General features: G+C 36.1%; 5 non-coding genes across 5 annotated transcripts; 4 read left to right on the forward strand and 1 right to left on the reverse strand.

Moving 5' to 3' along the window:
• The first annotated feature begins 15,043 nt into the window (after window positions 1–15,043).
• TRNAV-AAC (transfer RNA valine (anticodon AAC)) lies at window positions 15,044–15,116 on the forward strand. Its single transcript has one exon. It is a non-coding gene; the product is annotated as a tRNA-Val (tRNA).
• Window positions 15,117–17,098: 1,982 nt separating this feature from the next.
• Window positions 17,099–17,171, forward strand: TRNAV-AAC (transfer RNA valine (anticodon AAC)). The gene has a single exon. It is a non-coding gene; the product is annotated as a tRNA-Val (tRNA).
• A 768-nt stretch (window positions 17,172–17,939) lies between these two features.
• TRNAV-AAC (transfer RNA valine (anticodon AAC)) lies at window positions 17,940–18,012 on the forward strand. The gene has a single exon. It is a non-coding gene; the product is annotated as a tRNA-Val (tRNA).
• Window positions 18,013–19,732: 1,720 nt separating this feature from the next.
• Window positions 19,733–19,805, forward strand: TRNAV-AAC (transfer RNA valine (anticodon AAC)). The gene has a single exon. It is a non-coding gene; the product is annotated as a tRNA-Val (tRNA).
• A 284-nt stretch (window positions 19,806–20,089) lies between these two features.
• TRNAV-AAC (transfer RNA valine (anticodon AAC)) lies at window positions 20,090–20,162 on the reverse strand. Its single transcript has one exon. It is a non-coding gene; the product is annotated as a tRNA-Val (tRNA).
• Between the last annotated feature and the right edge of the window lie 51,927 nt (window positions 20,163–72,089).

Raw genomic sequence — 72,089 nt, forward strand, 5'->3', positions numbered from 1 at the left:
GTATTTCAGGTATCCGCCCCTGAGCACGAGTTCTACTCTTTCAGGGGCGAGCTAAATTTTTCTGTATATGTATATTACATTTTATGTTACTATTATTAGCAAAATAATAAATAAATAAATAAATAAATAAATAAATAAATAAATAAATAAATAAATAAATAAATAAATAAATAAATAAATAAATAAATTTCGATTGGTTTCCGGCTACTGTTCTCCAACCAGGAGATCAACCATGAAAGGAATGTGCTTACTATTGTGTCATCTATTGGAGCGAAGTAGATATATAATATTATCGTTATAACGTCTGTTTAAAAACCATTCGCTCTCCTGCATTTGTTATTTCCTGTATGGAGAGATTAAAAGACCAGGAGATTAACACTGATCTAATTTTGTAATTAGGGTAGTATAAACATGTGTGTATCAATGTTATTGTTTGTGCTGTGACACCGAGCCAATAGAGGTACGAGTACCCACGTGTGTGACCTTATGACATCTTATGACATCAACATTCATTCACAGCATTACTCCCCTTCGTCCCATCCGGCAGAGACTTTCTCGTGGTTGGAGCACAGTACGTCAGTCTTGCCCATTCTCATGCGCAGCTGCACTGAATCCATACGCCTGGAGAGTAGGTCACATACCACACTGACAAGGCAGAGAAGTTGCCTATAGAGTATAGCGTTGCCACCCGAGGTTCCGGTACTTTCCGACTCTCTCGGCTCACCACGGCAAAAGAGATTCCGTGCCGACCGATCAAAGGTAAAAGTGATGCTTGAAGTATTCTTTGATATCCAGGGTCTCGTACATTTCGATTTTATTCCTGAGAGCCGAACTGTCAGTAAGGAGGCGCATGTTGCAATTCTTCTGCGTCTTCGTGATGCCATTCGACGAAGAAAACCCAACTTGTGGTAATGACAGAATTGAGTTCTCCATCATGACAATGCCCTAGCACATCGGTCGCGAATCGGTGAGCGAATTCCTCGCTCAACACAAAATACCTGCCCATGACAGCCACCATATTCTCCAGATCTTGCTCCAGCAGATTTCTATGTACTCGTATTTCCAAAGCTCAAACCCCTATTCAAGAGACGGCGGTTTGCGTCAGCCGAAGAGGTGAAAATTCATGCGACAAGCGCTCTATGGGAAGTAACCAAATATGGGCTGCAGTGTACACATCTGTGGACTAACGGTTAGCACGTTTGGCCGCGAAACCAGGTGGTCCGGGTTCGATTCCCGGTCGGGGCAAGTTACCTGGTTGAGGTTTTTTCCGGGGTTTTTCCTCAACCAAATATGAGCAAATGCTGGGTAACTTTCGGTGCTGGACCCCGGACTCATTTCACCGGCATTATCACCTTCACCTCATTCAGACGCTAAATAATATAAGTTGTTGATAAAGCGTCGTAAAATAACCTACTACTGGGCTGCAGGAATGTTTATAGAAGTGATATGAACGCTGGTAGAAGTGTGTCACTGTCCAAGGGGCGTACTTTGAAGGTGGTGTTGTGTGGATGGTTATATATCATCTGCAAAAAAAAAAAAGGTATCTGTCATGTTCACACTGAGTCTAAACGCCTGGAGAAGTAGGTCACATACTACATGGACAAGGCAGAGAAGTTGCCTATAGAGCAAGGCGTTGCCACTCGAAGTTCCGGTACTTTCTGACTCTACCAATATAAGTAACTAACACTAACTTTATGGCATGGCGCCTCAAGAAATCTGCTACACTGATTCGTTAATTTCAAAACTTGTGTAGATGCCTTTCGCGTAACACAAATTTTATGATGTGGCGCCTCAAGAATTCTGTTGCACTGATTCGCTAATTTTAAAACTTGCTCAGGCGTAATGCTAGCAGTTTGCTAGAGGAGGGAATTTTCGTGCTTTCATGAATCTTGAGTCCAGTTACATATTATAGATTCTATTCCAATTTCAACTAAGTAATATGAATGGGCATTACTGTGATGAACGATATCTGCACTAAGAAAAGGAATACTCTTCCAGTAAAAGAGTTTCTAGACTTTTCTTCCTAAAAAGTAATGGGCCACCAATGTCAAGGTTTAATTTCTTTCCTTATATACAATTGTGGCTGCGATCTCGAAGTAGGTCTGCAGAGGCGACTGCATGACGAAGAAGTAACTTTGGAAAAGAAGTGCAGTACGAGTCTATACAGAGTCTAGTCTGACCAAAGACTTTTCAACAGTACCATCTAAAATTTGTTTCCAACTACAGCACTGATAATACCTATCTTTAAGAAGAGGGAAAAGACTAAAGGCTGGTTCAAAATAAACCGGGAACGGAAACGACAACGAGAACGAGAATGGAAATATTAATAAAATTAATGTATTTAAATGTGAGCATTCACAATTAACTATTGCGAATGCTCACATTTAAATACATTTATTTTAACAATATATCCGTTCTCGTTCTCGTTCTCGTTGTCGTTTCCGTTCCAGGTTTATTGTGAACCAGCCTTAACTGTGGTAACTTTCGAGGAATATCACTTTTGTTGACGTCGTACAAACTTTTGTCACTATTCTTTTGAGAAAATTAACTCCCTATGTAGATGAACTTATTGGGGATCGTCAATGTGATTTTAGGAGTAACAGATGGACTATTAATCAGATTTGTTTGTATTCGACAGATATTGGAGAAAAAATGGGATGTAAGGGTACAGTACATCAGTTATTCATAGATTTCAAAAAGGCAAATGACTCGGTTAAAAGAGAAGTTTTATATAATTCTTATTGAATTTGGTATTCCAAAGAAAGTAGTTCCATTAATTAAAATGTATCTCAGTGAAACGTACAGCAGAGTCCGTATAAGCCAGTTTCTGTCTGATGTTTTTCCAGTTCACTGCGGACTAAAACCAGGAGATGCACTATCATTGTTGCTTTTTAGATTTGCTCTAGATTCTAGAATATGCCATTAGGAAGGTCCAGGAAAACAGAAAGGGTTTGAAATTAAACGGGTTACATCAGCTGCTGGTTTATGCGGTTGACTTGAATATGTTAGCCGAAAATCCACAGACTATTAGGGAAAACACGGGAATTTTACTTGAAGCAAGTAAAGAGATAGGTTTGAAAGTAAATCCCGAAAAGACAAAGTATAAGATTACGTGTCGTGACCAGAACATAGTGCGAAATGGAACTATACACATTGGAAATTTATCCTTTGAAGAGGTGGAAAAATTAAAATATTTTGAAGCAACAGTAACAAATATAAATGACACTCGGGAGGAAATTAAACGCAGGATAAATATAGGAAATGCCTGTTATTATTCTGTTGAGAAGATTTGGTCATCCATCTGCTGTCACAAAACCTGAAAGTTAGAATTTATAAAACAATTAATATTACCGGTTGTTCTGTATGGTTTTGAAACTTGGCCTCTCACTTTGACAGAGGAACAGAGGTTAAGGGTATTTAAGTATAAGGTGCTTAGGAAAATATTTGGGACTAAGAGGGATGAAATTACAGGAGAATGGAGAAAGTTACACAACGCAGAACTGCACACATTGTATTCTTCACCTGACATAATTAGAAACATTAAATCAAGACGTTTGAGATGGCCAGGGCATGTAGCACGTATGGGCGAATCCAGAAATGCATATATAGTGTTAGTTGGGAGGCCGGAGGGAAAAAGACCCTTCAGGAGGCCGAAATAACATTAAAATGGATTTGAGCGAGGTGGGATGTGATGGTAGGGACTGGATTAATCTTGCTCAGAATAGGAACCGATAGCGGCAATGAACCTCCGGATTCTCTAAAAGCCAATTGTAAGTAAGTAAGTATATGAGGTTCTGTCTGTTATGTACATCTATTATCAGGCAGTTCATCTCACTTGACGATATGTATCAGAGGAAGAACAATAATTGTTTGTATACATCTGAAGTCTGATTAGTGTAAACTGTAATATGTAGCTAGTCGGCGATGTATGCAATGAAGGGGAAAAGGAACTGGCCACTCTACCCCATTATCTCCAGCCCTAGTTGCCTCATTAGTGGTCCCTTTTATATATAGGCCTATATACACACATACATACATAAGTGTTCTGCCAAAGGCAGTTCTTTCACTGCAAACCCAGCATATTATATACTCTATCTTTGGTGATAAAAAGTTTAGCCCATTCTATACTATGAACTTTAAATGCACTATGTCGAATAAAATTTAGTATCGCTCTGATAAAAAGTGTCATTTTTGAAATGGTGTCAGATTTGTGCTTGCCTATGGAATTACTGTATTTGAGATGACGCAGACTCTAGGAACAGCTATCCAGCGAACTGCTGGGAATCGCGATGAATTGCAAGAAGGCTTTCTGGATATTACTCCGTCTTCTTGGAACCGCAGTAGCTTATGTACAACCCTGAAGAAAGTTTCCCGCCAACAGCGGCTCGTTCAGGGTCACACTAGTCGTGCGAGGTCGTCACCAATATGGCGGTATACTTCGAGTGAGGTCGGAGATCTTCTTTTGTCATCGTCGACCACGGCCACCTGCTAGGTGGGACCGCGAACAGTCTTCTTTATTTGCATTTCAGCGCCTACTATTAGTCATTTATGTAGCTTGGTTCTATTTTGTTGACTGACCAACATTCTCGAAACACATTGTCTTAATTTTTAGTACGAAAAAGTAATTGTAGCTGGGAAGGTCGATTTTATCCAGTGGAATTTCATATTATAATCTTTACTGTAAAAGCCTTCGATCGTGTATAGCTGTATACAGACAGAAATGATAGAATATCTTGGATGCTGAAGTCATACCGTATTGTTTAAATGCGTTTATCAGAAACAAAGGGTTTTTCAGTATGTACGCATGTAGGAGGTAACTTTAATTGTTCATGTTTTCTTTATTTTCTACACAATCTTAAATATTCTAACACTCGCATATTACACAAGTAATAGGATATTTTGCATCGCCATATTGTCATAACTTCATAGTAGTTACATAGTCTATACTTGTTTTTTTTTTTTTTTTTTTTTTTAAGATGGGACATGACAGGAGCTTTGCTATAGGAAAAACAACTGATTGTCACATAACGTGGTAGGCCTGTTGCTATGGTAACAAGGGTCGAGTTGCCAAACTTACAGTTTCCACATTGCGAGTGCTTAATAGCTCTCTTGCCAACATTTATTGTGCACACAATGTTAGCATTGGCACGTTTCATCTTTGATTCTCTGTCGAATTTTGTATTGTTTTCTTACCTTCGCGTCAATTGTCAATAAATGTTTTAACGTCAGCCATCTTAACGTCACTTTCTAGCTTCCATCAGCTGGCAGCGTGGTAGTCCATATTGGCAACATAGCACTGTAGCTCGGCCGCTTAACTGTCATGTCCCATCTTTCAAAAAAACAAGTATAGTATATACACAGTCACGAAGCTTGAGTTGTTGAGGGTACTAGGAACAATAGACTGTGCCGGTACTATTTCGCATTGTCTGTGGTGAGGCGTTAGTAGCGATCCTGGTGGTTAGCAACTATCTATGGATGCATATTCCCTATGTATTGAACTTCGTGACTGTGATAGTTATATGGATCCACCATTTTGTTCTTTGTTCAGTGAGGATCATAATAATTTATTGCTGAGTGGGTGAAAATATTTCAAGATCTATAGCACGGTTCGTAAGAGGCTATAGTTTTAATTCCTTCTCACTTCAGTCGCTCAATAGAAAAAAACTTCAGTCGCTCAACTATTATGTCCCTCATTTAGAAAAACTCGAGTCGCTCATTGTACAGAGCTATTATCATAGGTTCCAACCGGCCAGCGCGCCCTGCGTGGTTTTCGCCGAGCGCATAACCATTTTTCCGATGCTTCTCCAATATATAACAACAAATGTTCAATAATTTGGACTTGCCATGCTCACAGTCGTTGCTAGCAGTCGCGGACAGCCGATGAGGGGTGGTCCTCCAGCTTGGGGGTTGGGCGAAGGGCTAACAACCCATCACCGTAAAAAAACAGCTTGTTACGAAACTTTCAAATAAGCCTAGGATATTATCTATCCTCACAATAAGTCAAACGTATCTAGATTCTACATACTTTCTGTTTCTTAATGTAATTTTCATCCAAAAGTAAAGCTTATTAGGCTATGTTTCTCCTAATTAGGCCTACAGACTTTTGAATATTGAAATTGCACTTTATAAAAGAAATAGATGTATTCTGTCAAAGTGAAAATGAGCTTAGAAGTAAATAATATCACAAGTTATTGGAAGGATTTAACAAATCAAAATGAGTCAATAATAAAATATAGATAAAATATATTTCGGCTCTGATGTTTCAACTTTCGTTCGTTTATAAATGTTTGTAGATTTTTTTTCGTACCCATGTATTACCGTGTCTAATGCCAAATTGTAGAAATTAATTATGAATACTTGTTTTACACGTGAATGTTGTAACTGTATACAGCCCATGTATGTACAGATTCAAAAACAAATAAATAAATTCAAGAATAAATAAATAAATAAATGAAAACAAATAAATAAATAAATAAATTAATTAATTAATTAATTAATGAAGGCGGAAATTACAATAACAGAATAAATCACAGTAAAAACAAAATTATATACACTGACTACTTGCTTCTTGTTTTGTTCCGATATGTTGACTGCCTTATTCACTGGAATGGAATGGAATTTACGGAGGGGGCACTATGGCCCGGCACTGCAACTTGTTAAAGTCTATTGCGCTAACTCTCTAGTGGCGCATTTTCAAACCCACACCGGCTGACCACACTAAGGTTCTCTGTGTACCCAGATTTCGAGCAGGCAACCCCACTCGTCCCTAGTCCAGCCCCCTCCGTGCGTCGCCAGCCAGTGATCGGAGAATGCTACGGAATGATAACGAAATGGAGAAATGGCGACGGAATGATGAGGATGCCTAATATGGGGAAAAACGGGAGAACCTCGAGAAAAACCCCAACTGCGACCTTGTCCGCTACAAGTGCCACTATGGATTTTTCAATGAAAATCCCAGACCTTATTCACTGAACAGCAGACCTGAACTGAGTGTCTGAAGTTCAATGCCACTGATCTATACCCCATACGCAACTACACTGTGGCGGGTTGCTTGGAGACTCTAGGTAACCAAACGCAGGACTCTAGTAATAAGGTAGTGTCATAATGTCTAAGATTGCGTAGAAAATTGAGCAATTAAAGTTGCCTCTTATCTTTGAAAATCTATATACGTAGGCCTACGAGTGAGAAGGTATCAACGCAAAGAACAAGCCGAGAAAAATATTCCTTTGTCATTTCTTCAAAAAACGCTTCATTTCTATAACAACGTACAAAATTAACTGATTAAATTTTCGTCACACTGTAAATACGTTTTTTAATCAGTTACTTTTGTACGTTACTAATTTTTTTCGTTTTTTTTTCTTCGCGTTGATATCTTACCACTCATACGTCTCAATACCCAATAGTTTTATATGAATGGGATTCAAACTTCAGGCACAAATTATTTTTTTTTCGACTAAACAGTTATTCAAATACCAAAATAAAATTACTTTTTGATTACTTAAAACCTGAAGATTGTTCTTAAAATTAATGCAGTTTTACCCCTTTCGCATTGTATATAACAACATACCAATACATAAGACATCATCGTATTCATCATCATACATAATCTCGCTCTCGCGCTTGTGGAATACCCTACCCAATGACATCAGAGACTGTCGGAATTTAGTAGCATTCAAAAGCAAGCTTATTAAGCATTTTCTTACTGCGCAGAGTAGGTCTAATTTTTACTTAATCAATAAAAGAAATGCTTCTCTCTTCTTAACTTTTACAATAAACTGTCAAGCTTTTATTAATCAGTTAATTTTTTACTACTTTGATTTTTATTGTATTTGTAAATTTAATATTAATTGTAATTATAATTGTAGTTGTATTCTTAATATTGTAGTTGTAATACCCTGGTAGAGGGGAAGAGAAGGCCTGATGGCCTTATCTCTGCCAGGTTAAATAAATAAATAAATAAATAAATAAATAAATAAATAAATAAATAAATAAATAAATAAATTATATATATATAATTAAAGTTCAAAAATGCGTATTAAAACAACCAAAGAAGAAATAGAGTCAAACAGGGCTGTAATTTGTCTCCTGTATTGTTTAATTTATACAATGGCGATGCTGTATGTATTTAGAAATGACAGCTGACATTTAAAAATATTCCTGATGCTTTTAATAAGAAACATTGTATTATACGTTATTTGGCAACGACCAAGCCCTTATTTCAGAAAAGGAAGATACCCACCAAAAAGGCCTCCACAAGCTTAATTAAAAAATACAAAAAATTACAATTTTGAAATTTATATTGCAAAAGCCGAACTAATGGCTTTCTAAGGAAAATGCCCAGTTATGTCAAAAATAATATTGAACAGTCAGCCAATTGAATAAGTTAATAATACACTTAATTGTTTGGGCTGCCCGGGCGACCTATTTTAGACTCAGTAATTTGAAGAATGATGGAGCACGTACGTGTAGTATATCGCTATTACAGTTCCAGCTTGTATAAGGTTATGCATGCCGGCCATTTCCGTCCCGTCTCCGGAAATAAGTGCCAGAATTCAACATACTGTAGCTGCCGTCTCAAGGTCGTGTCTGGCTCGTATTTCATTTTTATGCCTCTCTCCGCGAGACAAGACGTGAATAAAATTACTATGTACACTTCTACATATCTACAACGAAGTATACTGCGGGGGCATCATCATCATCCACGGAACGTGTTCAACGTCACTGCCCTGTTTTTGTAAAATTAAGAGGATCTGTTCTGGGAATTTTTTGGTCTGATATCACCATCATCAGTAGCACTCCGATTTTTGGCATCCTCAAGTTTATTCAGATAGATTCAGTCTCTGTGAGGCAATAGATGAATTTCAGTTCTCATTGAAACTCATTTCACTACTCAGTGGCAATTTTATTCATTCATTCATTCATTCATTCATAGTGTTTTGCCCAAAGGCAGGTCCTTTACTGCAAACCCAGCATTCTCCAGTCTTTCCTATTTTCTGCCTTCCTCTTAGTCTCCGCATTTATCTTCATATCTTCTATCGTCTGATTTCTTCTGCCCCGAACCTTTCTCCCGTCCACCATTCCTTCCAGTACATCCTTCAGTAGGTACTTTCTTCTCAGCCACTGTTTCTAATCCATACAATGCCACACTCCACACAAAGCACTTCACTAGTCTTTTCCTTAGGTTTTTTTTTCCAGAGGTCCGCAGAAGATGCTCCTTTTTCTATTAAAAGCTTCCTTTGCTATTGCTATCCTCCTTTTGACTTCCTGGCAGCAGCTCATGATACTGATTACAGTACACCCCAAGTATTTGAAGCTGTCCACTTGCTCTATTGCCTCATTTAGAATTCACAAGTTTACCTTCTTTATTTTTCTTCTGACAACCGTGGTCTTCTTGTTTGCATTTATCTTCATCCCATACTACTCATAACTGTCATAACTAGAAAATTAATTCCATATGTAGGTGAAATTATTGAGGATCATCAGTGTGGTTTTAGGCGTAATAGATCGACTATTGATCTGATTTTTTGTATTCGACAGATATTGGAGAAAAAATGGGAGTATAAGGGTATAGTACATCAGTTGTTCATAGATTTCAAAACGGCATATGACTCGGTTAAGAAAGAAATTTTATATAATATTCTTATTGAATGTTGTATTCCCAAGAAACTAGTTCCATTAATTAAAATGTGTCCAGGATAACAGAGGGGGTTTGTAATTGAACGGGTTACATCAGCTGCTTGTCTATGCGGATGACGTGAATATGTTAGGAGAAAATCCACAAACTATTAGGGAAAAAAAGGAAATTTTACTTGAAGCAAGTAAAGAGATAGGTTTGGAAGTAAATCCCGAAAACAGAAAGGATATGATTATATTGTACAAAATGGAAATATACAGATTGGAAATTTATCCTTTGAAGAGGTGGAAAAATTCAAATATTTTGGAGCAACAGTAAAAAATATAAATGACACTCGAGAGAAAATTAAACGCAGAATAAGTATGGGAAATGCCTCTTATTATTCGGTTGAGAAGCTTTTGTCATCTTGTCTGCTGTGAAAAAATCTGAAAGTTAGAATTTATAAAACAGTTATATTACCGGTTGTTCATTATGGTTGTGAAACTTGGACTCTCACTTTGAGAGAGGAACATAGGTTAAGGGTGTTTGAGAATAAGATGCTTAGGAAAATATCTGGGGCTAAGAGGGTTGAAGTTACAGGAGAATGGAGAAAGTTACACAACACAGAACTGCACGGATTGTTTTCTTCACCTGACATAATTAAGGACGATTAAATCCAGACGTTTGAGATGGGCAGGGCATGTAGCACGTATGGGCGAATCCAGAAATGCATATAGAGTGTTAGTTGGGAGGCCGGAGGGAAAAGGACCTCTGGGGAGACCGAGAAGTAAATGGGAGGATAATATTAAAATGGATTTGAGGGAGGTAGGATATGATAGTAGAGACTGGATTAATCTTGCTCAGGATAGGGAACCGATGGTGGGCTTATGTGAGGGCGGCAATGAACCTCCAGGTTCCTTAAAAGCCGTAAGTAAGTTAGTAAGCACATCCTTCAATATCGTCGCCTCTTCTGGTAGTAACAACGCCACATGATCAGCAAATCTTGGATTCAAAATATGTTGTCAAATCCTATACTATGAAGAAAGAAAGCAATGGCAATTCCAGAACATTGGTCGATAACGGAGAAAAGGGATCTAGAGTATACAAACTTTTATTGTGCTGTATTATTTCCAAAGATTATAGATGTAATACTAACTCATAATAATCCAAATTAAAACGAATCAGATAACCGTCTTATGTTCTGTAGCTACTCGGTTGCGGTGTCGATCCTCATAAAATAATTGAATATGCAACTCAAAATCGCGGTGGTTCAAGGGTTAAATATAGATTGATTCATTTTTTACTGCTTCGTAAAGAGCTTTATCATGTTGTAAATATGCCCATTAGATAAATTTTATTAGTAGTAGATTATTAATTCATAAAAATCAGTCTGATTTTATACGCCCCTAAGTAAGTTTCCCCAAGTCGAGACTTAGCTAATCGTTTTCTAAAGGTCTAAAACGCAGATTTACCCTATTTCATTAAAATTTTGGGCTCGTTTTCAACATAAAATTTACAAATATATAAGAACGGCTTCTTTAATAGTATTTCATTAACTTCCGTCATAAAGCAATCTCAGATATTTAACAGGCAGCTTGTTCCCAAACTATATGCTAAACATAAGACAAAGACTCAGCTTACAAAAATATAGATAGAATAAAGACAACGGACGCACATGGAGAGCCGTGGGAGAAAGATAAATCTTCAATTTCCTGTCGGGAATCGTTTCCGGGACCGCTTAATTTGTAACCACTCGACCACGCAGGAGGCATATTATCTGAGTAACAAAAGTTCATAACAAGGAAACACTTTTCTCACTATCTGTGTATTGCCGGTGTTATCTTGTCCTCACTGAACCTGGCCTCTTTGAATACGTTAGATTGCCATAGTTTTTTGGTTTTACACTATATATTTTTCATGAGATAGACCTACTGTGATGTTCTAACTAGTAAATACTTTCTATTTCGTTATATAATAAAGGGTGCGTCAGAAAGAACGGATGGATTTCAAACTATCGATACGCAACGAGGAGAGAGACATAGTGAGGGGGACCACGACTGTTGGGTCAGCCATAGAATGCAGTTTCAGTTGAGAATATGGTGTTGGTCTGGTGTACAACGTGCTTTCATCGTAGAGACATTTTTGAAAAATGAAGAGCCTGTGATCGCCACTCAGGACTCATTTCGACATCGGACGTCACGCTAGGATTCCAACTCGGAATACAATTTTGCGGTGGGTGGCTTCATTTCGTATCACAGGTTCAACATTAAAGAAGAAATCACCTGGACGAAATTCTATCGCACTGAAATTGTCCGAGGCTACGGTAAGATCTCGCGCCCTGCGACTTCTTTCTTTGGGATCATTTGAAGGCGTAAGTTTGTAAACATCGATCACATACACTGGACGAACTGAAGACAGCGATTCGTGAAGAAATCGTGGCAATTGCACCAGCTATGACTGTGAAAGTGATGGCGAACATCAGAAAACGCCTCGATGCCTGTATTGAAAGCCAAGGACATCATATGGATAATGTTGTTTTCCATAAATAAACTGCATGTATTGGTGAATATGTTGATAACAATACATTTTTGATTTGATGAATCTTTACAATTTTCTTGCCATGTGAAATCCATCCGTTCTTTCTGACGCACCCTGTATAATATAATATAATGTAATATAATATAATATAATATAATGATGATGATGATGATGATGATACTAATAGCTTCCACTTAACTTCTTATAATGAGAAAAAATAGATGCCCTGACTTTTAATTACTCTTGTAATAGACGTACAAATAGTTATTATTAACAAACCCGATATCTTTGAGATTCTCAGTGCTAACCAAACCTGTCTTTAGTTCTATTCACTTTTCTATTCCCTACGTCTTTGGAAGTAGCCATGAAGGTGTGCTGCATGTGTGTTCTCTCGGGGAATTAGAAAGATATACTTTTATGAGTAGGTATCTCAAATGGCATCTGTATATCAGGAGAGACATTTCATTTTGAGGCAGGAAACGGAAGTTGATAAGAGAATCATGTCAAATCACGTGACTTTTCACCTGTGAGAATCTTTATCCTCCATCTATTCATTACTTCATTCTGCGATAAGGTGCTTGTGTGCGTTTGCATGTAAATAGCTGTGATGTAGGGGAGAGTCGGGTAATATCGGACGTCGGGTAATATCGGACAGTGAGTTTCTTTCATCTACCACACGATGATAGTACCTGATTGACATGGTTACGTTTCTGTGATGTCGCATAGAGAAACGTAACCATGTCATTCAGGTACTACCACATGGTGGTAGATGAAAGACACGCACTGTCCGATATTACCCGACGTCCGATACTACCCGACTCTCCCCTCTACCGGATGACCCACGTGCTCTTTACGCATACGATGTTATGCAGTCCCGTACTGATCTCGTAGTGTATCTCTGCATCTGTGCAACTTCACAGTTTGCGGTGAGGGCGAAGAAAGATAGCAGAAGGTTGCACTAATTTGTGAGAGAAAGTATGACTAAACTCTCACTTACACTCAAGCAAGCAGTGATGAGAACATTGGAATGAAGGCAACTAGATAGCTTTTGTTTTGTTTTTTCAGTACTCTGACTCTCACGACCAAGTTAAACTACTTAAAATCCAACCGTCAGTCACCAGATATAATTAAACATCTGTACATAATTATTGTCGATTTCGTAAACAGTACCCATAATTAGAGCTGAAATGCAAAAGATCACAGTGTGTCTGAGATATAACATAAGCTCAGTTGGTTATAGAGTGCTGTCAATAACGATAAATTTGTGGGTTTGATTCTCATACCATGCATATTGTTTTAGTGTGTGAACCACGGAATATTCCATGAACTTCATCATTAATGTTCTCCATTCTATACTATTCCGAAAACAGAATCTTCTATAAACTCCAGCGTTGGTTGGAATAAGATTGTAACTTCAAAGAGTAGTGTTCAGCAACAAAAGGTATTGTGGACATGTGGGGTATTTTAAAAGATAGAGTGCAAGAATAGAGAGCGCGGAATGTATATCACTGCAAGAACAAATCACTACCGCTTTCATTTCCATTGGGAAAGAAAACTTTACTAAGACTTGTTAGGGAGGAGCTGAGGGCGGTATTGTAAATATAAAAGGTCAGTAGTTTTGGACATGTATTATAAAATGGTTGTACTTTCAACACTAACAGTTGAGTTACTTACAAATAAATAAACTTAATGAGTTATTATCATTTTTAACACAACCTAACTTGTTACATGCGCTTTTCATTAGAATTCTTAGACAAGTGTCTAAGATGAACAGATGCTTTATGGTCATTGGTCACCCAATGAAACAGTAGCCCGTTTTTAGTACGGAAGGCATAAGTGACTCACCTTACAGAGACAGAAAGTCTAAGGGAATGTGTAGACCACTTTTCTTAACTCATTTTCGATTCACGGTAAAGTATTAATTTATATTTCATTTCTAGGCCTACTGTACAGTATTTTTGATGTAGGTATAGGCCTAATACGCTTTTTCGAAAATACTCGTCTTCATTTACTGATTTATGATACAAGACATACTTAGGTCTAAGTAACAACCATGGCTCACTAAAGGATAGTGAAAGTTCCATACCTAACCCTGCATTGAAATATTCAAGGAATAAGTGCTGCAATCTCGAGGCTGTTGGCCACTCAATGAACTACTTTAATGCATAAAACTGAAAGGAGTGGGAGAAGTGAGTCACTCTGTATAGGGGAATAACTAAACGAGTTTCACAGACTTCCAGGGTCTGTAGAGGAGACGAAGACTGGTCTACAGTCAGCCCTTGCTATTTGCAGGAGTTGCATTACCACAAAATCCTATGAATACCTAACCATTAACTCTATCGGAAAACTGGCATTAAATTAAATAAAATATTTACTGAGATTTTCGCAGTCTTCGATGTGGATTATTAAACCGTGTTTTAGGTATAAAAAATCCAACGTTTCAGAGCTACGTATCGGCTCCATCATTGGGGAAGGAAACAATAATGCGAACAATCTGCTGGATCCGTTACTAAACGCAGTTTTTTTTAAATGTAGGTCTATTTAATAATTACAGTATTAGGACATCACTACATTAAGCATTGAAGCTCATGTTGGGCTCAGTTCAGTTTAGTTATAGGTCCATAAAGTAGTTGATCTTGCTTTTTCTTTCTTCTTATCCTTTTACTTCTTCTTCGATTGCCTTTTATTTTTTATTTATCAGTTATTTTGGTTACTCTGATTTAGTTTTCCATTGTCCTCTTCTTCTTCCTCTTCTGCTTTTGTCTGTCCGCTTTCCATTATTCTTTTTGATTCTTACTTTCATTTCTTAATCTGCCTCTCTTGTTGGGTTCACTTGCGTTATTCACGATAACTAGATCAAAACTCATAACTTTCACAACCTGTACCAGTCAAGTTTCCGTGGTGTAGTGGTTATCACGTCCGCCTAACACGCGGAAGGTCCCCGGTTCAATCCCGGGCGGAAACACTTTTCCTTTCCGTTTTGTTGGATGCTCTCTTGCTGTGCAACAGTTTAAAATAGGATTCATAGTTTTAGGAACTATTCTTATCACTGTGAACTGAGGGATTAACTCCTTTAATGAAGCACCTTAGCAACGAATCATTAAGTTATGTATTGATGAGGCATATCCTAGCTTACATTATCTGTAAAAGCATTAAAGAGAAAGAATACGTAACCATTAACCCTATCGGAAAATGAGCATTACATTAAATGAAGTATGAACTCAGATTTTCCCAGTCTTCGATGTGGATTATTAAACCGTGTTTTAGAAAATCCAACGTTTCAGAGCTACGTATCGGCTCCATCATTGGTGAAGGGAACAGTAGTGGGAACCAATTTGCTGGATTCGTTACCAAACGCAGGTTTTTTATGTAGGCCTATTTAATAATTATAACCTATTAGGACGCGCATTTCAATTTAGTTATAGGCCTACAAAGTAGCCTACTTGATCTTGTTTTTTCCTTCTTCGGTAATTTCCTAGAAGACGGGCAAAATCCAACATGGCTGACGAAAACTACCAAAAACGTTCTGCCAACTATGAAGTCAAATGTCACCAAACATCGCAAAATCAAAGATGAAAAATCAAATATATATATTCATATTTTTAAAGAACAAGCCCTCCAAAAAAAATTAAAATATATTTAATTTTTCGCCTTTGATTTTTTTGGCGTTTGGTGGCATTCGAACTTCATAGTTGGTAGTAGTTTTCTAGCAATTTTCGTCCGCACTTTACCCCCAAAAATCACTAAAACACAAAACAAAACATAATAATTTATCATCTTATCAAATAAAATTCAATTCTCATCGACGTCTTCATCGACAACCACTTCACTTCCAGTACAAATGACACAGGCTTTAAGGCAATCTAAACTTAAACCATACAGGGAGCAAAGAACTAAACCAACACTTTGTCGTACAGTCAACTGTGCATAAATAAACCACGTGTTTACACTAAATGAAATTCTCTTCGAACACTTATTACACCTTAACATCTACAGAAAATTCAGTAAATAATTCCTTTAAACCACAGAAAAACAGTTTTCTTCTCAACATTGAACACAATCCTTCTTCACCAGCGAAAGAACTAAACCAAAATCGACACAAAATTTAATAGATAAATTTCAGAACACAGTTTCCTTCCTTTCCCTCTTACTTCAAAATTCCAACCTTGTGCACACAAAATAAATTATTGGCACTGAAAAGTGGCTTTTCGTAAGCATGGTGATGCGCATTCGACAAATGCAGACAAATCTACAATGTAACACCACTCACGTCAAACAACCAAGAACAACAGGACAACGTCATTATCCACGAAAAATTAATGAAAATTCTAGAATAAACGATAACTATAACCAATCAAATCGAAAGAAAATCACAAAAATCATGAAATGAGAAACTTTCAACTTTAGTCATCAGACACAACATAACACCACTCACGTCAAACAACCAAGAACAACTGATAACGTCATCATCCATTCAAAATTAACGAAAATTCTAGAACAAATGACAACTATAACCAATAAAATTAAAAGAAAATCACGGCGACACCTAGTACAAAAACCTAGAACTAACATGTAAAAGTCACTAAAAGATCACTAACATTTAACTCTGAAATAAAGAAGTTGGTAATACTTACTATATTCAACCAAGTGCCCGTCTTCTATGAAATTATCCCTTATTCTTATCCTTTTTCTTCTTCTTCGATTGCCTTTTATTTTTTATTTATCTATTTTTTTGTTTGTTCTGCTTTAGTTTTCTTTTTCCACTTCTTCCTCTTCTGCTTTTGTCTGTCCGCTTTTCATTATTCTTTTTTATCTTTTCCATTCTCACTTTCATTTCTTCTTCAGCCTCTCTTGTTTTTGCGATTTCTCCTCCTCTCTTTGGGTTCACGTGCGTTATTCACGATAACTAGATCAAAACTCATAACTTTCACAACCTGTACCAGTCAAGTTTCCGTGGTGTACTGGTTATCACGTCCGCCTAACACGCGGAAGATCCCCGGTTCGATCCCGGGCGGAAACACTTTTCCTTTCCGTTTTGTTGGATGCTCTCTTGCTGTGCAACAGTTTAAAATAGGATTCATAGTTTTAGGAACTATTCTTATCACTGTGAACTGAGGGATTAACTCCTTTAATGAAGCACCTTAGCCACGAATCATTAAGTTATGTATTGATGAGGCATATCCTAGCGTACATTATCTGTAAAAGCATTAAAGAGAAAGAATACGTAACCATTAACCCTATCGGAAAATGAGCATTACATTAAATGAAGTATGGACTGAGATTTTCCCAGTCTTCGATGTGGATTATTAAACCGTGTTTTAGAAAATCCAACGTTTCAGAGCTACGTATCGGCTCCATCATTGGTGAAGGTAACAGTAGTGGGAACCAATTTGCTGGATTCGTTACCAAACGCAGGTTTTTATGTAGGCCTATTTAATAATTATAACCTATTAGGACGCGCATTTCAATTTAGTTATAGGCCTACAAAGTAGCCTACTTGATCTTGTTTTTTCCTTCTTCTTATCCTTTTTCTTCTTCTTCGATTGCCTTTTATTTTTTATTTATCTATTTTTTTGTTTGTTCTGCTTTAGTTTTCTTTTTCCACTTCTTCCTCTTCTGCTTTTGTCTGTCCGCTTTTCATTATTCTTTTTTATCTTTTCCATTCTCACTTTCATTTCTTCTTCAGCCTCTCTTGTTTTTGCGATTTCTCCTCCTCTCTTTGGGTTCACGTGCGTTATTCACGATAACTAGATCAAAACTCATAACTTTCACAGCCTGTACCAGTCAAGTTTCCGTGGTGTAGTGGTTATCACGTCCGCCTAACACGCGGAAGGTCCCCGGTTCGATCCCGGGCGGAAACACTTTTCCTTTCCATTTTGTTGGATGCTTTCTTGCTCTGCAACAGTTTAAAATATAGATTCATAGTTTTAAGAACTATTCTTATTACTGTAAACCGAGCATCTTACCAACGAATCATTATTATGATTAGGCCTATCCTAGCTTACATTTTCTGTAAAAGCATTAAAGAGAAAGAATACGTAACTATTAACCTTATCGGAAAATGAGCATTAAATTAAATCAAGAATGAACTGAGATTTTCTCAGTCTTCGGTGTAGATTATTAAGCCGTGTTTTAGGTATAGAAAATCCAACGTTTCAGAGCTATGTATCGGCTCCATCATTGGTGAAGGGAACAGTAGTGGGAACCAATTTGCTGGATTCGTTACCAAACGCAGGTTTTTTTATGTAGGCCTACTTAATAATTATAGCTAGAGCCCGGATATTCAGGCATTTATTTTGGTTAAAATAGGCAAGCATATAGGCACTAAAAATAGTAAAAATAGGCAGTGAAATAGGCATTTATTATTCATGGAAACATACACAAAATAGACAAATACTTAATAAACTATCCCATACGGTACTCACTTTCCCTGGTTACATGACACAACAAGATGCTTTTTTAAGTTGTCAACTGTCATAGTGAGCCGCCTGTCGGAGAGAACGTTTTTCATGGTGGAAAAAGATCTTTCTACTTCTACTGAAGTGATTGAAGCAAACTTAAAACAACTTATTTCAGAAGGACTGTCTCTACTTTCTTTCAGAGATCAGGAAAAACCGACTGTGTATTGTCTCAAAAAGAGGGGTGTGAGAAGGGATTGGAGACTTCAAAGTACGCGAGACTTGTGCGTGCAAGCGACAACAGTAACAGGACCTGGAGACTTGCTTTCAATACTGCCCTCATTCCTTTTCTTTCGTTGGTAAACCCCGAAGTGACCTGAGCACTGAGGGTTATACTGTTCAAACATCTTTGTTAAGTGACGTAAAAGATGGAATCGATATGGGATAAAAGTTTACGACTTCTTGGAAACATATATATGGCTGGAGAATAAGATTCTCAGCAAATATTTGTGTGAGATGAATGTATATTTTTGATTTGTACAACCGTTCTTTTTTTGTTTTATATATATATAATTTATGTGCGGTTTATTTTAAATGCATTAAAATATAGAAAATGTACAATAACGACGTAAAAAGGCAAAAAAAAAAAAGGCATTTAACCTTAAAATAGGCAACGGGAGCTGAAAGGCAAAATAAAAATTGGGCCTATCGTCTCCAAATGTGTGGAAACGTGTTTCTCTCTAATAGGTCTTTCATACATACACTCAGTTTAAAAAAGGCATTTTGCCTAACATCCGGGCTCTAATTATAAGCCTATTAGGACGCGCATTTCAATTTAGTTATAGGCCTACAAAGTACTTGATCTTGCTTTTTCCTTCTTCTTCTTCTTCTTCTTCTCCTCCTCCTCCTCCTCCTCCTTCTTCTTCTTCTTCTTCTTCTTCTTCTTCTTCGACTGTCTTTTATTTTCATTTATCTTTTTTTTTGTTCTGCTTTAGTTTTCTGTTTCCACTTCTTCCTCTTCTGCTTTTGTCTGTCCGCTTTCCATTATTCTTTTTTGTCCTCACTTTCATTTCTTCTTCTGTCTCTATTGTTTTTGCGATTTCTCCTACTCTCTTTAGGTTCACGTGCGTTATTCACGATAACTAGATCAAAACTCATAACTTTCACAAACATTACCAACCAAGTTTCTGTAGTGTAGTGGTTATCACGTCCGCCTAACACGCGGAAGGTCCCCGGTTCAATCCCGGGCGGAAACGCTTTTCCTTTGCGTTTTGTTGGATGCTGTATTGTTCTGTAACACTTAAAAATCGGATCCGTAGTTATAAAGATTATTCTTATTACTGTAAACTGAGGGATTAATTCCTTCAATAAAGCACATTAGCCACGAATCATTATGTATAATCATGTAGTTGAAATAGAGTGCGAAGCGCTTTTTATTTTTACACCATGTAACGCAGCAATGCTATGGAATGATTACTAGCTTACATTATCTGTAAAAGCATTAAAGAGAAAGCAAGCATCCATTAGAGAGAAAAAAACATGTTTCCGCCCGGGATCGAACCGAGGGCCTTCCGCGTGTTAGGCGGATGTGATAACCACTACACCACGGAAATTTGTTGAAGTTGTGTGAGACCATTGATGAAGTTGTCGTGAGGAATAACAAAAGAATCGAAAGAGAAGAGGAAAAAAAATCGCAAAAATAAAGGAAATAGTAGAATAAACGAAAGCAAAGAAAGCAAAAATCAAAAGGGTAAAAGTGAATAATGGAAAGCGAATAGATAAAAGCAGAAGAAGAAAAGAAAGAAGAAAGCTAAAGCACAAGACACAAGAAAGCAAAGTACCGCCAAACCGGGCTACTTGGACCCTTAAGGTGTTACTTGAACCCAGAAGAAAAAAATGTTTACTTACCATTGGAGTAACTTAGGTGAAAATATTTGTACAGATGAAAGTTTGCATAGAAAAAAACCACAACTTTCGACACCAAACTGTTATTTTACATCGACGAAAACATTTTTTTCTTCTGGGTTCAAGTAACACCTTAAGGGTCCAAGTAGCCCGCTTTGACGGTGATGGCAAAATAAAAAATAAGAGACAATCGAAGAAGAAAGAGAAATAAGGTCAAGTCTTGGAAAGCAGCCCTGGTACTTAACGGATCTTGTAGATTGATTCTCCTTTTTGTATAAATAAATTACTTATTATATTGCCTAGTGTACAAATATGTGTACTTACAGTTAGTGCAATGTTTTCTTAATAATTGTACAGTATTCACAGTTTTCCCCCCAATATTGACTCACTTTCTCATGATCTGATATAAATTGAACGTTAAAAATGAAAAATGTTCAGACGTATTTAGGCTAGCGATATGGGTTCATTGCACGACCACCAAATTTTGTTGTGACCGAAAAATTGCCGGGAAATTTTGCCTCACGAACCCTTTTCGGGACCGCTTAATGTGTTGTCAATTGTGACACAGCGGAAGGAACTTATCAGACTAACAAACGTTATTACTAGGAAATACATCGTTCACTATCTGTGTGTACTCATTGTTATCTTGTCCTCAATGAACCTGACCTGTTCGAATATACTAGTGACGTTGTTTATTATTTTCTGTTTAAACTTTGTTTCACACACTTTCATATCGTCGTTGTCCCTGCAATAACTCCTATGTGACATATTTATCGATTTTCAGATTTTTGCTCTATTAAATAACTTAAATAGTGATACAGCAAATAAAATCTCCTATATGTAATTATATTTCTTTCGAAAATGTAAGACTTCACACTCTCCTATGTACGGTTGCCATAGGACGAATAAATATGTTTTTTCTTCCTACTGAAAATTATATATTTTGCACATAGGAGTTATTGCAAGAACAGGATGCGGAGCTAGCCTCAACCGCGATATAATACGCCGCGGTATGTTGGTGTTCTGTCAATGCCTGCATTGTTGAGTGTTAGTATACTCAAATTCTTCCCTGGAAACATTAGGGTCTTATTCAAGAACGTCACTTAAACTTCACTTCGTCTTGACTTCAAGTCGGAAATTAGGTTAGTTCTATATATGCCTACAATATAGTGCGGTATCTATGATCAGAGACAATACTTATCTTTCTCTTGGAAAAGTCAAACTATTTTTATGTCAAATAATGTGTGTGCAAAAAATAAAAACTATAGGTCCATTATTTTTAAATTTTTAAATTTCATTCATTAAACACCTTCCACTGTTAAAAGCAATAACATGCTGCGAGCTTGTCTGGCTCATAGATTAACCTGTGAAACGTTTCATTTCTATTTCTTGAATGTTATCACTGCAATCAACTGAAAGTTAAGACGAAATTAAGGCCATTAATGGATGACACGGGCTACTTCCAATCTCTGAGAATCCATTAGTTTGAGAGCCAGGGGGACAGCGTGGTCATCTCTGCATTCCAGTCGTAGTTAATGCGCAGGCGTCGGATACAACACAACCGGAAATGGAACGTGAGTAATGCGTACGGCATGACAGGACATTCCGTGATCTGCCAGTACACGTACATTTAAATATTAACAATTTGAAATTCAAAATATAACCGGCCGTGATGTAAGACGCATATTTGATGTCTAGCGGAAGTCACGGTTGCAGGTTCGAATCCCGTTTATAGTGAGGATCACATAAGAACAGTTACTAAACAGCAAATATTGCCGTCTTGTCAGTGTTTCCAACTGTTACCAGATATCACACGATCCTACGTACTCAATGACTTACTGTTCTCCAACCAGGAGATCAACCGTGAAAGGAATGTGCTTACTATTGCGTCATCTATTGGAACGAAGTAGATAAATAATATTACCGTTATAACGTCAGTTTAAAAACCATGCGCTCTCCTGCACATGCTATTTCCTGTATGAAGAGATTAAAAGACCAGGAGATTAACAGTGATCTAATTTTGTAACTAGGGTAGTATCAATATGTCTGTATCAATGTTATAGTTTGTGCTGTGAGAGCTAGCCAATAGAGATAAGAGTACCCACGTGTGTGACTTTATGACATCTTATGACATCAACATTCATTCACAGCATTACCCTCCTTCGTCTCATCCGGCAGAGACTTTCTCGTGGTTTGAGCACAGTATTTACTTACCGTGTTTTACCTTTGTGTTGGAAAGTTATTCTAAATAATTCAATAATTAGTAACATATTTTCGTAGGCAAACTATACGAGAAAGGGATCAATATGTTAGGTATTTTGTCTGGCAATATGAAATTCATTGGTTTGACTTGACAATTGATTCACGAGACCTAACCTAAAAGTGTATTTTGTTTGACCACATGAAATTATTAGTACTAACTCCGAAAACTTACCTGACTATAGTCTTGAATTATAACCAGAACGCAACACATAAAATAACTATTATGTAGTCCACACCTGTGGAGTAACGGTCAGCGCGTTTGGTCGCGAAACCAGGTGGCCCGGGTTCGATTCCCGGTCGGAACAAGTTACCTGGTTGAGGTTTTTTCCGGGGTTTTCCCTGAACCCAATACGAGCAAATGCTGGGTAACTTTCGGTGCTGGACCCCGGACGCATTTCACTGGCATTATCACCTTCATTTCATTCAGACGCTAAATAACCTGAGATGTTGATACAGCGTCGTAAAATAACCTACTAAAAAACTATTATGTATTAATATTAATACTGATATTAATTAATTATTAGTATGTTCAAATTTCACTAGCTTTCAGTAATCAGCTCAGAAATCTAGTACAATTTTAATTCCATAGAAATCCAGTACCGACAACATTTGTCTCAGCTGCCAACATACCAGTTACAAAATCACTACCAATTGTAGTATTTGTCAGCATCGAAATTCGAAACGAAGTTGGCAAAATAAAATTCAATATGCAAATTAAAAAATCACCACAATCCACTAGCATAAGTAGTAATGGGGGGAAAATGGTTAGGTTTCACTCTTAGGGTATTAAGTACTGTAAGCTGATCCGGACTATAGACTAAGGATGTTGGTCGTTAATGTTACGTGTGTTGTTTAGTGTTGACCCACCTCTCCGCAGTCTCGATATGTCTGTTAGTGTCATATCGGAAGTAATAAATGAAGATCTTGGGGGTAAATAGTGATAAACCTCAAAATTGAGATTGGCAGTTTTCTGGTTGTTAACAGCATATAAACACATTATCGTTGATTGATTAAATCATTATGTAAATATGTTAAAAATGAGTGGATTAAGCTGCTTGAAAAATGTGGCTATCCTCTTGTGTTAGCAGTAAGAATTAAAATGTATGCAATTTGAATATATGGGTTATCATTATTTATCCCCTTACTTACTGGCTTTTAAGAAATCCGGAGGTTCATTGCTGCCCTCACATAAGCCCGCCATTGGTCCCTATCATGAGCAAGATTAATCCAGTCTCTATCATCATATTCCTCCTCCCTCAAATCCATTTTAATATTATCTTCCCATCTACGTCTCGGCCTCCCCAAAGGTCTTTTTCCCTCCGGTTTCCCAACTAACACTCTATATGCATCTCTGGATTCGTCCATACGTGCTACATGCCCTGCCCATCTCAAACGTCTGGATTTAATGTTCCTAATTATGTCAGGTGAAGAATACAATGCGTGCAGTTCTGTGTTGTGTAACTTTCTCCATTCTCCTGTAACTTCATCCCTCTTAGCCCCATATATTTTCCTAAGCACCTTATTTTCAAACACCCTTAATCTCTGTTCCTCTCTCAAAGTGAGAGTCCAAGTTTCACAACCATACAGAACAACCGGTAATATAACTATTTTATAAATTCTAACTTTCAGATTTTTTGACAGCAGACTGGATGATAAAAACTTCTGAACCGAATAATAACAGGCATTTCCCATATTTATGCTGTGTTTAATTTCCTCCCGAGTATCATTTATATTTGTTACTGTTGCTCCAAGATATTTGCATTTACCACCTCTTCAAAAGATAAATTTACAATTTTTATATTTCCATTTCGTACAATATTCTCGTCACGAGACATAATCATATACTACCGTAAACTGGGGTAAAGGGGATCACATGTGGTAAAGTGGATCATATGTGTATTGTTAGATAAGTCAGCGCCACATGGATCACACATGCAAAGAAAACTATTTTTAGTGGCATTTATAGAAGAAAGGTTTTCTTTTCATGTGTGATCCATGTGGCGCTGCCTTATCTAGGCAATACACATATGATCCACTTTACCACATGTGATCCTCTTTACCCCAGTTTACGGTATGTCTTTTCGGGATTTACTTCCAAACCTATGTCATTATTTATCCCCTAAGTCTTCAAATATGGGCAAAGATTGAGATGGGTTCATGAATAGGCTATAGGTTACAGTGGATTACCTAGGATGAATAGTAATATACGGGACTTTCATTTCAAAACTTCTCAGTCTAAATAACTAATTATTTAAATTGAATTCAATTTAAACAAAAAATCACGTCAATTTAGATATTGAGGGGGAAGTCTGAAACCAGGCTTAATTGCATTCTTGATTTCACCCCCATTCCAGCCACCCCACTTTAAAATTTCAAATCGCACTCCTATATTTTTATACTTAAATATGAAAGAGTTCAATTGTTTATACTCCTCATTCATTTGTTTTCTATCGTCATGTGTCTGTTTTTCTACTTCAGTATAAAATTTGCATATTCTGGGTATTTTCTGATAGATATTTTCTATTGTAATATAAAAATGGCATATTCAGCAATTTTCCGAAGCTTAATGACTAAGGAATGATTCACGCCCTGTAGGAAGGTTAGATTATCTTTAGCGCGTTTTAGTACCACGTGAGTCAATCTATCTGAAACAATAATAAAATGGAAGGAGAGTATTCTCCACTGCAAAAGTTCTTGTCCTTAGTCCAAAACGTTACTGATGTTTTGATCCCTGAAACACACAGAATTGCAAAAAAAAAAATCTGTTTTCTGATACGCGTAGGAGCTTCACTACGGAAAACATGAATGTGATATTCAGTATATTCAGTATTGTACAGTCAGTGAACACAAATTTGAGCAGTTGACAAAGTCAACTAACATATAAAATAAACAATAGAGACATAAAGAACACTAAAATTATATCAGAAACACTCAACAACATTAACACTAAAAAACTCATTAATATCATAAAAGTGTTTGTTGATTAACCAACCAGAGACAAGTTTGTTGAAAGACTTCCTTTCCAGATTGAAAACATGTGTCGGAAATTTGTTTACAATTTTAAAGACATAATAAAATAATTATTCGTTGTTTTGGTTAGCCTACACTTAGGTATGTCAAAAAGGTCACAGTTTCTGGTGTTGTATAGGTGAACATCATTCCTATGTGTCAACATTTGTGAATTATCTTTGACAAAATTTAGGGCTTGATAAATATACAGTGATGTTACAGTCATTATTTTTACATTCACAAATAACGGTCTGCAGTGTGCCTTCATTGATGGATTTGTTATAATTCTAATAGCTTTTTTTTACATAAGGACCTTATTAATATGAGTACTATTACCCCATAAAGTACTCCATAAGAAAGTATACTATGAAAATAAGAAAAATAGACAACTCTAATGCAATTCTTCGGAACATACGTTTTCAAATTTCGCAGAAGAAATTTTACACTTGACAATTTTTCACAAATAAAATCAACATGGTCTGCCCAAGTAAGTGTGCTGTCCACAGTAATACCAATAAGTTTCTTGCAATTTTTAACTTTAATGTGAGTGAAAACAGAGACTTTATGCTTGAATAGTAGGCTTATAATGAAAGTCAAATTAATTGTTTAACTTTGTTTTATTCTAGATTCTAAATGTGAGGGAGATACGCGATATATTTTGGATAGCTATAGATTATAATTAATATATGGGGCAAATTTGAATTAGGATATTTAATTTCCGGTAAAAAAGTTTCATTAATCAATGGAATTTGATATGGTTTAACATTTGATTCAATTCAAGTGTGTAAGACTGAAGGGGAGTGTAGACCTATTAATTTCCATTGAATCCAAGCACATTAGACGAGATTGATTTGTACTGTATTAAGTTAAGTAGGTAGGTGGATAAGACGTAGTTGCTAGGTAGGTAGAGAGACATTATTCTACTATCAGACATACTGAGAAACAGATAGAGATGTGGGTAGATCATTAGTTATGTATATGGATGATGTGGGAGTTGATAGGTCGTGGGTTTGTAGATAGTAATTGAGTATGTGGGCAGATAAGTAAATAAATGGATAAACACAGTGTGTTCATATAATTAGACCTTTATTTTTGCACCCTTGATGAAATGTCTCAGTAGGCTGTTTGATTGAATATCGACTGTTTTAACACGTGTACTCCTTATTTGAACACCTGGCTGCTCTCCGTGCAGAAAACAGACAGCGCGCGTTTGCATTTGGCATTTAATCTATATAGGTCTATAGGAAGTAATTACGTAGTATCTTCTGACATATGTAGTTACGTTTTGTAACGTAACCTTGTAATAAATTATACTTGTAACAAAACACTTCCGTGCTAACGTTATTCTGCAGCATCGCTTTTTTACAATAAGTAGGTAGGTTCGTTATTATGTCTGTTTAATATTGTTTCGTTATTGTCACAGAATATTATTAATAGAAACCGGATTTCCATGCACTATCAAATCTCAAAACATGCACATATTCATGCACTATCATATGCCAAAATATGCACAATGAAGCGAAAAAACAGTAAAAATATGCACTATGAAAATTCAGTTTCACATCATGTTACATTTTTATTTTCTTTCGAAACAATGTAATACAACTAAGTTTTCCTCCCCTTCCCCCCACTTAAGCTCATGCTTTTATCTGACAACACGTTCTTGAATACAGAAAATGTTATTTCTATGCTAGGAGAAAATTCACAAAAGATTAGGGAAAACACGGAAATTTTACTTGAAACAAGTAAAGCGATAGGTTTGAAAGTGAATCCCGAAAAGACAAAGTATATGATTATGCCTCGTGACCAGAATATTGTACGAAATGAAAATATTAAAATTGGAGATATATTCTTCGAAGAGATGGAAAAATTCAAATATCTTGGAGCAACAGTAACAAATGAGCCGTTCAGAGCAGAAATGGTGTAAGTCAAAAATTGGTAATGAGGGTTAAAGTAAACATTCTGTAAAATACAGCGCAAAGTAGCAATTAATATTCAAATTATTTAAACTATTAATAGTCAGTGGATAGTACGAAGGACTTATTAACTGCTACTTTGCGCTGTATTTTACAGAATTTATACTTTAAACCTCATTACCCAATTTTGACTTACACCACTTTTGCTCTGAACGGCTCAAATATAAATGACACTCGGGAGGAAATTAAACACAGAATAAATATGGGAAATGCGTGTTATTATTCGGTTGAGAAGCTTTTGTCATCCAGTCTGCTGTCAAAAAATCTTAAAGTTAGAATTTATAAAATAGTTATATTACAGGTTGTTCTGTATGGTTGTGAAACTTGGACTCTCACTTTGAGAGAGGAACAGAGATTAAGGGTGTTTGAGAATAAGGTTCTTAGGAACATATTTGGGACTAAGAGGGAAGAAGTTACAGGAGAATGGAGAAAGTTACACAACACAGAACTGCACGTATTGTATTCAACTGACAAAATTAGGAACATTAACTCCACACGTTTGAGATGGTCAGGGCATGTAGCACGTCTGGGCGAATCCAGAAATGCATATAGAGTGTTAGTTGGGAGACCGGAGGGAAAAAGACCTTTGGGGAGGCCGAGACGTAGGTGGGAGGATAATATTAAAATGGGTTTGAGGGAGGTAGGATATGATGGTAGGGGCTGGATTAATCTTGCTCAGATCTTGCTCAGGATAGGGACCGATGACGGGCTTATGTGAGGGCGGCAATGAACCTCCGGGTTCCTTAAAAGCCATTTGTAAGTAGGGAAGTAAGTAAATTATTTCTACGTCACAAGAAGTAACAGGTTCATACTTAAGCGAAGGAATTTGAGACATATTGAGGCCGAATTACAAGTCTTTTATATTTTCGCATGACCATGACCCCATCGGGTATCAAACTCCCGACCGTCCGACTTTCCATCGTTACGCTTTAACCATGTACTACATACTAGGTTCAAAAAGTTCCCGGAATTTGTTAGCATCATAGAAACAACGTACCTTAAACACTATTCTACAGAATTCCCTTCAAAATAGTTGCCTTCCGCAAGTACACACTTTTGGCAACGCGTGTAGAGTTCCTGGAAGCAGGCCTGGAAGCCATTTTGTGAAACCCGTCTTAGTGCCCTCGTCGCGTTTGCGATAACCTCTTCAGCATTGAATCTCCGTCCTTTCAGATGACTTTTCAGACGGGGAAACAGAAAATAATCAGGTGGTGAGAGATCAGGAGAGTATGGTGGGTGATCCAAAGCAGTTATGTTGTGCCTGGCAAGAAAATTCTTTACAATAATTGCGCGATGAGCAGGTGCATTGTCACATGCATAAGGAACCAGTTTTTTTCTACCCACTTTTCTGGACGTTTCCTTCTCACTGCGTCCCAGAGGCGACGGAGGGTTTCTACGTACAATTCTTTCGTTACAGTACGACCTTCTGGAATGAACTCATGGTGCATGAGACCCTGAGAGTCGAAGAAAACTTCCAACATAACTTTGCTTTAAGTGTGCTTAAATGCGACAGGCTCATGTCAGTAGATTTACTGGCATGTGAAAGAACTCCTGCGGGACAAAATTCCGGCACATCCGGCGATGCTGATATAACCTCTGCAGTTGCGAGCGTCGTTAAATAAAACATAACATTTAAAATAACTTTGCCTTTGGAAGTGTCCCTAGGAAATTTTTGCTTCCGAGGAGATGTTTTCGATTTCCACTCAGATGACTGTCGTTTAGGGACTGGGTCGTACAAGTAGCACCAGTTTCATTTTGTTTAAGAAATCACCATCTTCATCAGCCATACTGATCATGTCCCCAGCAAAACACAGAACTTGATGTTTGTACTTTGCTCTGTGGACATAATTACAAAATGCGACGAACAAACAAAACACTATGATAAACAATTGCCTACAACTCAAAACCAATAATTGCCATTATCAACAAACTTTAAGGAAATGACATCATGAATGTTACCAACAAAACAAATGTATAATATCCCTTGTTATATATTAATACGAAAAATGGTAGTAAAATTCCGGGAACTTTTTGAACCTAGTAGTATTTCGTTAATTCGCTTGCAGGTTGTTAAAAATCAGTCTTATTATAAAGGCTGGTTCACAATAAACCGGGAACGGAAACGACAACGAGAACGAGAACGGAAATATTGTTAAAATAAATGCATTTATATGTGAGCATTCACAATGAACAGTTGTGAATGTTCACATTTAAAAACATTTATTTTAACATTCTTTCCGTTCTCGTTCTCGTTGTCGTTTCCATTCCCGGTTTATTGTGAACCAGCCTTAATAAACGTCGCACTGTAAAATAACAAATGCAACACATCTCTCACGTACTCAAATGTCTGTTCTGGGTCCATCACATTCTCTGCCCTCGAAGAGCTCTAGGGTTGCATACGGAGGGTTCCCACATTATGTTGACAGCATCTGTCCAGGTTGGTAGTGATTGCTGAACCTGAAATCAGCCAGCTTAATGTTCATGTTAGAGTGAAGCAGGTTCTCTGCCTTGAGGTTCCTATGAACCACGTTGTGTTTATGGCAGTAACTCACGGTGCCACGATCTGGTGGAACAACCTCCTGGCCTCTGGCTCAATCATGCGTCCATTTGCTACGAGGTGGTCTGCAACGGTACCGAACATGCTAAATAAACACACAAATATTATCTCGTTTTCAAGAGAGAAAACACTACTTAAAAGTTGTCCTCTTTAATAATTTCTATTCTGACCGGGGAGAGAGGAGGGAAACACTTGAAATTAAAAAAAATACAACTTAGTTTACGTTTCTGTGAATTTCATGGAGGGTACTGTATTATTTTATGGTAGGCAAGCAAAGCGATAGGGTTGGAAGTAAATCCCGAAAAGACTAAGTATATGATTATGTCTCGTGACCAGAATATTGTACGAAATGGAACTATAAAAATTGGAGATTATCCTTCGAAGAGGTGGAAAAATTCAAATATCTTGGAGCAACAGTAACAAATATAAATGACACTCGGGAGGAAATTAAACGCAGAATAAATATCGGAAATGCGTGTTATTATTCGGTTGAGAAGCTTTTGTCATCCAGTCTGCTGTCCAAAAATCTGAAAGTTAGAATTTATAAAACAGTTATATTACCGGTTGTTCTGTATGGTTGTGAAACTTGGACTCTCACTTTGAGAGAGAGGAACAGAGATTAAGGGTGTTTGAGAATAAGATTCTTAGGAAAATATTTGGGGCTAAGAGGGATGAAGTTACAGGAGAATGGAGAAAGTTACACAACGCAGAGCTGCACGCATTGTATTCTTTACCTGACATAATTAGGAACATTAAATCCAGACGTTTGAGATGGGCAGGGCATGTAGCACGTATGGGCGAATCCAGAAATGCATTAGAGTGTTAGTTGGGAGGCCGGCAGGAAAAAGACCTTTGGGGAGGCCGAGACGTAGATGGGAAGATAATATTAAAATGGATTTGAGGGAGGTGGGATATGATGGTAGAGACTGGATTAATCTTGCTCAGGATAGGGATCAATGGCGGGCTTATGTGAGGGCGGCAATGAACCTCCGGGTTCCTTAAAAGCCAATAAGTAAGTAAGTAAGGCCAATAATAATGAATTTTGAAGGTTTTATAATCGTTTTCCTTTAAAAGGAGCAATTTTTATAAGAGTTTGATGTAATTGTGCAAGAATGAACAAATGACACATACTTATACTTCACCCTCTTTTATTAAACCTTTTTTTTTTTCGAGATGTTAAATGTTTTAATCAAACTGATTTTGCAGGTAATAAAGTATTGCTCATTTTTACAGCTTCCTCCATTATTTACATTTCATCAAAATTGCTTGAATCACACATTATTCAATAATTTTTATATTTCAGTTAACGTTAAAACTTACAAAAAAAAAACACTGTGATTTCATTTGCCGGAGTTACGCAATAAGAGACCAAGCGCCAAAAACCTGAACTGATTAATGTTTATTCACTCCAACTTTGCTGTTTGGTTTTCAACACTCCACTGACACTTTTCTTTTACTTTCAGATTCTTGCATTAATCTCGTCTTTCAACCTCTCAGGCATTCCACCGATTACTGCTGCAATTTCCTCCTGAGGAATCAGCTCCCATTCTTCTTAAATGGCCTCCCTCAGATCCTGTAGGCTGTCTGGTCTGGATAATGCTGGCGGACCTTTCTTCCCAGTTTCAGATACTTGACGGGATTCAAAGCCGGACGTTGAGTAAGCCATGCCATGACATAAATTTTCACCTAATCCAGGCACTGTTGCACACATCGGGCCACATGTGGCCATGCATTGTCGTGTGTTAGCACGAAGTCATCACCAATAAATGAACGAAAGGCACAACACGCTTCTGAAGGATTTCCTCAATATATCAATGAGCAACGTAAAGATCCCATACTCGATGAAGAGGAGTTCTGTCCTTGTCTCAGGCTTATTTCCACCCACATCATCACAGAATTGTCCTGGAACATGGTCCTGGACTAACATTTTCAAGGAAATACCTCTCCCCAGTCCTCTACACTCTTTCTCTGCCATTTCCGTGACTGGACACAGAAATCGCGACGTCAGTGAAGAATACTTGCTTCCGCTGTTGCCTTGTCAGCCACAATATTCTCCTGCATATTGCATTCGAGCTGTACACTTTTGGAGAAAATATTGGCTTCTTCCAACCATCTTCAGACAGTTATTTCGCATATTTTGGTCTTTCGAGCTTGCTGGAGTCGATTTGGAGCTTCAGATTTGGAGCTTCGAGGTGTACCAGTCACAGAGAAATTGTAGGAACTGATCATCCTTAACTCTTCCCGAGCCTGATCGTGGTCTCCTTGAGAAGGCTTTAGTTCCCCTCTATTTTCATATAGTTCTGCAAAAAAAAAAAAATACATACTGCGCCCATCCTCCAGCAACGCAGGAACTTATGCAGCATCTTCAGGACTTGTTTACTGTTCAAAGGTGATTTAAGACGCAAAGAAATGTCTCGAAAATCCATTTCATTTAAAGGAAAACACCATAGAGGAACAGGAACAGAGCAATGAATTTAAATCCACAACTCCCGGCATAACACTTTTCATAAACCACTCTCTAATGTATAGTCTGAGCCCCTACATGACTAAACTCCATGAACCTCCATCATGTCGAAGGTCAATAGAAACAAATAAAAACATTAATATAAGGCACGATGTTACTATTTTATTATACCATTATGAATCATAGATATATATTTAATCAACAAAATAAATTACAGAATAAACTGAGGGTAAGAGAAAATCTTCATATAGAATGGATACAAGAAGAATACCAAAATTAAGTGCAAATCTTAGACCAAAATTATTGTATAATAACTAAAAATATATTAAATTAATACTAATAAGACTTGGGTACATTAATACTAATAACAAGAGGTTGCTGTATACAAAGAAATGTCTCCAGCTTAAAAAATGTAAAAATAGAAATTTTACCCAATCCATCTCTTAACTACTTTTTGACCCCACAAAGGGCAGCGGTCCCTCAGTTGAGAATCACTGTTCTACTCTACATCTTAAGCCAGGGACCTCACTAATCTGAAGTCGGGAAAATGAGGCCTCAACTTCAAAAAAGCTGAGAAACACTGGTCTAAGTAGAAGATATATTAAATAATTTCGCATCCTATTATTTGACAGTTGTTTAGGTGGGCATAATGGAGGATCGGTGTGACGTCAGTGTAAGGTTGTTTCCTATTTCGGGAACAAGGCCAAGAATTCTTTCCCTTTATCCCCTAGAGACTTGGCCATAAAACTTTATTGTTGGCTATATTTCTTGCCAGTGTAAGAATGGTAGTGAACTTCTTTGTTGTCTGTTCAAGGACAATGAGAGTGAGTTTCAAGTTTTCCTGTCAAAGACAGAAGAACTGCATGGGGTGTTATCTCGACAATAATGTGCTCTGTAACTAGCGCCATGAACTACCAGCTTACAGTACTCACTCAAGAAAATCAGCAGTGAAAGTCAAGTAGAAGCTAGAAGTCAGATACTGTACTGTATTTACACAGTTGGCTGTGAGAGATCATCAAGCTGGGAATAGAAGGAGAGGTCCATTGCGACCCGATGGCAAGATAATGGTTTCATGTGATAAATTTCCTGTGTATGTTACCTGTGGAGAAAGAATCATTCATTTCTATGAACTAGAAGAAGGAAACACAAATTAAAGAAGACACGCATAGGCGGAGAGAGAACAGTTTCCTTGGGTGGGGGGGGGGGGCAAGCAAAACCATAGAATCCCCATATAACGGGGTTATGAGGGATATCATTTATCTCTTCCCCCCGTTATAGCTTAAACGTGATGCAGCATATCGAAATATCATTTAATAAAGGTATTTATGCTCGACCATGCCGAAATGTAGTAATTATACGAGTACACCTGGTAGTAGCCCTTTAATGTACCTCATTAAAGTACACCTATTCATTATAGTTCAGTTGTTCAGCCAATGAGAACTCACCATTGTACCATTATAAAACCGCAAGTATCGATTATTCTCGGATATGCAATCGAAAGACAATTAGCGAAACGTCACGGAGGCTGGAAATCCAATACTGTCGCAGAAGGTTATGTTCTGTTACTATAATAATTAGCGTTAATTGTAAATAATATTGAAATAAATCCAATTTGTCATCTCGTTTTTCAATTCTAAATCAATTTCCAGGTTATATCAATATTAATGTTCATGTTATTCTCTAGATTATATCAAGGTCAATAACATTCGTCCCTCGGAAAAAAATCAATACTTTCGCGTCTGCGCACATCTCACAATTTAGAAGGTCAGTTCCGCTCTTCACTTAGATAACCATAACATGCATACTTATGAATAATTTCAAGTTATAAATATGGTCGAGCATAAAAAGTCGTATGAAACTTGCCTATAATGGTAATTAAGACGCTCGTATGAAAATTATGAAACTCATTTGCGCTCGTTTCATAAACAAACATACTCGCGTCTTAATTACTACTATCATAGGCTCGTTGCATAATGTACTATTTCGAGGCCATGTTTCTTACAGTGTTACATCCATATCAGTGATGTTTCGGACAGAGTTGTATAGGGCTTGAACTGTAGGTCTACTACAAATTATAATAGGACATAGCTTAAAACAATCTCCCTCTTTTTCTCTCTCGAACAGAAATACATGCATACATCAATAAAACCACGTAACAGTGCTAACAGAAACTTTTTATATGAAGCTTACCTTCCTGAAGATATCATATGAAATGTAAACTTTAATTATTTTATTTAATCTCATTTTTAAGTTTACACATTATACCTGGATTACTTTTCTTTTTTTTTCTGTATTATTGTGCGTTATTCATATTTCTCCAAGTGGCGGCCTGAACACTTGCAAACTTCTAATACATCAGTACAGGCTGTTACAAAAGAAACATTGCAGTGCTTCCATTCCTCAAATGAGGTATAGACGAAATTCTTATATATTCAGAAATTTAAAATAAATATAATCCAGACATGATCTGAAGACATTAATTCATCAATTTAAGTACAGAAACTCAATCAAACAAAAGCAAAAAAGATCTTTTGAATTCAATATTTTCTAACGTTAATAGAAAAAAAAAAGTTGAGACAAGTTTGGGGGGGCAGTGCCCCCATGCCCCCCATAACTCCGCCTATGACGTCACGGGAAATTTGAGGAAATTTCTATGACTGCGCATAACGTCTATTCAGGAATTAGGGTAAAAATTTGGATAAATAAATACTACAATTTGTTGTAATACTTACCTGCGTCTAATGAAGGAAACAAAATGTTATGAATAACAGCCAATTGTCCAGTAATAACAAATGGGAGAGTGGAATGAATTTTTGGTAATTTTAGATCAAAAGTCATATTTTCGTTTTTATTTTTATTTATCTATTTATTTACTTATCCATTCACCTAATCATTTATTTATTTATTTACTTATTTATTTGCTTGCCTGCTTGCTTGCTTGCTTGTTTGTGTGTTTGTGTTTTTGTTTTTTTATTTATTTCTTTATTTATTTATATTCATTCATTTATTCAATTTATTCATTTATTCAACTTATTTATTTATTTATTTACTTACTTATTTATTTGCTTGCCTGCTTGCTGCTTGTTTGTTTGTTTTTTGTTTATTTATTTATATTCATTCATTCATTTATTCAATTTATTCATTAATTCAACTTATTTATTTATTTATTATTTACTTATTTATTTACTTATTTATTTGCTTGCCTGCTTGCCTTCTTGCTTGCCTTCTTGCTTGCTTGTTTGTTTGTTTGTTTGGTTGTTTTTTTTGTTTATTTATTTATTTATTTAGCGATGTATAGACCCTTATTCAAGTATGTTATTTTTCGTACCAAGATTGGTTTAAAGACTTGATTAATGAGAGAAAGCAATCATTGGAATTGCTATAAGCGTTACAGTTCACGCTAATACCCGAGTTTGATAATGATATGACGATGATGACGAATGGAACGTATATTTGACGTTTAACGTGAACAACGTTACGCTGCGGAAGGCAACAGCATTCGTTACCTGTGCGTGGGCTGTGTATTACTCATGCTGCAAATAAGGAAAACTTTTCCCTTGTCAGAGCGCAGTCATGGCCAACAAATTTCCCATGACTTCTCAGCAACAATATTACGGCAATGAGCCGTCATCAGATATTATGTATTTACTTCAAATTGCAAATGTAGCCTACACTTATTAATAAACATTTTAATATAAGTTTTTCTGAACAAAATATATTAAGAGGGAAACAAGATTGAGCATTAAATAATAATAATAATAATAATAATAATAATAATAATAATAATAATAATAATAATAATAATAATAATAAAGGTTAGACAAATCACGGACGCCAGGTCGCCATTGTGTCCATTTTTTATCTGGCGCCTGAATTTTTTTATTGAGTTAATTATTTTTTTTTAATTTAAATTTCTTTAAGTAGCGATCATAGTAAGAACTTAGAGTGTGTAATATGTTTTATTAATTACCCAATTATAATATCATTTAATGTATTTTAGCCAATATATCTTCATTTTAGCTCGAATGATTTTCTCATTGTATGTGTAACCCCTGAAAAAAAAGTGGTTGGCTCCTGAACATTTTGGAGTTCTGTCTATCCTTGATGATGATGATGATGATGATGATGATGATGATGATAATATCTTCTGCGGAACTCTGGAAAAGAAACTAAGGAAGAGACTAGTGAAGTGCTTTGTATGGAGTGTGGCATTGTAGGGGCAGAAACGTGGACATTACGGCGAAATGAAGAGAAGCGAATAGAAGCATTTGAAATGTGGATACCGAGAAGAATGGAATGTGTGAAGTGGACAAACAGAATAAGAAATGAAGCTGTGTTGGAAAGAATGGGTGAAGAAAGAATGATGCTGAAACTGATCAGGAAGAGGAAAAGGAATTGGTTGGGTCACTGGCTGAGAAGAAACTGCCTACTGAAGGATACACTAGAAGGAATGATGAACGAGAGAAGAGTTCGAGGTAGAAGAAAATATCAGATGATAGACGACATTAAGATATATGGATCATATGAGGAAACAAAAAGGAAGGCAGAAAATAGGAAAGATTGGGGAAAGCTGGGTTTGCAGTGAAAAACCTGCCCTTGGGCAGAACACTAAATGAAAATGAATAATAATAATAATAATAATAATAATAATAATAATAATAATAATAATAATAATAATAATAATAATAATAAATATAATAATAATAATAAATTATAATATTAATAGGCCAAGTAATTTAAATCCGCTCATTTTGTTAAGCTTCAATACTGGGAAAAGCATTGTGGCAGTGGAGGGGGTTGGGCATGGGGAGTGAAATCTAAAATGCAATTAAGCCTGGTTTCAGACTCCCCCTTCAGTATCTAAATTGACGTGTATTTCGTTTAAATTGAATTCAATTTAAATAATTAGGTATTTAGACTGGGTTGTTTTGAAATGAAAGCCCTGTATATAGCCTTCAAAAGGATAAATTAAAACGTGAAAAAAGCAAGTCAAAATATTAAAGAAAGGACTTAGGACACTTTGAAATCCACTTCTTCAATTATAAGGCGAATGAATTCTTACGGAAATGAAATAGTTAATACTGTACCTTTGTCTTCTAAATGATCGTTCACGAATTCATAGTGTGGTTCGAGTCATAGAATTAAACGAATTGTGCAGCAGTGGTGTACTGATGTCGGGGAAGAGGCGCTACCTCGAATAACTTTTTTCAATACCGTCTTTCTTTCTGAACTGAGATTTGAACTCCTGTCTCCAGCTTACGTCCCAGCTCTTCATGTGCCAAATACTTACTGTACACTCTACGTAATGAGAGTGAAATATAATAAGCTCTTACCGCAAGTAGTATTTGAATAGCCAGTCTGTTCAGACATTCGAAGCCGTTCCTAGAAATAAACACACGCGTGGTCTGGTTTGCAGCGTTCCCCTAATCTGTCTCCTGGTGCTGGGCACCCTATGCTATTATGTTGGCAGCCATGCACCTGGCTCCCCACCATTGTTGCGTGGCACACCTGCGGCAAAACTGGAGCACCACACGGTGTTAAGGAACGGCAGTTACCGCAGCAACAAGTTGGAATGTTTACAAACGGTGCATCATTTCATGAGAGAAACAAACTGACACAAGCATTAGGAACTTCATCACCACAAGCACCATATTCCTCCTCGTCGTCATCGTCATCGTCATCGTCTTCTTCTTCTTCTTCTTCTTCTTCTTCTTCTTCTTCTTCTTCTTCTTCACAAATTTAGAATCAATAATGGTGCTTCTATTTCAATAAGATTGCTAACTCATGTTTTGCAGAAACAGTCAAAGGTTCTTCATTCGTCAGAAGATAAATTTAGTAGCGATTTGCATCAATCTCGGCTAAAAACGTTTTTATAACTATGGGTTACGAAACCACGGTTAAAAAGTAACCGTTCAAAGATACTAATCGATAGCGATCGATAATTTGTTCGTGTTGTGTTCTTTAGTTATTCTATAAATAGATGGCAAAGATAACAATCAGTGTCGCTAATAGTATATATTAAATATACCCGCATTACAGAATTAAAATTCCGTACCCCTTTAATGAATGTAAAAGCTGTATACGTTTAGTGGGAATCCGTCGATACTGCCAATTATGGCAATAATAATTTATACTTATTCTAAATCAACACTTTTTTAACTGTCCCAATAATTTATCTTTGAACGCCAGCGTATACTGAAGTTCAAAGATATCTGATCTTACTAATCGATAATTTGTTGGTGTAAGCATGACTTCTTTAGTTATTACTTCTATGAATAGATTTATTTATTTATTTATTTATTTATTTATTTATTTATTTATTTATTTATTTATTTTTATTTATTTAAACTTCACCAGCAACAGAAGCAAGCTTCCAATTACGGGTGGCTTACACTGATACAATTTATATACAAAATACATAATAGTGAAAAGAAAAACAAAGCAAGCAACACAAACGAGAAAAGTATACATAATAAATGCTAGAATATATTATTGCAGTTAATATTAGTGCCAAATGTCAATATAATAATACACAATTATTTCAAAATTACAGTAAAAACATCATAATTTAAATATCTAAAGAATTATAGTTATTTTTAAAATTGTATGATTTTTTTAATTGGTAAACTAAAATCTAATTCAGAATCACAGTTTAAAGATACAGAGTTGTATTACATATTTTATAACAAACAATGGAGAGTTCTTGAACAAAAACAGTTCTAGGAAGATGGCGAACATAGTAGTCAATGTTGCCAATCGTACATAAATATACCCGCATTATAGAATTCAGTATTCACTCTACTGATTGTAAAATATAATTGGGTTTCGCTGGAAACCGCTGATGTTGATAATTATGAGAATAATTTATTTTTAGTGTACATAATCATATTCCCCGACACTTTTTAAATCGCCCCAATAATGATGCCACCTATTGAGAACTAGCGGAACTATTTCAAAGTTTGTCAATTTTTTATGTCTTTGGTTCTGACTTATCCCGTGGTTGAAAGGTTCGTTTACACGATCATAAAACCGTAGGTCAGATCTTATCGTTGAACGCCAGTGTACGTAAACTGTTCCTACAAAGTGACGAAAACATCCATACGGAAACTATGCAAAGATAAGTCAACGTCTAAAAACAACTGTGCTTACTCCATTCTGCATCAAAACGAGTTTGTCTTTCGGTGCTGTTATGTTTCTGGGTTGCATTTCTTTGTTTGTTTCTACAGTGCTATTAGGTTAAAATCTCTTACAAATGGAAAATAAGAGAGAAACTAATTACAGCCCAATGTAAGTAGGAAGGATGGACATAATTACTAGATTTAAATATGTTATATTTTAAAAAATTGAATATTCATAAAGGGATAGGATGAAGAAGATTAGTGTTCTCCCTTAAAATGCTGAAAGTATGAGTTGCATAGAATCATAATGTAAGCAACCTATTCATAGGAGAAGTAGAACTGTTTATGGTTTCTCCACGTGATCCATTTGTTGCAGTATAAATGATACGGTAAATTTTGATAAACGAAATCACACCTGAAATTCTCTGTCCCCTAATTCCTCGTAAGAATTCTCTCTTTTCACTAATGCAACTTCACGCTCACCATTATCCCTATCCAAGTAATTCAAGTACACTAATAATGGTCTTCGAAATCATCATCTGTGGATCTAGCCGTCATTTTGCTTTTACCACTCGAATATGGCCGGTTAGAAATTACCGCAGTTAACCTCCTAGTCCTAATCGAGGTCAATACACCGTAGAAATGCTTAAACAAGGGTTAGGTGATAATTTTAACCGGTGAGTAAACTAACTTTGTAAAGTATAAGGTGTTCAGGCCCTGAAATCTGGGCCAGATGAAGATGAGTCCAGTGGATGACCCTCTCTTAAAGGGAGACTCCATTGAAAATCATGAAAATGTTCAAAATATTTTTATTGGTTATTTCAATTCTTTAGGTATAGCTATTTTCTTTAGGTATAGCTATTTTCATACCACAATGGATTTAGTTCAATTCTACTTACAAATATGTTTAATTCTTTTTTAAATTAAGGCTGTAAGGGGGCGTGGCATTTAAAGAGCTGTCCAAAATAATTTTTTCATAAAAGAATTTTTTTTTTTACAAATTTATAATTACAAATCTAGTCACTATTTGTTCTACAGTTGGCTGCCTGAAGTTATTATATATATATATATATATATATATATATATATATGTGTGTGTGTGTGTGTGTGTGTGTGTGTGTGTGTGTGTGTAGCGGAGGAAAATTGTAATATGTATGTGTTACATAAATATTACTTTTACTTGCAAATCCGTTTTTCCGTAAGTTTATTTTTTTATTCAGCACCAACCTTTTTTATATAACAAATATGAATCAATCTGGATGAAATTTTCACTGTAAGTATATTTTATGAGGTAGCTATATGTTTCTATGCATTTATTTTGTAAAAAAAAATGCTGCTAGTTTGCTTTATTAATATTTTTTATGAATTATAGAAAAAATAACATTTTCAAAATTTAAAAAATCAAAGCGAATAAATGAGATATTCCATAAAATTAATACATAGAAATGGTTCTCTATGTCTTGTGAATGTGACCAAAAAAAAAAAGAAAGCTTAAAAATTGGATCTTCTACTAAAAACTTGTGTTTGAAATGTATACCTAAAAACAATCAAAAGCCAAAAACATTTAGAAGTTCAAAATTAGGATTTTGTTAGTTTTTCACATAGTAAACACACTCTCAAAATTTGATTGAAAAAAAATGATTATGAAAAAAGTTGTCATTTTTAGTGGAGTGTCCCCTTGAGATAGTCTTCCCCTTTAACTCAGAAATAGGTCCTAGAAATGATTTACATAATAAAGTGAATAAAACGAGGAATATTAATTTTATTCATATTTTTAAATAATATTTTTTGCCATTATTATCATCATCATCATCATCATTCATTTACAGTTTTCTGCCCAAGGGAAAGTCTTTCACTGCAAACTCAGCATTCTCCAGTCCTTATTTTCTGCCTTCCTCTTAATCTCCGCATACGATCCATATATCTTAATGTCGTCTATCATAGTTTATGTGAGGAATCTTTTACCATCATGCCATGTTTACAGTTTTCCTTGGGAAAGTTAAGTGCGGTAGCTTCCCGTTACTTCCCGCACACCACTATTTTGTTATTATTATTATTATTATTATTATTATTATTATTATTATTATTATTATTATTATGAAATACTCAAGAATGAAGCCGTCCACACCTGTGGAGTAACGGTCAGCGCGTCTGGCCGCGAAACCAGGTGGCCCGGGTTCGAATCCCGGTCGGGGCAAGTTACCTGGTTGAGGTTTTTACCGGGGTTTTCCCTCAACCCAATACGAGCAAATGTTGGGTAACTTTCGGTGCTGGACCCCGGACTCATTTCACCGGCATTATCACTTTCATTTCATTCAGACGCTAAATAACCTAGATGTTGATACAGCGTCGTAAAATAACCCAATGAAATAAAAATAAAGAATGAAGCCCGTCGCTATTTAAACCACAACCATGAAGGAAGGAATGAGTTCAAAATGGCTTCTGACCTGCTATGTTTATGATACACATTCCAGAAAATCGCAACTAATGAACACCGTTAACTTGATGAACTTTTAAAACAGGGAAAGGTCAGACGTTTTACCTAGGAAATGAGCGAAACCCTTAAATGCAAAGAGGCGTCTTTACTAATACCCAAAGTACATCAAGCATATCTTTCAGTAACAAGAAAACTGACATTTCAGTTAACGTAAAAGGTTCTGTGAAAGAGAAACTCCAGCTCGTTGGGTTTTGCAGACAAATTGTCAACGGGATAGAAACTAGAGCTCATTATAAAACCACTTATCTAAGCATTGACTAGTTAAATATGGGATGTGTCTCCATTGATATTTCTGTATTTCCGTGCAGTGATTTCAGCAAAAAATTCCTCGGTTAGAAGGTGGTAACTGGTAGCGATTACCTATACTGTATTTGAAACAAGAAACTGATGTTTATGAAAAGAGGATCAATTATTTCACCTGTTGTGTGCCCATGAATAGAGAATTGTGACATAATATATTGTTAAATGTACAAAGAAACTAAAAAAAGTTTTAGTTGCAGTAGCTAAAGTGATTTAATGGCTTACAATAGCGTGCAAGCAATATTACTTTGGTTTTTTTGTGATGAAGTAAGAATCATTAATGTCACTGGCTGGAAATATATTACTCACGAATAAGACAAAAATAAGATAAACAATTTTACGCTGTATCAGGGATACACGGCAAGAAAAATACTTCATCCAGCTCCGTGAATGAAACTACAGTTGTTTTGGTTTGAAAGTTTTATTTTTGTTTCGATTTACAACTGAAGGGTACACGGGAAAAACGATCATTGTCACATTACCATTAAGAGTGAGATAGTTATCTATTTCAGTATATTACTGCAACATTTATTGGTGTTTCTACTTGAAATGAAGGAAGTGATGAGTGTATCCGTGGTTTTAATTCTCCTTTACCACTTTTGGTAAAAATAACACTAAAGTTTGTAGTAATACAGTGAATTAGATAACGACATCAGCCTTAAAGGAATTGACATTGTTCGTTTTTCCCGTGCAACCTTCAACTGGAGAATATGGGTATATGATAAGGGAGGTAATTAATCAAGGCCATGCAATATTTTCTCTTCCTATGAAGAAGAGAAGACCTGATGGCCTTAACTACACCAGAATAAATAAATAAAATAAATAAAAAATAAATAAACATTCTGAAATTAGTCCCAGCTCACAATAAATTCTTCACTATGCATCAATCAGATTATATCGTACTTGTCAATTATTATGATACTGATAATATATCTGATATATCTACGTTTTATGTATACACGATCCCCCCTATTAAAATTCTATAGAACCTAAAATACCTCAATGAACCATAACTCCTTGAAACCTATGTTTGTGCCTGAATAACGCCTTATAGTATTTTGCGTATATTTAATATAAAAATACCGCTTCTGAAAATTAAAAAATGCTCAAAAAACTATACAAATGCTATTTAAAATGTAAACAAACACTGATCTCATATGTTCGTCCCATATTGGTTGTAGAAGGGGAGGGAAGAAAATGTTGCCTAATTTCCTGGAACCGAAGTTCGTGTGGAAAATTCTATCGTAGCATAAAACAGTCTCTTTCCTGATATAATTTGAATCGTCAGTTGAGTAGCACTCATTATCAGCACCAGTTCTTTGTACATAAAATGGAATATTTAGTAAAATTAAAATTATTTGGCGTAATTGTTAATGTTATATAAACTCCTAAAAGTTGTAAATCTCTTTTTTTAACACCTAGAAATCCGTACCCTAGTCATAACCAAGGACCCTGGCTAACGAGAAAGACAGACTACGACGCGAATCGGAGTCACATGATTATCTCGGTCTAGTCATGACCATCATGACAATCGCCTAATATAAATACATGTTTAAAAAAACAACAAAGGAATTGCTATATTAAACTCATGTCAAACGTGCATTTACATATAAACTTGTTCAATGTTGGCCATGTTAAGACTAAGAATGTGACGTCGCGCCGTAGTCTGTATTTCTCGTTAGCCAATCAAGGACCTCACTAGTGCTGAATCCGAAACCAGTCAGCTAATAGTAAGATGAATTACCAACTTGGTTTCCATTTAACACAATAAAGTTGTTTCTATAACAGTTCTTAAGTATTGTTATTATTATTATTATTATTATTATTATTATTATTATTATTATTATTATTATTATTATTATTATTATTATTATTATAGATATTTGGTTGAGGCTCGCGAAGACTCTTCCTCCTCGTTGCCACTGTCTGTGGAACTGGTTTACACACAATCCCTGCTGCCAGCTCACAACTGCCGTTTGACCAGGTGCTTGTTACGTCGGTTACGCCCCCTTTGTCCTGCTTTTTGTACCCTCTTCATTCATGACACTGTGAAAGTATTGGGCATCCGCTTTCATACAATTATCAACGCGCTCTGCTTCTCTTTTTTGTATCACAGTATTCTCGTTCATGAATATAATTAGTAGCCAGCCACTCGATGACTCGGAATTAAATATGGATCGTAGCTTGCAAATCACGCTATTGCAGTTGTGTTGAACCGGCCGGCGGCGCGGCGTGTGCGGAGCTCTCGCTACGAGTAGGAACAACCATCGTGGATTTAAATCCAGACGTTTGCCTGTTGTGTTATGTAAACATACTGAAGGCTCTTCGGCTTGCCAATGGACATAATATTTACATCACCACAGTCAATGAAAGTCATTGATGGATGGATGAATGGATAGGATGGATTAATGGATGAATGGATGGTTGGATAGGATGGTTAGATGGATGGGTGGATTGATAGGATGCATAGGATGGATGCATGGATGGATGGATAGATAAATAGTTGGATGGATGGATGGATAGGCTGAATCAATAGACGGATAGGGTGGATAGATGGATGGATGGATGGATGAATGAATAGGATGCATAGGATGGAAGGTTGGATTGTTAGTTGGATGGATAGAATGAATAGATGGAAGGTTGAATGGATAGGATGGATGAATGGATGGTTGGATGGATGGATAAATGGATGGATGGATAGGATGGATTAATGGATGGTTGAATGGATGCATAGGATGGATGGTTGGATAGAATGGATGGATTGATGGATGGTTGAATGGATGGATGTATTGATGGATGGTTGAATGGATGCATAGGATAGATGGATGAATATATGGATAATTGGATAGGATAGATGGATAGAATGGGTGGTTGATTGGATGCATAGGATGGATAGATGGATGGATGGATGGATGGGTGGATGGATGGATAGATGGATGGAAGGATAGATGGATAATTGGATAGGATGGATTGATGGATGGTTGAATTGATGCATAGAATGGATGCATGGATGGTTGAATGGACGCATAGCATTGATGCATGGATGGATGAATATATGGATGCTTGGATGGATGGATGGATGGATGGATAGAATTGATGGATTGATGGATAGGATGGTTGGATAGGTTAGACTGGATAGATAGGATGGTTGGATGACTGGATGTCAGAGACATAAAAATGTGGGTGGATGGATGATAAATAGTTAGATAGGTAGGTGAATACATACATACATACATAGCAGGTAACAGGTGGCCCTGGTTCGAATGCCGGTCGGGACAAATTACCTGGTTGAGGTTTTTTTCGGGGTTTTCCCTCAACCCAATATGAGTAAATGCTGGGTAACTATCGGTGCTGGACCCCGGACTCATTTCACCGGCATTATCACCATTTCATTCAGACGCTAAATAATCTGAGATGTTGATACAGCGTCGTAAAATAACCCACTAAAATAAAAAAATAAAATACATAGCAGGTTGGTGAGTGGATGGAAGGGCGGACAGGCAGATATTATTTGCATAATACTTTGAGGAAGCAGCGCGCCGGTAAACAGTTTGTCTAAAGTCGACCGACTCTCATTCACAGAAGTTTTGAAACTCAGGTATACAGTATGGCGTGTGGACCGATGCACAAGTCATTTCGGTTCCGTCGCTCATTGTAGAACCGCTGGGGAAAGAATACACGTTAATACAATGAGAAATTACTGCCCTATTGTTATGTATCGGTCGTGTAAGTGCGGACGTCAATTTATTTTAAGCGTTGAACAAACTTTTCGCAGAATGCGGGCGAAGTAAATGGTTGTTAACGTTTGAGTGACATGTCGAAAAGCTTTTGTGAGGCTATTTTGTTGAGAGTGGGCCTAGATACCGCAAGGGAAACGTCAGGAATCCTTCCTTCCACTTAAATATCGGTTCTAACTTTTAAAAGAAATTGAATGAAAGCAAAGTTTATTTGATTAGATGATAAACCTAGACTATATTTGAAAGAAAGAGAAGAGAAGAAATCGAGGGCAAAGCTGGAGAAAGAATATTGTGCGAATAGGAAAAAGACGAATGAAACAAGGATATGGAAAAGAATAATAAAAAGAAAAAGGGTGGGGAAATTGAAACAGAAGAAAAAATAACACGAGCATAAACAACAAGAACAGTGGCATATGCATACAATAATTTGTGACGTGAAAAGTTCATACGGTCGACATTTTCTAGAAATCTGGTGAAACATACTATGAATACGGTGACGTCATTAATTATATTTGATAGGTGCATAAGTTCGTAGCGTTTTTCTGTACTTTAAAATTCATTTAATAGTAGGCTACTATAGTGATACAGCTACCATAGCAACGAAAAACGCTATGAAATTAATGCATCAACTCAATAGTACGACTTGGATTACAAATTATGTAATTATAACAAAGTACTCTTCAATCCAACCAGCAGTTATGAAATATAAAAGGGAAACAAATTACTGTAACATAATTTTATTATGAACAGAAATGGAGGCGATTAATAAATGTGGGATGTTAAAGACAGAAATAGTTTATTTAACATAGACTAATAGTAGGCCTACTTAACTGTGTTATTTATACCAAATTAATCCAGTTCTCTGTGATGTGAAATTTTAATGAGGACAGCATAACCACAGAAATGAAAATAAATAGCCTATAAAAATTTTATTTCAAAACCCAAACTTCCTTAAAATGTCAACCACGCTCAGAATAACAATCATGAATATCATAAACGTTTCATGCAATTATAAGGATTCGATAAATTCCGTCACATTTATTTAAGAAATATGGAATTACATGCATTGTCAAACATCTGCAAAATAGTTACTTAAGGATAAAGGATGCTATAATATATTTCTTTTCCCAATTGACGGATATTTTTATATGTATAAATACCATTGCTGCAAAATTCCAGAATCATAATTTTGATACTGAATTTCAAAATTTTAAGGTAAATGATTACATTTTAAGAATGAACGATAAAGGTACCGGTACTTTCATACGAATATGGATACATATTTTTCCAATGCAACAAAATAACAAATTTCTGTTATAGAGAAAAGTTTCCTAATAGCCTAAAGAATGTGTGTTCCAAATATCATGTATGTAGCATTAATAGTGCCGAAGCTATATAACTTTTTATGCGAGAATAAAGCAAATAATTAAACTTACGGGAAATTATACAAAGTAAGATCTTTGGGGAGGCCGAGACGCAGATGGGAGGATAATATTAAAATGAATTTGAGCGAAGTGGGATATGATGATAGAGATTGGATTAATTTTGCACAGGATAGGGACCGATGGCGGGCTTATGTGAAGGCGGCAATGAACCTGCGGGTTCCTTAAAAGCCATTTGTAAGTAAGTAAATAGTATCATTTAAAAATCCTATGCACCAGGGCTTAAAAATGGTGTCACAGCAGCGAACAGGGCATAAATGCGCATTTAAATTACAGTACATCTGAGGAGTTCATTTTCAAAACGTATCTTGTCCACCTGATAACGAAAATGAGTTTCCTGTGTCCATGCAGTCTTCAAATATAACTCTACATACAACTGTCTTGATTTTGCTTCAGAACGCACTTTAAACCACTAAAATCCTACGTTAAAAGTGACTATTGAAATCAAACTCACTCTTGTCCACAGCAAATTTGCGACAAAACATTAGTTCCAGCATTGGAATCAAAGAATCTCTAACTCCCATTTGATTCTAAATGCACCCAACATCTTTGGTTTCATATCTCTTGCCTAGCTGGTAAGAAATTTTAGATCTAAGAACGTTTTTCGTGTTGTCTCACAAAGTTATGGGAATGGACAAGAGTTGTTTTGAAAATAAGCTCCTCAAATATGAAGTAGAATAAAAAAATAAGTTATGAAAATTATGAAAATAATTTATTAAAAATATAGGATGAGATGAGGAAGGACAGATAACGAATATATTGAAGACACACGACAGTGGAAAGATAAGTTAAGGGAGAAATGTCCTTGTTTGTAAGCAAAGAAATTGCGTAACTTCTACTAAGCCTTGCACAGAGTTTTATGTTTGCCATAGTAATATTTGCACTTTCTTCAGGGCTCTCACACAACCTTAAGCCCGGTGTTCTTTTGTTGGCAAAATTTTTTGTATACTCTGATTTTTTGTGTCCTCGGTGTGGGTGCAGATATTTCTTAACCTTCTCTCTTTTCATAGAAAACGGAACTGGGGGAGGAACCGTATACCTGGCCACCATTGTAGCAGAAACCTGTTCCATTCATGGCCCGCCGCCCTCTTAATTGGGTTTAAATCCCAGTACCTGGAAATCACAGTTAATCAAAGACAAGGACCATGTGTTGTCGTTTTTCACTTGTTTTTATGTTGTAAGCCGTAAGAAAGTCTATAAACAAAGCAAAGAGAAACTTCCACGAAGATGACGGGGAAATACGCTTGCTTACTACATTTAATATAATCCTGATTATACAGAATGTCCCGTTATTCTGTACTTTAAATATGTTCTTCGTGTTACACATTTGAAAACAGAAAAAAATGTTACACAAACTAATTGACTATATTTCTATATGACTTACTATTAGTTCACATTACATACAAACCTGATCATCAGGGAACGGATTTATATGGACTAAAAATATATGAAATATGTAAATATATATGTAGTTATTTTTACCAAAATATGGAATTAAATATGGATTTTTACCAAAATATGGAATTAAATATGGACTTAAAATTATAAAAAAAATGACTATGTACGTTAAATATTGGTACATTTTAATCAAACTAAACAAAAAATATAATGGACGTACCTTATCTTCCAATGTAGTTTCAACAAAACACAATTTTTATTGTCTGTTACCATAACAATAGGTTACAAACATTTCTTTCAAGTGCTGAAAAGTGAATCTTCTTCTATTGTCTCTGAGGATAGATTTATACTGACTAAAAGAGCGTTCGACGTCACAAGAAGTAACTGGTACATAATTCAATTTCACAATGTCTGCTGGCGATAAGTCCAAGTTAATCTTCACTGTTGATTCACCACTCATCACAGCAACAACCTTTTGTAGTTCTTCATATCCAGGGTTTTTTGAAAGTACAGTGTCCACCTTAGCTCTTACTGCATCTGCAACTTTACCTCTACCACGATTCAGTTGTTCCACAGTACTATTTATAATTTCAAAACTTTCAGATAGTGAAAGGTGCCTATTTTGGAGACTTTTGAGCGTTTTTATGATGCATGAAAATGTATGCTGAATGTGAGCTAAGTCATTCTTCACACTTATGTCACAGGTAACTGTTTTCGCAGTATCAATTGAGACTGCATCTTCAGAGTCCAATGCAAGGAGAACATTGTTAATAGAGTCTATATGTTCGGCATAATATTCAACTGCTTCTAGCCATGTACCCCATCTAGTTAAAATTGGCTTTGGTGGCAATGGAATTTCAGGGTACATTTCTTTCAACACGTTAACTCTACTGGGAGCTTTGAGAAATACTTTTTTCACTGATGAAATCAACAAATCTACTTTAGGGAAATTGTCTCTGACCACTTCTGCCACACGATGAAATGCATGCGCCACACAAGTAAAATGAGTCAATTTAGGATATACAACAGATAATGCTTGTCCAGCTTTGACCATATAAGGGGCAGCATCGCTAATAAAGAATAACACATTATCGTACATAATACCCTTTGGCCACAGGATACCCATAGCTTCGTTGAACAGTTTAACTATAGTTTTGTTATTGCACTTTTCTAGAACATCACAATGTAAAAGAATTCGTTCAGAATATTGTTCACTTAACAAACCGATAACTACATTACCAACAAGTCTACCTTCTTTGTCGGGAGTCTCATCAATGGAAACCCAAATTGAACTATCTTTAATTTCATCTCTTATCTTCTGTATTGTCTCATCGTAGATGGATGGAGCATACGTCTTCCTAAGTGTTGACTCATCCGGGATTGTATGTTGAGTATATTTTTCAAGGAATTCCCTGAAGACCTTATTCTTTAGTTTGTAGAGAGGAATATCAGCAGAGATGAGAGAACGGCACAGGTCGATGTTAAACTCAGATCTTACATTCGATGTTGTTGGTTGTGTTAAAAACAATTGTCTCTGCTTGGAATTTAGTTGTTTGTTGGCCTGATGTTTACTAGTTGTAATGTGTTGTTGCACCAGGAACTTTTGTGTAGATGATACTGCACACTGACACAAATTACAAAATAATATTTTATTGTCAGTTGATAAACCATCTTCTTTAAATTCTGAAATGTAACTTGTTAGTTTTGATTTTAAATTGACTGAATGACGTACTTTTGGCATATTTACCGTCTTTATAGTATGATTTACAAAACTGAACCTATGTGTACTCTGACTGGCATTTAACTGTTGAGCTGCACAACTGAAGTCTGTTAAAAATTTTAAATTAAATTAATACAGTTTTGTAACTTACTTTCCCATTGTTGATAGGACTGCTAATTTTCAAATAACTCTGATGTTAAAGGGATTACTGAACATGTGTTTAAATCTCTATTGTTGAAATGTATTTTTAAAAGTTAATGGAATTTTGTTTTGTTTTATTGTTAAACCTAATATAATATGGACTGTTTTATATGAAATATGGAAAATATATGGAAATTAACGAAAATATGTACTAAACTCTAAAATATGGAAAAATATGGAAAATAAAAGTAGGATTTTCAACCCTACACATTGTGAAACATAAAGATAATGCAAAATATAAATTATATTAGCTTTATAAGTAAATATGTATTTACATATAAATCCTTTCCCTGCTGATCATACAGAATGTCCCTTATTGTGTACTTTAAATACGTGCATCTAGTTAGACATTTGAAAACCTACATTCCAAGGAAAAAAGTCACATAGACTAATTGTCTGTATTTCTATATGATTTACTATAGTCGCGACGCAGTTATTCCCGGCGTGACTCCTCCTCTTTGCTTACGTCTTAGGAAGTGAAGGCTCTATAAAGTCTAGGTAGATAGTATCGTTCGCCATTTTTGTTCTTTCGTTGCCGAGCTACCAGACGAGGAATCTATTTGCCACACCGTTAAACATTATCATGTCGTAGCTCCTATGATAATAAATCAAACGCACTGTAATTCAGCAAATAATTGAGTGGGAAATAACGTCTTCGTGTGCTTTCTGCGAACCCCAACGAAAGAGCCAAAATGGCGGGCGATTATATTAAGTATTTATCGAGCCTTAAAAAATGAATAACGTCTTCATAAGCGAATCACAAGACGCACACGTTTAAATGTAGCCGACCTGCAACGCGATTGGCTGCCGGAAATTAGAGCGACGGGACTACATTAGTTCACATTACATACAAATCTGATTATACAGAATGTCCCGTTATTGTGCACTTTAAATATGTGCATCGTATTACACATTTGAAAACCTACATTCCAAGGAAAAAAGTCACATAGACTAATAATCTGTATTTCTGTATGACTTACTATTAGTTCACATTACATTTTTTTGTTTGTTTTCAGATGTATTAGAGGCTGCACATGTTTAAAGTACACAATAACGGGACATCTGTATCAATTAAACAAGGATTGGGTACGAGTTCACATGCTGAAGAAAATAAAATACCATTCATTCATTCATAGTGTTCTATCCAAGGGCAGGTGTTTCACTGCAAACCCAGCATTGTCGAGTTTTCCTATTTTCTGCCTTCCTCGTAATCTCTGCATATGATCCACATATCTTAATGTCGTCTATCATCTGATATATTCTTCTGCACCGAAGTCTTCTCCCGTTCACAATTCCTTTCAGTGCATCTTTCAGAAGTCAGTTTCTTGTCAACCAGTGACCCAACCAATTCCTTTTCCTCTTCCTGATCAGTTTCAGCATCATTCTTTCTTCACCCAATCTTTCTAACACACCTTCGTTTCTTATTGTCTGTCCACTTCACATGCTCTATCCTTCTCCACATCACATTTCAAATGCTCATAGTCGCTTCTCTTCACTTCGTTGTAATGTCTATGTTTCTGCCTCATACATTACTACCCTCCACACAAAGCATTTCACTCGTCTCTTCCTTAGTTGTTTCTCCAAAGGTCCGCAGAAGATGCTCCTTTTTCTATTAAAAGCTTCCTTTGCCATTTCTATTCTCCTTTTGACTTCTTGGCACCAACTCATATTACTGCTTATAGTACACCCCAAATATTTGAAGCTGTCCACTTGCTCTACTGCCTCATTTAGAATTCGCAAGTTTACCTTCTTTACTTTTTTTCCTATGACCATGGTCTTCGTCTTATTGGCATTTATCTTCATTCTATACTGTTCACAGCTGTCATTTAGCTCCAGTAGCATATTCCTTAGTATCATTTCCTCTTCTGCTAACAACGTAATAATAGCAAATTTTATGCACTTTATTCTTCTTCTTCCTACTATCACTCCTCCCATGTTCTGAAAACAGTTCTTTACTAAATCTTCCAAGTAGATGTTGAATAGGGTAGGTGATAAAGGGCATCCTTGACGTACTCTCTCCCTCAACTGATAGTAGCAGTTGAATATTTGGCGATTGGCGGTATTTCGCGGAGGATTATGGGGCATAGAAGGTGTAGTTTGACGTCATATTCGTCGCACCGATTTCAAGCATATCTGCCTGGATTGCTCCTTCCTCTCTTTTTATCTTTTCAGAGTTGTGCCTTCAGACTGGGAAATGATTAACGTCGGTCTAGAGGCCATAAAGAGGTTCTTTATCTTGCAGCCAATAGGATGGGTTTCAGACAAGTGAATTTGTTGACATGGAGAGTCTTCTTGTGAGGAATGAGAATTAGACTACAGACGATGAATTAAAATTGTTTTAGGTCACCTGCATAGCTCAGTCGGTTGAGGCGCTGCCGATCCGGAGTTGTGCTCGGGCGCGGGTTCGATTTCCGCTTGGGCTGATTATCTGATTGGGTTTTTTCCGAGGTTTTCTCTAACCATAAGGCGAATGTCAGGTAGCCTATGGCGAATCCTCGGCCTCATCTCGCCAAATACCATTTCGTTATCACCAATCACATCTATATTTAATGTGCCGAAGTACATATGATATTTCCGTGCAGATATTCTACGTCATCATACGATGAAAGAGTAATGGAACGGAGGGAACCCAAGAGTTAGAACTTAAACTGAGACGATTCTGTCCGACACCGGGATGGGTATCCGGTGTGGCTTAGTGAATAAAGCATCAGCACGTAGAACTGAAAACCCGGGTTCAAATCCCGGTGCCGGAGAGGATTTTTCTCCGTTCCATTACTCTTTCACCAATCACATCGTTAAATAACCAATTCAAATATTTTATTTTGTCCGAATTGTACTATCATCGCATATTGAGGGCACTAGGTCTAAGCAAGCCTAAATAGATAAATAGAAAGGCCTGTTCCGGGTCCAGCCCTCGAAGAAATTCAAACCAAGCCCGAATCATAACATTTCTCCGAATTTTAGAAAAAATATTTACTACGAGTATATTCCTTTATCTCCCTTTTATGGAAACGTTGACTTAATTTCCCCGAAATCGGGAAATTTCCCTCGACTTACCATTACCATTCTTCGGCAAGCAATTCGATAGCAGGAGGGATCAGACGCGAAGTCCCGCTTCGTGACTCAGTGAGTCATGGAACATCGAATGCAAAAAAAAATGCGCCGGCCTCACGCAAATGTCTGAGAGTAGAATCGATTCATCAGATTCCGGAGTTGATTCACGCCGGTTCCTAGAACATGAATTCTGAATGGCGCTGCTGTTCGCGTGGCGTGGTTCACGGAACTGCGTGACAGATGGATCGAAGACTGTCGAGACATGTGATAAAAATATCTCATAAGTTTACAGGAACTCGTTAACTTTTCAGGGATCATAATACTGCCGACCCCTGTGATTTAAGGGGAATTACGATTCGAAATTCTTAAAAAAATGATTTTTAAAATGTTTTTTTAGTTTTATAATCTGTGAAATCTGAGCTTTCAAATTATATATCACATGACAAGTTTTTAATTTCATAAATAATCAAAATATTACATTTAATTGCAGCGGAAATTTCATAAGGTATGGAAATGTACAAGTATTTTAATTGGTTATTTTACGACACTTTATCAACTGCTGTGGTTATATAGCGTCTGAATGACATGAAGGTGATAATATCAGCGAAATGAATCCAGGGTCCAGCGCCGAAAGTTACTCAGCATTTGCTCTTAATGGGTTGAGGGAAAACCCCGGAAAAAAACCTTAGCCAGATGACTTTTCTCAACCAGAATTTGAACCCTGGCCCGCTCGTTTCAGTCAGGCAAGCTAACCTTTACTCCGAAGCGGTGGACTTATAAGTATTTTAAATTCATTTTTCTGAAAACTGATTTTTTGTAGTAATGTACTGTACCCTTTTCTCTCAAACAACTGCGCATCATTTTATGATTCCTCCCCCCCCCCATACTTCACTAACTAGTCTCTAAAGTTTTGTAACAATGAAGTCTTGAAGAGTGTACTTGGGGATGGAAAAAAAGAAGAAAAGCAAAATTTAGGCATTTAGGAAAAAATTGTATCTTCAAAGTTATGACTGCAATTAAATCCTTCAGCTATAAATATTCACAACGAATAACAAAATAGCACTCATAAAAAATATCAGATTTCTATTTCTACTGGTTGCTGAGGAATAGGAATATGAAATATTTTAATGTATCATTACTTGAATAGGCCATTGAGACTTCCCTTAAGATTTTCACCAGAAAAATATTTGAAGTAGGGCCTACGAGAATTACGGAATTTCTTGGTATAACTAAAATTTTAACAAATAATGATAGCATTTCTGCAAAGGGACATTCAATTCCTATATTATGGCAGATACATTTTACTACCAGATAACATAAATATGTGGCCCTCTCGATCTCCTGACCTAACTCCTTGTGATTTTTACCCTTGGGCGAATATTAAATAAAGACATGATAAGTCCTCATGCACCGGAACAGCTATGGGAAAATATACTTAGATTTAAAAATTTATTCCTTAACAAGAAACGAGTGAAACCAGATAATGAAGGATTTTCTTCAGCGATGTAAACCATGTGTGAAATCTGGAGGTATTATACATCACAAACACCAACCATAACTACAGAAACATAGAAACAGATATGGAAATCCTACATATCCAACTGAAAAACTAGAAATTAAATGCACTAGAAAAATACGAAACTTTACAGACACACAAAAACACATTCACAATAAAATCCTTAATCCACAATTAAATTTCAGACTATAAACCCTGTTTAACTCAACACTATCGAACGCAAACGCACCCACCAAAGCGAGAGCAGAGGAAACTGGAAACAAGCAAGGACCCCACTAATTCTAAAGGTGGCTAAGAGTGAAGCCGAAACTAACCAATTAAGGTTAAATTACAAACTTAATTTGACATTAACACAGAAAAATTGTTTCTTTAACAATCGTTCAGTGATAAAAGTGTACAATCAAGATGCATATTTAAAGATTCATTACCTGATGTTGGAATATCTTATTTATTGATTTATTTTCTTCCAATCCAGAATAAATAGCCAATATATCTTGAGCACTTTTAATATGACGATATTTCAATTCGGATATTTACAGTGCATGTCAGTTACCATAGTTAACAAAGGTGCATGTTCTATAGTAATGTCACAAGAGATCTGAGATATTTGGGGAATCTCAGACCTCGAGTGACATTTATTAGGACTATATTTTCGTGAATAAAATAAAAATGTAAATAATATACTGTATCCCTAAAATTCGCTCACGAAATGTTAATAATTGCATATTTTATGAATACTTAACCAAGTCAGACATTGTGAAGTCGAAATAAATGAATAACGATTACTGCAATAAAGAAATTGAATGTTATTCAGTAATGCCAATTGAAAAAAGCGAAATACAGGTTTAAAAATATTAATTATATAGATTGCGCTTTTCTCTTGTTATTATAACAGAAATACGTTTTCATTATCTGCTGAAATCATAATTTAATTTAAACATTTTATAGTATAATTACAAATAATCTGCTTAATACATTAATTAAATGAACAATTATTATGAAGGAGTGTCATTTTCTTTAGATAAAATGGACATGAAATTAGAAGATGAAGATGTAGATGTGGAAGTAGGATTTCGCACTTTATTTAGTACAATGGATTCATGCTCATCGATTTACGCGGAAACAGTTGGCGACACTGACTAAACAAAAGAACGACCATACGATAAATTGATAGTGATAAATCGAGTTGCAGAAATTATCGCGATGTAAGACTGTGATTGGTTGAAATTCAAAATTGCATTACATTTCATTGGCAGAAAATGGAATGACGTCATATAAACGAAATAGTCATAACAATTTATTTGTGGCGTGATTTTGTCCTAAAAAGGAATGATTAGAAACAGAGAAAATAAAAGCAACAGAGTTTTTCCGTAAGATCGTGTTCCTAAGAAGTTGTAATAGTGCTTCATAGTTTAACAACGATGATAAAGATCGTAGTACAGAGTGGAAGTGGATTCTCGGAACTGAGGGAATTGTACGAAATTATCATCTTAGAACTCGTCGAAATCCAACCTCCTTTCCGTGTTTCATTTCACTAATAGCTACTGTATATATATATGCATCTAAGTGCGATGCTCATTCGCTATGTTATTATTGTATATTGTTAGTCATTACTGGCTGGAAGGCGTGGAATTTCCGGTAAAAGACGCTGAGGGGATGCAAGATTCTCTAAGAAAATTATTATTAACCAAGGAATAAGAAAAGAGAGCTGTCTACCTCCATTGCTATTTAATATACACCGTGTCTCTAAAGTAAACTCACTTTAATACTCTTTTATTCCATATACTGCTTAATCTTTAGCAATGTTTGATGGTTCGTACGGTGCACAAGGTTTCCAGGTTTTGTTTCATTACAGCGATTCGATATCAGCGCCATGTGTGACGCGAGAAATATAAACGCGATATTTCAACTTCTGCCAGACTCTGGATAACATGTCAGGTGTCACCGTGGCTCCGGCTTCTTCAATTCTCATTCGTAAATCCTGCAGGTCTCGTGGTAGAGGTGGTACGTACACTTTGCCCTTTATAAATTCCCACAAGAAATAATCGCAGGGGGTTAAATCAGGAGATCGCGGCGGCCATTTCACATAAGACCTGTCCATGTCTCCTACTCAACCTTGGGGAAGTGTGACATTGTGTGAATACTGCCTCATCGCTGACTATGAGGTGCTCAATAAACCCATCTTCCTGCTCAAAGTCTTGAAATTCACAGGCGAAGTGATACCGTTCTTCTTTATCGGTATATGTGAGCTTCTGATGAAGCTGCAATTTATACGGCTTCATCTGTAAGCGTTTACAATAACATCGTCCGCGTTGTCTGGTGCGGTAGGGCTTCTGAGAGCAACGTTGAAAAAACGCCACACGCTCACCACATTCATTAGAAACTCCTGGACGTCCGGTCTTTTTCTGTGATCACAAACAACCAGTCGTGACAAATTGATGATGCCATCTCTTTATCATCTTCCTGCTAGATTCCCCTTTCCATATCTCGTCCGAAAAGAGCGTTGTCCTTGCGTAGCACCATCATTTCTACTGAATTGCAAGACGCAATATGATTTTTCTGCATCACTGAACTCCAAGCGACGCTTTTGGTCAAACAGGCAAACTGTAATTAAAACAAGACAAAACCGGATGGGCTATTTTTGCACATGTCACCTGATTCATTATTAATTGCCCGCCAATCTATGAGCTATAAACAGTTGAAAGTGGGACTTACTTTAGAGACACGGTGTATATTGATGATATATTAAAGAGGTTGAGTAAGACTGCAACCTGGTATCATACTGAATACTAATTTTAGAATAGTACCCTACTCTTTGCTGATATATTCACAATTAGACCACAGATTTTTAAGTCCTAAAAATGTGTTTTAGGTGCGTAAAATAAGCTCTTTGATTACCTTTATGAAACAAAATAGACTCTAAGTATAGAATGGGAAAAACTATACATATTTAACCCTTTGAGGCATTGTGGCTTCATTTGAATCCACCACATTTTCTATTTTGTTTTAATGTCGTGAAGTTGTGCCACAGTGGCTTCAAATAAAGCCACTTCCTATATAAATTTATGAAAATATAAATTGTTTGCAAATTTCATCTCTATTTTATGTATTTTATTTAATTTGACTAATATCCACCTCAGATTTGTTAATTAAGACTTCTATGCCTCAAAGAGTTAAAAAAATAGTGTAATGTTAACAAATTAGCCAAATTTTTGACAAAGACAAAAAACATTACATCTATACACAGAGTTGTGAACTATAGGAAATAGTACTTGAGTGTTCAAGCTGTGTTTATATAAACGGCTAAACTTTGTCACGGTACCGATATTGTCACTAAAATGATATGTATGCACCTAAATGCATTTAAAACTCCACAGAAATTGTTTTTAACTCTTCAAACCATGATTGACTTCGCAATAAATTACTAACACCTTCTCTAAGTGTTCTAGAAAAAAAGTTTGCCACTTGCTGGTGAAAATTGTTTATAGGCAGAAAAAGAACGTTCTACCTTAACAGACATAACAGAGACATAGGCCTACTTCAATTTCAAATAATCTGATAATTAGTTCAGATAATTTAAAATTAATATAATCTGCTTGATATTTGCTTGCTTTAATACAGAGTGATTTATATAGAACTGACACATTTCTTTCATTAATTGTTTCAAAAAGAATTGTGCTAGCGACAACTTATTATGCCTAAAATGTAGAGGAATTTTGGGAGATTATTTACCTCTATAGCAAATGTTGTCCGGCGTTGTCAAATCCGGAGATCTCGGTGGCTAAATTTCCTGGAAATTATTTGGTCGTCATATAACCGGATAAATGGAACCATGCTTCATCTGTGAACCATGTGATGGATAATATGGCAAGATTTTGCACAATGAACGTCTGAAACCAACGACAATAATTCAGTCTTTTATCCTTATCTGGTTCCTGTAGCCGATGAACAACCGTAACCCTATATGGCTTTAGGCTTTCTGACACATTGAGTAGGTGTATCCTGTCTCCTGCGACAAACGTCTTAATGATTTTTTGGGTGACTGCTCTAGTCGTGCTCTTACGTCAACAACAACCGTGGAAAGCCTAGATGAACGATGTTGCCCTTTTCACTCACCAGAGATCCAGTTGTTTCCAATTTGTTTACCAGTCCCAGTATTGTGTTTCTTTTGGGAGGATTGCGAACACCAAATTCTCTCTGGTATGCCCTTTGAGTAGCTGTAATTGAACTGGTAATCCAGTATTGCTTCAGAAGGAAGAGTCGTTGATTTAATGTGTACTGCATTTTCACCTTGACACAAAATGTCGAAAACAGCTGCCAACAATAGGAGTAAAACATAAACATCTGCGCATCTAGTGACAAGGAATCGAAACTCCAGAATATTCTGCTGTTGGTTTCAGACGTTCATTGTGCAAAATCCTGCCATATTGTCCATCACATGGTTCACAGATGAAGCATGGTTCTATTTATCCGGTTATGTGACGACCGAATAATTTCCAGGAACCTGTGGCCACCGAGATCTCCGGATTTGACTACACCGGACAACATTTGCTATAGAGGTAAATAATCTCCCAAAATTCCTCTACATTTTAGGTATAATAAGTTGTCGCTAGCACAATTCGTTTTGAAACAATGAAAGAAATGTGTCAGTTCTATATAAATCACTCTGTATTAGGCGTAACGCATTCATCTAATAATGTCGTTAAAAGAAAATCTTAACTCTGAAATAAAGTCAAGAAATAACTACGAAAAAATAAAACATAATAGCTAACCTCTTGTTACATGCTTGGCGGAATATAATTTTTCCTTTTGTCGAAAAGTTCGGAAATTCTTGAAGCCTTATACGGCTTACTGTGGAACTCGTTACTTTTTAGACATTACGTATTATAGTAGGCTATGGTCGACCGAAAAGATTATTTACAAGTCCGGTATCTCTGGTCATGGGGTTAACATGATGTAGGGATTTCACTTCAGTCAATATAGCACAAATGCATGACGAGGGAGACATACTCAGTTTCTATGTTCAGTTCTCTGTCAAGATTCGAACCGTTACCTTGCTCGATTCGTAGCAGCAATTGCCTGTCACACACATTGTTACATCTAGCAAGCCACCGGGGTAGCTCAGTCGGATGAGACGCTTGCCTGCCAATTCGGAATTGCTTGGACTGATTACGTGGTTGGATTTTTCCTATGTTTTTCCCAAACAGTAAGATGAATGTCAGGTAATATACGGCGAATCTTTGGCCTCATCTCGCTATCACCAATCCCATGAACGCCAAATAATCTTGTAGTTGATACAGCCTCGTAAATAACCAAGTAGGAAATAGTACATTATGCAACGAGCCTGTAATGATAGTAATTAAGACGCGAGTATGTTTGTTTATGAAACGAGCGCAAGCGAGTTTCATAATTTTCATACGAGCGTCATAGGCACGTTTCATACGACTTTTTATGCTCGACCATATTTCTAACTTGAAATTATTCAGAAGTATTCATTTTAGTCGCATCTCACTGAAGAGCAGAAGTGACCTTGTGCAAGCTCGTAAATTGTGAGATGTGCGCAGACGCGAAAGTATTGATTTTTTCCGAGGAACAATAATGTCATTGACCTTGATATAATTTAGAGAATAACATGAACTAATTTTGATATAACCTGGAAATTGATTTAGAATTTGAAAAAAACGAGATGACAAATTGAATTTATTTGAATATTATTTACAATTAACGCTAATTATTATAGTAACAGAACATAACCTTCTGCGACAGTATTGGATTTCCAGCCTCCGTGACGTTTCCCTCGTTGTCTTTCGATTGCATATCCGAGAATAATCGAAAACCTGACCTTTAATGAATAGGAGTACTTTAATGACATGCATTAAAGGACTGCTACCAGGTGTATAATTACTACATTTCGGCATGGTCGAGCATAAAATACGAGTATATATCTGGCATTATGCTACTTATATACTGTACTTCACTCGATACATCCTTTGTGAGCTACTGTATTTGCATGAGATGAGATAATTCGCGTCCGAGAGGGTTAAACTGTTCCCGACCTGTGCACCAAAATTCCATTAGGGGCAGACCAGCCGGCCCACATCGTCGCCAGTCACACATAACTCATAACATAACCTTGTAACGTGGGACTCTTCATTGTCTGTGTCTATTTGTGGCTGCCCTGCAGGGCAACACGACAGATGGCGGTCCAGCTTCTTGCTACACACTTCCAATTAAACACTGTAACGTTCTACGTTTTTTACGTGCAATGTCTCTGAAATTCCTTCTGAGCTCTCCACTTCCTTTTTGCTCAACTTCTTTCTTAGTCTACCTCTTGTTCTGCTTTGTCTTTCCTTCTTATGTTTTTATTGCTAGTGTTTTGTCTGTTTATTTCTTTTTTAACTCCTTTCTTCTTCTTCTTCTTCTTCTTCTTCTTCTTCTTCTTCTTCTTCTTCTTCTTCTTCTTCTCTATCTCTTTTTTCTTCCTTCGCCCTTCACTTTTATTCTTACCTTGTCCTCTATCATCCTCTCTTCACTTAAACCTAGAATTTAAGGGTCGAATTCATAGTCGTCACTTATAAAATGAGGAAACACTTAAGTAATGAGCGTTTCCTTAGCACTTATTTCAGATCGTATTGCAGAGACGCTACTCATTCATATGCCCTGAGCATTCCCTTGACATCGAAAGAAATATGGCAACATGGCTAGACATGAGTGCTTTCCTACATTCAATTGTTTTCCAGCGCCTTCAAATTGTTAAATCGGCATTATTGTCATACACAAATACAGAAGTAAATATTATAGAGCTAAAAATTATACAAGATGTCCAGAAAGCATTTTACAGAAAAGAAAGAAGTGAGCTAAGATAACTAGTTATGAAATATGGAGATATCGTCGAAAGTAAAAAGAATTGATAATTTCCTCTCCAAAAGAAGAAAGTGACATGGAACAAAATTGCAGTTGAGTTTAATGCAAACTCCGGAAATATTCCTGTAAGTAAATCATTTTAATTTATTTTTCAGTTATTTTTATGCTAAACAAAATGGAAACGATATAATTACGCAAATTTTAACAGCTTATTCCCTGGGTAGAATACAAACAAAAATGTAAATAACACTTTGTTTGGACGTGAATACTTTTCGAAAAAAAAAAATGCCACTTAAATTTACCTGAAATGCTGCTGTATCATAAAATCTCAAAGCAAGCAGTACTTTCAGCAGTGGCGAAATCGGTAAGCCTCATGGTTGTATTGTGAATTGAAATGAGAGACACCAGAATATTCACAACAGTGTTCTTGTCGAAACGGTATCTCCTCTTAAATTGTTGATCATTATACATCTCTAAAGGGTTTTCCATATCTCTGATATATCTTTTGCTTGCCGAAACTCATTTTCATATTAATTACAGAACTCAAATTAAATTAAATCATAATCATCATCTATTGTCTACCGAATCAGCTCATTACAATGCATATGAGGAAACACTTGAGTAAGCTGACAAGCTACCTTATTTGAATAAGTGTTCACTTCAGTGGGATTTATGAATTGGAAATTATTATAAGCAACTGTTTAAGTGTTTCCTTACGATAAGTGTTGACTATGAATTCGGCCCTAAGAGTTAAAGCGGACCTGAAGAAGTGGAATGTACACTATCACCAGATATAATTTGGCGACAATACATAATTATTATATTAATATGTTATAGTCGATTTAGTGAAGAACTATTTTCAGAACATGAGGGGTTGATAGTAGAAGGAAAAAGAATAAAGTGTCTAAGATTTAATGATATGGCGTTGTTAGCAAAAGAGGAGACGATACTACTGTGCTCCAACCACGAGAAAGTCTTTGCGGAATGAAACGCAGCGGGGTGATGCTGTGAATGAATGTTGATGTCATAAGATGTCATAAGGTCGTACACGTGGGTACTCGTATCTCTATTGGCTCGCTCTCACAGCACAAACCATAACATTGATGCACACATATTTATACTACCCTAGTTACAAAATTAGATCACTGTTAATCTCCTGGTCTTTTAATCCCTCCATACAGGAAATAGCATATGCAGGAGAGCAAATGGTTTTTAAACTGACGTTATAACGATAATATTATCTATCTACTTCGCTCCAATAGTAAAAACATTCCTTTCACGGTTGATCTCCTGGTTGAAAGGGATATGCTACTGGAGCTAAATGACAGCTGTGAGCAGTATGGGATGAAGATAAAACGCAAACAAAACGAAGATCATAGTTATAGGAAGGAAAATAAACAAGGTAAAGTGCGAATTCTAAATGATGCAGTAGAGCAAGTGGACAGCTTCAAATACTTGGGGTATAATATAAGCAGTAACATGAGCTGCTGCTAGGAAGTCAAAAGGAGGATAGCAATGGCAAAGGAAGTTTTTAATAGAAAAAGAGCATCTTCTGCGGACGTCTGAAGAAAGAACTAAGGAAGAGTCTAGTGAAGTGCTTTGTGTGGAGTGTAGCATTGTATGGGGCAGAAATATGGACATTACGACGAAATGAAGAGAAACAAATAGAAGCATTTGAAATGTGGATATGGAGAAGAATTGAGCGTGTGTAGTGGACAGACAAAATAAGAAATGAAGCTGTGTTGGAAAAGTGGATGAAGAAATAATGATACTGAAACTGATCAGGAAGAGGAAAAGGAAATGGCTGGATCATTGGCTGAGAAGAAACTGCCTACTGAAGGATGAAAGAATGGTGAACGGGACAAGAGTACGGGGCAGAAGAAGACGTCAAATGATAGACGACATAAAGGTATATGGATCATATGCGGAGACTAAGAGGAAGGCAGAAAGTAGGAAAGATTGGAGAATGCTGGGTTTGCAGTGAGAGACCTTCCCTTGGGAAGAACACTATGTATATGTATATTATAGTCACCATCGCCCCCCCCCAAAAGCCTCCTTAAACTGCGAATTTCAGATCTAGTAACGACTAGGTTACAGGAAGTCCATCGGACCTGGCTGAGAGTTGAACTCGAAGTCTCCAAGTTTCAACTATCTAGTCGCTTGGCTAACGGTTTCGCAGGATGTCTAGAAATCATGTTCACTTCCGATTAGACATTGTAATCGCGAATTTCCCTCCGTATTTCCATCAACTTCCCCCGCCCCGCGCGTCATACGCCAGTTAGTTACATAAGCGGGACCTTGAGACAAGAGGTCACGGCTGTTCACGTGACGTCATCCCGCGCGCATGAATGAAGCGTCCATCTTTGTTTGGCGGGGAGGGCCGTGCAGCATCGTCAAGTGGTACAGCAATTAGGGGTTCCATAAACTCTGGAGGACAGTATTGAAGGTTAGCAGAAGTGTCGCAATCGAGACGCAGGAGCGGAGTGCTGCTTGGAAACGTGAAATGCCCATAGCAACGAACAAAGAACAATGCGTTCGCATGGGCGTAGTCACAAATATCCGTAAAAGGCGAAGTTATTTTTTCATACTGTTTCTTACTCTTTGCAGGAGAGAAACTATTGTGATACCGCAAAAACAAAAATATTTCAAGATTTATACGAAATAGTAATATGCGTTACAAGAGCGGTATGTTGATGTTTTCATGTTCGAGGAAAAGATTGAAAAAGCGAAACGTAGGTGACCTTTTTTAATTTCCGAGAACATGAAAACAAACATACCGCTCGTGTATCGTACATTATTTTGTGTGAATATCGTTTATTACATACCTGAAAGAGGAATTTCTAATTAGTTGCAATGAAATCTCCATCTTGGTTTCTGTTTAATGACGGCAACTTTGGAATACCAAAATATCTATCTTCAACATTGTTGCTATAAAATATTTTCTGTGTTTACTATACTCCAGCAGGCCGTGATATACGTCTGTCTTTCCCCCCCCCCCCCAGTCTATAAATGCGAACTTAAAACAAACGGTAAGGTTATGTAATGATTTATTTTTAATTTTAACAATATTATTTATATAACATATTGCAGTAATAACATCGGCATCTGGAATCTTGTTGATTTTTTCACGGCTTCCTTAATGTTACTTGCATTACAAATGCAGTAACTTTTGTAGTGTTGTAGAGTTTACTTAATTTTTGCAAATATTTAAAAACAATAATCAACAGTGCAATTTAGGTGAAATTGCAGTGATAAGTTTCCAATTTATAATTATTACTATGTTAAACGTCTCTAAAAATAATATGTTAAAAGCCTAAAGCAGTAAAATGAATATGGCGCTTAAGCGGTAAGAAGAGGGAAATTGTTATGTGTGTTACTTTGGGAATACTGAATGTGGTATTTCACACTTACCGCGTATTGGTTTTGTGCGGAAAGCAAGCAAATACGCACGATCTCGCACAAATGCAAGTTTCCTTCATCCTTGATACCTGCGTCTCTCATATTCAGTACGCATCTACGAGTCAATTTACGCGGAAATTATTCACGTGAAATTATTTTTTGTTAGGCGTCTCCACTTCTCAGCAATTTTATTCTCTAATGGTCTTTCCTCTCGATAGATGGGAGCTCGTTCAGCCAGTTGCAATACTTGCCGGACAGAAGGCCGGCTTGTCGTAGAAAGTGAGAAGATGACAACGAAATGATGTTTTATTATTGTACAGGAGTGACATTCAATCTTTGGTACTCCTGGGAGTACGCGAAGTTGTCTCAAAGGGTACGCATCCCACTGATTACGTATGTAAAAATGCTGACATATTAAATTTATTACACTTGTTGATAATTATTGCGTTATATTATAGTTTCTTTTTCCAATATCAACTCTTGTTTTTCCTTGCTTGAATAACGTTTTACGTAAATCATTATTATTCTTATTGCATCAATAATTACCGTATAGTAGTAGTAGTAGTAGTAGTAGTAGTAGTAGTAGTAGTAGTAGTAGTAGTAGTAGTAGTAGTAGTAGTAGTAGTAATACCGTAGTTTCCTCTAACTATGGTCCACATTTGTCACATTTTTCTTTGTATATTCAATACTATTCATCTAGATTAAGTGAAATTTTGGCTTCGGACTCTTGTAAGTGTATCTTATATATAAAAGTCAATGTGGCTATGTATGTATGTATGTATGTATGTATGTATGTATGTATGTATGTATGTATGTATGTATGTATGTATGTATGTATGTATGTATGTATGTATGTATGTATGTATGTATGTATGTATGTATGTAAGTATGTATGTATGTATGTATGTATGTATTCGATACAAATCTACACGCTTTGACCGATATTTGAGGCGTTCAGAAGTCAACATGATTAACTCCACTTTTGGTTATTTCAGAGTTTATAAGTTGGCAATGTATTAAATTGACCATATTTTCAGTGGTCAATGTGATTTGCTCCATAGTTCAGTAAAAAGCCCACAGACTGCAGTATTCTTCTCGACTACATCACAGAATCAATAGTGTGTGTTTAACTTTAACCTTGACTATCTCAAAATCTTTAGAAAAGGAGTTAATCATGTTGACTTCTGAACGCCTCATTTGCCAAAGTTGGCATATTTAACCTTCATAACCCGGAGAAGAACATAGGCTACATTAAAAGTGGACAGATGGACGTTAAATTATTGAAAACAATAAAAATTAGAACGAAATGCCGTGTATTATATTACAATAGCCTCCTATTCTGTAGTCAACTGTCTTTTATTGACGTCATCCAGTCACGTCTTCTTCCGTTGTAAAAGCGGCCATATTGTTATTGAATTAATATTAAATAAAATAACATTAAATTAACATTACGTAAATGAGGAACGATTTCTTGATTGAATATGTCATGGGCAATAATATACAATACAAAATAACATAAAACACATATTTGTTTTGTTTTTGTAAATTCAAAATCAAACATAATAGACAGCAAATGTGAAACATTTATGATACTTAAATTCAAGCACTTACATATGTTTCCTTGCTGTTTGAAATATTTATTATTAGGCCTAAGCAAAATGCACACAGTGTGCAAGATTAAGTTAATGTCCTAACTCGATTAATTAAATATTTCAGGAACTCCATCGGTTCAGATTTGATGAATTGTGTAAATATGAATAGCCCAATCACGAAGACAAGCATTTTTAATTGACAGTTTTAGCATAACACCTTAATATTTGTTGATCACAAAGATGACGATTACTGACTGACAGTTCCAGTTTCTCCAATTATTTGCTATTGTAGACTACTACAGGAATGCAGGTGATTACGTTTCACTGTTTATATTTGTTTTTATCCTTGTTACTCTTTAGCTTATATTTGGTTGTTTTTTATGGTATAGTAGCCTAATAAATCTTAGTGTCTTTTGCGGTTGCGTTCTATCAGCATTACTTTTCGTCCTCTATTTTTCACGACTGCAAGATGCACACAATGTGCAAGATTAAGTTAATGTTCTCACTCGGTTATTGAAATAAATTTCAGGAACCCCATCCTACGGATATGATGAATTATGTAAATATAAATCAAAGACGTTTTATAGTTTATATAAATACTCCCAAGTCACAAAGACGACGACGATTATTGACTGACAGTTGCAGGATTAATATCTTTGATTATTTGATGTTATAACACAAGAATGCAGGTAATTACGTTTTACTATTTATATTTGTCTTTACCCTTGTTACTCTTAGGCTCATGTTTGGTTGTTTTTATGTTGTATAGTAATAAATCTTAGTTTGTTTTACGATTGCGTTCTATCAGCATTGCTTTCCGTCCGCTATCGTCACGGCCCCAAGATGGCGGCGAGCGATCGCTTCAATTTGGGTCCAGTCGTATCTTCTGCGCAGCTGGCAGTGTGGGGTCTTGATTCACAGCTGCCCTTCATATCAGGAGTAGAGTTGAGCTTAAACGATATTTCCAAGTATCTGTGACAACTGTGACTGTGACAATTAAATATCTGTGACTTTTATCTGTGATTTTGTCACACCGATATTTTATATCGATAAGTGAGCACAATATGTATGAATTACACCGATATTTTGTCACACCGATAAAAATTAACAGGAAATATTGAAGAGCAGTGCAATGTGAATACGATTTCTCTATACACGCCACACATCAGTGGTGTATATGGGAAAATCCAACAAATAAATTATGTACATGTACCATTAACAAATAAATACTAATCTAACTCAACAGTAACATGTAAAAAGTTAACTTCATATACCAAGAGGTTATATCGTAGTTGATTGTAGATATGGAATCAGTTGATAATTTTTAATGTAGTTGGGTATGGAGAAATTGAGGTTATGTGATTATCCTAATCGTTTTAAAAATTGATCCTTTTTAATGTATATAATGGATAAATTATTTTAAGTCGTGCATTAACATTATAATATTGAGTCAGAATAAAAATTAACGAAACATCAGTAGCCTATTCGGAAAAACAATGGAAAATAATTACAAAACAAAACAGTTGTTCAGACAGGATTTTACACAAGATAAAGTATTGGTAACCAATTGTATTATTATTTAAATCGTGTAATGACTATATCATTTACAATAAGATGGTGAAACTAGCGCTGAAGCAGTTTCGGCGCTTTCGGATGTGAAAATCGTTGCATTTATAAGGATTTTTTTTGTGGAGAGACAGTTCCTCGGGTTAAACTAGCGCTGAGGTAGTTTCGGTGATTTCGGAAGTGAAAATCGTTGAATTTGATTTTTTGTGAATTGCAGTTGATCGTATATCCAAGGCATAACAAAGCCTAAACTAACCAAACCTAACCTGTCACAGATTCCTATATGCAAGGTGTATATGCGGAGTACGAAGGGAACTACCTCAACGCTAGTTTTGTCGTTGATCGTATATGTCTGGGCATAATAAAAGCTTAAACCAACCAAACCTGACCTGTCACAGATTCGTATATGCAAGGTGTATAAGGGGAATACGAAGAAAACTACCTCAAGGTTAGTTTAGCGAAATAAGTTGCCCATCATATTAGCCAGTTTTGTCTCGTTCGGTTTTAATTGAGTGGAAAATACTTATACATTAATATAAATTCACAGTAATATGAAAATGTAAAGATCTCGGGGGAATACATAAAATATTTATAAAACATATATACAGACTAAAATATGAAAACAAAATGTCAGATTCATGATTATATTATTATAATGCCGCTAATAACTTTGCAACACATCATCACTTAAAAAAGATAATATTGAACAAAATATCACGAAAAAATAATCAAATACCACCGCCTGATTGCTGTTATATCATGCGCAAGCGCAAACCCACGACGTAGAGGAGAAAATATCAGTCACAGACGTTGCAACGGTGACAGAGTACTGAATACGGAGCAGATTTTGATAGCGATATTTTGTCACAGATATTTCGCGTCATCAGTCACAGGTTTATCTGTGACAAAAAAATACCTGTGACAAAATATCGGTTTGTGAAATATCGGCCATCTCTAATCAGGAGGCCGTCTCCTCGATCCGCAACCTGAGGACGCGCCATGCCGTGGTGATAGGGACCCACAATATTATATTATAATATAATTATAACACGAATAACTTTGTTGGTTCACATCATGAAGGCTAAAACTATATAATTCGTACAATAAATATCTTTACGCAGTCCAGGACCGTATTATGAATTTCTCGATGCAGTTGTAGATAGTGAACAGGCTGTGTTTTATCCAACTGAATTCTAGAATTCCTTCAAACTACAAGGATTGCTACCACATAATTTACTTAATATTGAATAACCAGACGTACTATTGCGAAATATTAACCCACCAAAATTATGCACCAACATGAATTGGTGTAAAGAACTCATGCGAAACGTAATAGAAGTCGCAATATTAACTGGAAAACGAAAGGAGAAGATGTTTTTATCTCACGTATTGCTATGATACCCATTCTATTTAATGCAATTGCAATTCAGTGCGACTAGCATTTGTAATGACCATATTAAAATGAAGCTCAAAGATAGTACCTCAAATTTGACTTAAAAACTGCGTGTTTTTCACATCCTCGAAAAAAAAAATTACACATATCAAAAAGCAATTCAATGATGTTTCTGTCATGTTCCTAATGTAGTATGTGAATGTACGTAAGCCGACTGAAAATAGCATTTTATTATTTCTAAAATATACGTCTCTCAAAATATTGTTGTTCACTTCCGAAAACATGTTAGTGCGAAATTCTCTCTGTATAATCACGTTGCAAATGTAGTATGTTATGCGTTGTGGAAATAACAATCTCTTAATTTCTAAAATACCGTTAAGCCTATACGTCTCTCAGAATATTAGTCTTTATGTTAAAAAATTGACTTAGCAAGTTTATATTTTACCTGTATTCTATGTATAAAATAAGAATTAATATAATACTATGTTCTGAATTTGTGAGATATAGTTCTCCAAGCCATATTAAAAAAAACTGGGTATGATATAAGTGGGTGTACAGCACTCAAGGGGTAAAAAATCTTCGAATGTAAATTAAATTATATATGTACATATTGATTCGATGCTGAAACTGATCAGAAAGAGGAAAAGGAATTATATTTTCGTTGGTTTTACTTTGTTCATAGTTTGATTTTTCTATTATTTTATTTGTATTTCTGGTGGTGTGGAAGAGAAGGCCGAATGGCCTTAACTACACCAAAATAAATAAATAAAAACAAATAAATATATAAATTTAAAAAAATTGAACGTCAGGCACATGATGACATGTTTTCTTTCCGGTGCCTGATTTACAACTGTTTTAAATTGAGTTAACACTGGCAGGCATGTCGCTAAGGAGTTCATCAATTCATGTAAGTCACGTTAAGTGAAGATTAATCTTAGCTTAGTAAAGGCAATTCGTTTTGGTTGTCTGTAGTTAGTTTCCGAGATTTCCGAAATTATAATAAGCAGTTTAATTGAAAACAGAAGCAGAAAGGAAAACCCGTGCAACGCCGGGTACTTTTAATAAAATTAATGACGCAAACAATTTTCTGTTAGTTTCAAAGGGATTGTTTCAATAATAATAATTTTTCAGTCCTTAGGATGTGAAACATACGCGAAATTTCTTGTTTCCCCCCCCCCCTCACGAAATATTCACAGAAATTAAACCATCTTAATCACAGAAATCAGGATAAAGTAATCACCATCAAATCATATCCCTAATAATTAGCATACCGTACATCGTACACAGGGTTTCTAAGTTAGGTACCTACTTCATTAATACAGTAGACCTAAGTCGTGTAATTTATAAATTTCTATATTAAAATTTCAGTTGCACGATTACAGTGGCGGCTCGTGGGTATTGAATTAAGGGGGACTGCATACAAAAATAAACCAAGCAACTTACTTTATTTAAAGATTAGTTCCATGCGCCTTATCTTGTAAGTTGTGTTGAAATGAGACAGGCTCATGTCAGTAGATTTACTGGCATTTAAAAGAATCCTGCGGACAAAATTCCGGCACACCTGTGACGC

The sequence above is a fragment of the Periplaneta americana genome, chromosome 2 (genome assembly GCF_040183065.1).
Source record: "Periplaneta americana isolate PAMFEO1 chromosome 2, P.americana_PAMFEO1_priV1, whole genome shotgun sequence".
NCBI lineage: Eukaryota > Metazoa > Arthropoda > Insecta > Blattodea > Blattidae > Periplaneta > Periplaneta americana.